At 32.3% G+C, this 71,327-nt stretch overlaps 1 protein-coding gene across 1 annotated transcript; it reads left to right on the forward strand.

Moving 5' to 3' along the window:
* Positions 1-36,065: 36,065 nt before the first annotated feature.
* LOC139865977 (agamous-like MADS-box protein AGL11) lies at positions 36,066-45,420 on the forward strand. Its single transcript, XM_071854098.1, has 7 exons — positions 36,066-36,250; positions 38,505-38,586; positions 43,021-43,082; positions 44,761-44,860; positions 44,947-44,988; positions 45,085-45,126; positions 45,247-45,420. The coding sequence occupies exons 1-7, from the start codon at positions 36,069-36,071 to the stop codon at positions 45,418-45,420; spliced, it is 684 nt and encodes a 227-aa protein (XP_071710199.1). The 5' UTR covers positions 36,066-36,068.
* The last annotated feature ends 25,907 nt before the right edge of the window (positions 45,421-71,327 follow it).

The following is a 71,327-nucleotide window of genomic DNA, read 5'->3' on the forward strand; positions in this document are numbered from 1 at the left end:
GAGTTTTCTTTTTCGAAAGATTAATTTCACAATCCCTTTAGCTTTTATTAGGAATTTCTTGGTGAGCATCCTTCTTTTTGGCTGCCAGGAGTTCTTTTCTCGAATCTTTGCTGGTTCTGCTCCCTTTCTCAGAGCCTTTATTCGTAGAGACTTTGCTCTAGTTTTTTTTTTTTTTTTTTTAAAGCATCTTTTGCTTTTGTTTTCGAGGTCTCCTTTTGGGCGATCTTCTTTGATAATTGGCTTGGATGCTCGCATTTTTCTAGTGCAATTTTGGAGGTTTTCCCAAAGAAGAGTGATTTAGCCGGGATTTATTTATTTATGAACCGGATAGAGTAAGTAAAAAAAAGTGAAATGAATTTGTGGAGCGAAAATGAAAACGAAGGTGTGTAGCTGGGGTTGTTTTTGTCTTTACGAATAGCTGAGGTTTTCACATAGTCATCCTCGTCAAAGTGTGTGATTCCGAAATGTAGATCAAGAGCAAGTTCTGATTCCGAGATGTTAACATCGGCGCGCTCAACAGAAATATAGTGAAGCACTAAAAATGAGTGCTTATAAAGCCTTATTTGGGGGTGCCTCACAACAATTATAGCAGGTCGAATTGCGCCTTTTGTTTTGCAATGCTCTATTGGAAAATTGATTTGGATTTTTGCAAAAAGTTTTCAACCTTGTTTTTACCCTTTTTGTCTATTTTGTAGTAAAAATTTTTTGATCTTTTATAGAATTTTATCATCCTTGGCGTTTTATAATTCGAAAAGTTTTAAATTTTGTGAAAAACTTGAGGATTTTATAAGAATCGTTATGTGCAACATTTGCTATCCCACACTTTAAAATAACATTGTCCTCAATGTTAAGGATACGGAGTATCCCACACTTTAGTCTTTAAAAGAGGCGTTTGTGTTATTAAAAGTTTATGTTGGTGGGGTTGCCAATCCCACACTTAGTTTTTAAAGTGGTATAGTAAATGCGTATATTCTATTTGAAAAGGTGATGAAGACGTAGTACTCCCCTATGGTTTCAAGACGTGCAATCGGATGGCGCGCTGATTATGCATTCTTCAATTCTCGTGCCGGCGTCATCCTTGTTCAAGTCGTCTTTACTCCAGTATCCACTTCGTACGGTCTCGATCGTCGTTTGCTTTGTGACGTTTATTCATGCAATATTTATTCTAAAAGCAACCATACATACTAAAACATAAAAGTAGTTATGCCCGAAACCGGGCGTACAGAAACATAATGTAATGTAATGTAGCATCAGTAATAAAAGTAGAATGTTCCAAAAGATAATCAGGGTTACGGCTGAGGTGCTGAATATGGGGGAGAGTAGATAACGCTGGTACGGGCCCTGGTTGGGTTCCTCAGTCTAGATTGACCCTCGCTGGTCAGTTCCTCGTCTGTGACAAACTGGTCTGCCAACTCTGCTGTGTTCATACCCGAGGATATCCTAAATTCTATCTCATCCGATCTAGCGATTAACCCAGTTAATGATGATGTGCTCGTATGAACCATCGGCCCTGCCTGCCAACCCATACTATCCTGTAAATCTCTACCTCTTCCCCACTGCTGGTTCACATCCATACTATCGATACCCTGCACAATCCCTGCAGTCGTACGCTGCTCCAACGCCTGTTCCCACGTAAGGTCCTGACCAACAGTAGATGTGTTAAGGTGGTCAGCGCTGAATAGCTCATCCACAAAGGTCCCGACCCCTGTAGTCTCTGGAGGTGGCGGTGTAGGTGCGGTAACTGTACGCTGCGTGTAGTGATGAGTAGGTGGAGGTGTAGGTCCTGAAAACTAATGGCTCGAGCCTGCTCCCCTAGGATCACGGTGGGCTTGCATTACCGGATACTCATGTGGGTATGGTGGGATGTCGAACTGCCTCCCCGCATAATGCGCAAAGTGATCCAAATTCTCAAGGATCACGTGAAGGGAAAACCAACTCTCATGCCCAGGTAAATCTCCCATATGGTACTGGTAGCCGTACGGTGGATATCGTGGACGATCACCCTCGCCAACTGATGAGTGACGGCGAGTGTCAGTGGGCCGTCCATGGGCTGTGGGGTCATCCTCATCCACAGGTTCCTGGGAACCTCGTCTCCTACTACCATCCCGTGTCCGAGTATCAGGTCTGAATCCCTGAACTCTCACCCCTGGTACCGTCCGCTCTTCGGAACTGGGTATCTCTGGATTTGCCTGGATGATCAACTGCTCACCCTCAACGCGAATATATTTCCAGTAGCTCAACAACTTATACCCAATCTCCTCTGATACGGCCCCAATCGTTTAGTTAAACCGTGCAACATCCCCTAAAACACGCATGCTCTTGAGCAACTTAGTCACAACACCCCCTAAAACCGGCACAACCGTGCTTGCCGAATTCTTCTCGCTGGTGATGGCCTGAGCTAGGAGATGCGCCACCTGTAGATTCTGGTTGTTCATTATGGCGTGCATCAGGCGCATGTCTCTGATTTTAACAGCACCGCCAAATCTGGTTTTAGGATGGAGGGTTTTGATGATTAGGTGGTGGAGGATTCGGAGTACGGGGTTGGCGAATTTTGACTCCTTTTTACTTGACTGCCATGGCCCGTTATCTGTGGTGTGCTCTTGCCAGAAAGTCTGATGATCCATGTAATTCAAGGTGGTCAATCCATCCCTGAATATTGGCCGGGTGAGTTGTGATGATTTGTACAACTCTAGGTGTCTCGCAAACCGTGCGAGAGTCAAGTGATACATTCGGTTTTGATGTCGAAAATGGATGCATTCTTGATTATTATAATCCGCTGGATCAACCGTTGAATCAAAACTCCAGGTAGCCATGAACTCTGCATATGGCTCGTTATATGTTGTTTCGTTTAACTCAAACAACATTTTCCAGGCCCGGTGCGTTCTACCTTCGGCTTGGAAAGTCAACATTCTTCTGAGATCAACATCCCAACCACACTGTTCCAATATCGTCCAATTTATGTACTTATTACCCGCTTTATCTCGGTTAACCCAAACTCTCATAAAGGGCTCATTTTCCTCCGGGTTATCCTACCCACGAAGAGAATGGGGCAACTCGACATCATTTCGACGATTGTCTATCTGCAAAAATCAAGTAAAATAGGTTATGCTCCAAAAAATTATGATTTAAAGTCCAAAAATGCCTATATTTTTCGAAAAAAATTCGAAATGAGGGCTTTAAAAATGGGGTTTTCCAAAATCTTGTTATAGTCAAATATAGCCAAAATTACCACAAACAACATTTAAATGAACTACAATCTTACTTTTGAGCAAAATTCAAAGTGTACCCGTGATTACAATAAATAATGCAATAAATAATAATTATAGTCATTTAGTCGTAATAAGCAATTTTTAACCAAATGTGATGATTTTTAAGCATACAATGATCCTAACAACCATTTTTAATTACCTTAAATATTTTTAAACATCAAACTTGAGCTATAACATATTAAAGTCAAAGATTAGAGCCGTTTGACCGAAAAATATTAAATTTGTTCAAAACGAACAAAATAAGGAAAATCAAGGATTAAGCTACATTTTCACGAGCAAATCAATGATTCCGCCATTTGAACTAGTTCTAAGGTAAACCTAAGTTTTAAAAACGTTTTAACTATAGGAAAAACCGTAGTCCTAATTACGTGTAGTTTGACCAAAATACTAAATTCAAGCAAACAAGACTTCTTTGTTCCAAATTCAGTTTCTAAACATTCCAAATGAATCACTAAGCCTAACTAAGCTAGCAAAACATCAAATTTCCAAGAATTTTACCAAATTTCACCCTAAAACCTCAAGTAACTAGTCTAGAGCCAAAAACTATTCAAAATATCTCAATCAAGCCTAAAAACTAACACAAAGTAATCACATTATCTATCTAAGCATAAAGGAATCCAAAATTGAGTCAAAAACAAAGTTTTTCTAAAAAGTCAAAAATTTGACCTTAGGAGAAAATTCGAATTTTCATCAAGAAATAGTACCTTTTGTTCGAAATCGATAGTAGAATCGTGTTTAGGAGGCTAGAGAGAACAAGTTTTGAGCTTTGATTCGTTGGATTTGGTTGATTTTTGAGGGTTTTAGGGTGAGGTGGTGGTGTGACAGTGAAGGGGACAGGGGGAGAAGAAGAAGCTCAAAAAAAGAAAAGGGAAAGAAGAAAGAAAAGAGAAGGAAAAAGGAAAAGAAAAAGGCCCGTGTGGCTCGCGGGCTTATTTCCCCGACCCGACTTGCAAAATTTTTTAATTTTTAGAATTTTAAAATTTAAAGGGTTTTAAGAAAAGATAAATGAAATAAAACCTCGAATTTTAATCAGGTTATTTTTATATTATTTTGTTTTTCTAAGATATATTACTAACTAAAATAAGAAAAGAAAAGACAACTAAAAATTAAAATATTTTATTTTTATTAAAAACACAAATTACACAGGTTCTACAACTAAATTCCAGAAATGAGGCGGAAAGAAAGACAAGTTTAAAGCTTCTTTGACCATCCAGAGTAAATCAGCGGAGTGTATTGAGAATATTTCGAAATCACTTAACATTTTACGCTCGCGCTTCTGTAAATCTCCGATATCGTCCATAAGTTTAACCAAAGCCCTTTTTACTTTCTTAGTATTTGAAATTCCGTCCCTTGGCCCAGTATCTCTATAATTTAGTTCAAAAAGAAGTTTTGCCACTGTGTCTTGAAATAAAAGATCTTCCGCGCAGTCAGGATCACCGATAGTAAATTTAAAGTTTGAAGATATTTCTCGAATGATCTTTCTTTACGGAGTTGTAAATGGAAATTTTCACATAGTGAGGATTTGCACGAGTTCTGAATATACTTCCTTTCTTTTTGCGAAGAAATTCTGATGTATTCTTTCCTCAGTAGAATCCGGAAAAGCTTCAATTAATCTTTTGATGAGAAATGAGGCTGAATCAAAGTAAAAGAAATCTCGGTTTCCGTAGGTTGAAATAGGGTTAGGTGTCTTGCTTTCAATCCAAAATTCTAATTCAGAGATCATTGTTGAGACGTAACGATTTATATGAATTGGAGAAACTTCCTTATTGGTGAAATGAGGGAGAAAAGCGACGAATGACTCTAAATTGAATTTGAAATTAATTTATGCATCCCGATACTTGACGAAAAGGCCATCCCCATATTCTTTTAACAGTTTGTGAAGAGAACGAGTCTGAGAACGCAGCTCTTTTAATAGATTGATTTGAAATGTTGAAAATGGGAAGTCTGAGGAATAGAGGTGCCTAACGAATTCTCTATAGACGTCTAACCTTCTGCTAGGATTTAACATATTTCCAATAAACGGAGCTTTTGTTTTATCAGGGTTTTGTATCTCTTTAGGATTAAATTTGAACAAGTCTGGATAGTTGAAAATAGTTGGATATTCTTCCCTTATCTCATCTTCCATAATCAGGAGTTCGTTAAGACTGAGCCTCCCTTTTGGATCATGAAGAGGGTCGAATCCTGATGTATTTGAGTAAAACTTGTCCAAAAGCAATGAAATCTCTAAGTCAGATGAAATTATCCGGCTTCTTGGACTACAAGAATCAAGAGCTAAGTCTTGATGAGATTCATCAGGGTTTAGATTTGTTTTAGGTTTATAAAGAAAAACTTCGCCGGTTTCCGAAGTCGTGGGAGAGCAACTGCCATTCGCACTTTCTTCGTAGACGGTTAAGTTTGAACTGGAAACTACAAAAATTAAAACCATAATTAATATTTTTGTTTTTATAATTTGAAAAGGGTTCATTATAATGGCGACTTTAAATCCTATACCGACAAACTCTCTGCTCGTTAAGCATGTGTGATTCTTGTCAGTTTATCTTTGAAACAAGTGGCCAGGCAGACAACGGAGAGGCAGGATCCTTTTAGTTCCAATATAATTGGAGACTGTTCGAAAAATCCAATAACCAAGTCCGTGTATAATTGTCTATCTTAGACACCACTCAAGAATCTCAGATATCTTGATAGAATCAACGATTACCTTAACAGACAGAAAATAAGGTCCCCGGCAGCGGCGCCAAAAAAACTCTACTTACTCTCGTGATATGGCCGAAACGGACGGTTTTATTTTCGCGGTGTCGTCAGGCCGTGGCACGTCAGGATCAGCTACCACGATGGCAAGTAGTGTGTTGTTTTATCATTTATATTTAGCTGGGGTTCCAAGCTATAACTCACCTACTTATCTTCCTTTTAACGAGTAGGCGGTAAATATAACTCAGGTACGTATTTTTGTATGTTTGTTCAGTAATGTGGGACAAAAGTGCCTATATAGTTAACCTAGTGACAGGAGGTGATAGATTAAGATTAACTAGATAAAATAGTAATTAGACAATAAAAGTAAAGATAGGTATGAAGAATAGAATCCTGAAGGGGAATTATCGTAAGAGTTTAACTTCCTAGGATAAACACTAAACCTTAATCAACTGGGCTGTGAACCTAACTAATTTGTCACTAAGAGTTTAGGCTTTGAAGATTCTGGCTAAGACAGGTATCCCTACTCCCAACGTTAACCTGAAAGGTTTGAACGACCTTATGGATGGAATCCTAGGTACATGAACAAAGTGGTTTACCCAATAAAGGAACGTCTCAGCTTTTCTTAATCCTAGTTGGTCTGACTAAAGCAATATCCAACCACTAAATCACTATGCTATGCCTCAACATTAACAGATGTGCAATCTTAGATATCCTAAGGTACTGCTAATTGGGATAAAAGTGTCTCCTTTTGCGATCACTTATTCAACCCCGGATCATCTTACAATATCTCAAGAACATTGCTTCTAACGCAAATCATGCTTCTGAGTAAGCTAGTGTTCACTGAACTCTCTATTGCTAACTCTAACCACAATCTAAATGGGCAGCTCTTCTATGATGAACAAATGGTCGTTCATACGTAGGTACTATATCCCTATTGTGACTTTAAGCACACATAACTACTTACCTGGTATCCTAGGGTTGATCAGGTCCTAATACTAGGTTATAGCCACGTGAATAAGCGGAAAGGGTGATCCGTAAATTAAACTTCTAAACCGTCAAGGTTTTAGCATAACAATATGATAAGTTTCAGATAAAATATTCAACACATAATAAACAATTGTAACAGATAGATAATCATGTAAGATGAAAGCAACTCAAGATAATAACTTTATTAAATTAAGAAAAGCGTTCACCGTTTACAGACGAGATCTGGACCATTACAAGTGCTGACAACCTCTAGCCCGCTCCTATTACAATCTTCGGCGTTCGCCTCCGGGTACTTAATTTCCTGCTCGGAGGTGAGAAGGCCTTGAAAGCTCTAGTGGGAGAAAGTGTATTGTAGTGAGAGAGTGAAGAGAGGTGTGTGTTGGAATGAATGACAAAGACCCTTTAAATAGACTTAAAAATTGCCAAATACGCTTGGCAGGCCGTTTGGCAGGCCGTATGGCAGGCCGTTTGGTGGCTCGTGTGGTGGCACGTATCTGGCAGGCCGTTTCCATACTGGCAGGCCATATGGCAGGCCGTATGGCATGCCGTATGGCTTGCTGGTCAGCCTTGATTCCCTGGATCGTAACTTGATTTCTTGTCTTTCACCGTTTTCGCTCTAGAATCTTCGTTTTAGCTCCGTTTCTCTTGATTCTTTTTGCATTGTCTTTGTAATTACTTTACCTACAAGTTTAACTGAAAATGCGATTATTTTTCCAATAAAGATTTAAACTTTATGCTTTTGGGACTCAATATCGGGCGTAAAAACGTGACTTTTTAACCGATATCAATGAACACGATATAAAAAACGATTAAAAGCTATTAAACCAAACGATTAGGAGATAATGTGTAAGAGCATCATAATGAAATTAAAATATTATAAGATATTGATTTAGATAAAGTTATCGTTCTTATTATTTTTGTCATTACTATTATTATTAAAAGTATCGTTGGTATTAAAACTATCTTTTTAACAAAAATTATTATTTTAATAGAAATATCATGGTTATTATAAAATATCATTATTATTACCATTTTAAATAGAATTATTATTTTTTTAAATATAATATTTAAAAGTATCATAAATATTAAAGTTATCATAATTAGAATTATCGTTTTATCATATTGTCATCGTAGTAATTAAATATTGATATTTTTATAATAATAATAATTATTACAAAATAATACAACTTTTACTTACTATTATTATAGATATTATTTTATCAAATAAATATGTGATACAAACATATTTTACGACGTGTAATAAATTACTTTAATAATACCTACCATATTATTTTTATGATATTAAATGAACTCTATAAATTTTATTACTTAATATATATATATATAAAAGTATATTTTATTATATAAATTTTAATATGAAATTTTATTTATTAATAAATGAATTATATTTAAAAATATTAAACGACGATATTTAAATATATTATAATTATGTATAATTTTTGGAAATCATTTTGAGTCAAATTGAATTTTGTTGATTTTTACATATTAGTCTCGAGCATTAGAATTGTGATACACTATGACCTAAACTAAATTGTTAGACAAATTTTGACCAACATATAAAAATATATAATTTATTTAGGTTCGTGAATTTGAGGCCAACCTTGCACTTGTTCAATGACGTTATATGTATTTTTACTACGAAATACAGTATGGTGAGTTTCATTTTCCTTTTTACCCTTTATATTTTTGGGCTGAGAATACATGCGCAATTTTTATAAATGTTTTATGAAATAGACACAAGTAATCGAAACTACATTATATGGTTGAATGATCGAAGCTGAATATGCCCCTTTTTGCTTGTAACCTAAGAATTAGTAAACCGATCTACTAATTGACGCGAATCCTAAAGATAGATTTATTGGGCCTAACGAACCCCATCCAAAGTACCGGATGCTTTAGTACTTCGAAGTTGTTTTTATCATGTCCGAAGGATTTCCCGGAATGATAGGGAATATTCTTATATGCATCTTGTTAATGTCGGTTACCAGGCGTTCAATCCATATGAATGATATTTTTGTCTCTATGCATGGGACGTTTATTTATGAGAACTTAAAATGAAAATCTTGTGGTCTATTAAAATGATGGAAATGATTATGATAAACTAGTGAACTCACCAACCTTTTGGTTAACACTTTAAAGCATGTTTATTCTCATGTGATAAAGAAATCTTCCGCTGTGCATTTGCTCATTTTAAAGATATTACTTGGAGTCATTCATGGCATATTTCAAAAGACGTTGCATTCAAGTCGTTGAGTTCAATAGAGATTATTATTAAGTAAATGACAGATTAGGTCATTTATAGTTGGATATTATGAAATGGTATGCATGCCTGTCAAATTTCGATGTAAAAGAGTTTAACTTTTAAAAACGAATGCAATATCTGAAAAATGTATCATATAGAGGTCAAATACCTCGCGATGTAATCAACTATTAAGAATCGTTTATAATGTATATGAACGGGTCCTTTCACTACGTACGTATGTTTGCATGCATGCATGTGTGTATTATTATCATTATTATTTACAAACCAATATTCATGCACATAAAATCATAACTTGTATTTACTAAACATACTCGAGTTTATAATTCATAATACTTAATCATATCCATCAACTTAATCTTTTTAATCATAATCATAAATCATAATAATTATTCATATTCACAATCTTTAACTTTTAATCATCATTATCTTCATATACAATAATCATGATCATAATCTTTTAACTTATTATTATTATCTAGTTTCATGATCACTAAGTGCATACTAATTATCAAACAATCATAACAACTATAAACAAATTAAAAAGTATGATTAACACTAGGGTTTAGGGATACCTTAATAGGATAGAGATCAAGAACAAGGTGGTGATGGAGAACCAAAATAGAAATTGATTTACAGCAGCAAAACACGACCCAATCGAAGGGTTTCTTGGGCTGTTTGTCACGCAGAAACAGAAACAAAACGCAGCAACACAGGAGCACTTTGAAAGGCAATTGTGATCACAGGTTTGCAGCAGAAAAACAGGAGCAGGATGTCGACTAAAGGGCTGTTTGGGTGGCGATTTTACAGCTGCAAATAACAGCTGTTGTGGCTCGAAAAAGGCAGCAGAAAAGTAGTAAGAACCGCGACTGCAGGAGGCTGTTTTTGGGCTGTGGAGGGTGGTCGATTGCAGGCTGTTTTTGGAGGGGTTTATAGTCGATGCAGGTGGTGGGATTATGGCTGCAAAAATCTTTCGACTAGAGCAAAAATGAGGAGAGATTTTGTGGGTTTATTTGTGATGCATATATGGAAAATCATGAGGCAATTTATAGTTGAGTTTATATCCCTAATCACGCAAGAATTGCTTAGGAAATAACTTAATGATCAAGGTTATCTTGAAGTGAAAGGATTAGGGGTTAGGATTTAGCTAGGATTAATAGTTACTTAGGAATCAAGTTGTTTTCCTTTTTTTATTATTTATATATTTTTATTATTTTTTTATATAATTCGACTCATCATTTATTTATATATTTTATATATAATTTTTTAAAAAGTTACTTTTATTTTAAATAAGTTTTATTTAATCTTTTATTTATTAGTCCATATCTTTTATTAACTTTTATTTAGTTCTAATTAGTTTTTAATTTATAAATGTCACACTTAAATTATTACATATAGTCTATATATAAAAATATCACAGAATGCATAAACCTTTATTCGACAGGAAGTGTTGATCAAAAATTACTATTCAATCAACGCTTTGTTAAATAAAGTTTACGAGTACAAAAGTCCTAATAGTAGAATAGTAGAAACAGAAATGGAAAAATGAGGGTCGTCATAGTACCTCCCCGTTAATAAAAACTTCGTCCTGAAGTTTTAGGTAGACTTCTCGGATGCATCAGCGGTTGAGAAGAGATGGGGATATTTTCGCTTCATCTGGTCTTCACGTTCCCAGGTATACTCGGGGCCTCTTCGTAAATTTCAACGAATTTTAACAATAGGTATAGTGCTCTATTTCAAGCGTTTTTCAGTTTCATATACGACCTCAATTGGTTCTTCTATGAAATGCATTTTATCATCGATTCGAATGTCATCCAAAGGAATAATGAGTGTGTCATCAGCAAGAAACTTTTTCAAATTTGAGACGTGAAACACGTCGTGTACATTACTAAGTTCAGCAGGTAGTTCTAATCGATAAGCCACAGGACCAATTCTTTTAGTAATCTTGAATGTTCCAACAAAATGCGGACTTAGTTTGCTTCGTTTACCAAAACTAACGATGCCTATCCAAGGGGATACTTTCAACATGACTTTATCACCAACTTGGAATTCTAAATCTTTTCGACGATTATCAGCATAGCTCTTCTGTCGGCTGCGGGCAGTTTCTAATCGTTTCTTAATCTGAACGATCTTTTCGGTAGTTTCATGAATGATTTCATGACCAGTTAACTATCTGTCCTCTAGTTCATCCCAGCAAAGTGGAGATCTACATTTTTGTCTGTATAAGGCTTCAAAAGGTGCAGCCTTAATACTTGAATGATGGCTGTTATTGTAAGAAAATTCAGCTAAAGGAAAGTGTTTATCCCAACCTTTACCGAAATCGATAACACAAGCACGAAGCATATCTTCCAACGTTTGAATGGTTTGTTCACTTTGACCATTGGTTTGCGGATGATAAGCAGGACTCATGTCGAGTTGAGTTCCAAGAGTAGATTGTAAAGTTTTCCAAAACCTAGAAATGAATCAACTGTCTCGATCAGAAATGATAGAGATAGGGACTCCATGACGTGAGACAATCTCTTTGATATAAAGTTGTGATAATTTCTCCATCGTGTCGGTTTCTTTGATCGTTAAGAAGTGTGTAGATTTAGTAAGACGATCCACTATGACCCAAATAGTATCATTGCCGTTTGAAGTCTTGGGCAACTTAGTAATAAAGTCCATAGTGATACATTCCCACTTCCACTGCGAAATATCCGACTGTTGAAGTAAACCATACGACTTTTGATGCTCAGCCTTAACTTTCAAACAAGTAAGGCACTTGCTCACATAATAAGCAATATCAGATTTAAGATTAGGCCACCAATAAAACTCTTTCACATCGTGATACATTTTACTAGAGCCTGGATGAATAGAATATCTAGTCTTATGTGCTTCATCCGAGACTAGTTCTCGAAGATTTCCGAAGATTGGGACCCAGATTCGATTATTGAAATACCTTATTCCGTTTTCCTTGAGATCAAGTTGCTTTTCGAGACCTTTAAGTCCCTCAAGTTGGACATTCTCTTCCTTCAATGCCTCAAGTTGTGCTTCACGAATTTGAGATGTAAGATTCGTACGAATACGTATATTTAAAGCTCAGACTCGGATCGGTTTGGCATGATCCTTTCTACTAAGGGCATCGGCAACTACATTCGCCTTACCTGGATGATATTTAAGTTCACATTCGTAGTCATTCAATAACTCGACTGTGAGGACCCGTCCTTATTCACCTGGACGAAGTCATCAACATCTGGTCCCATTGCGAGGTGCTGTCCTAAATATGCCATGAAGGACTCCAAGTAATGTATTTAAAATGAGCAAATGCACAGCGGAAAACTTAATTCATACCTGAGAATAAACATGCTTTAAAGTGTCAACCAAAAAGGTTGGTGAGTTCATAGGTTTATTGTAACAATCATTTCAATATATTAATAGACCACAAGATTTCATATTCATAAACATTTTAATAAAAATATTCTAAGTGGTTGAGCACTTGGTAACCATACTTAACATTTAATCAACATCGCATATTCCCTTTATTATGAAATCTCACTACACCGTACCAAGTGTAGTCACCAAAATGAAGTGCTGTGCAACCGTTAAATACTGGTCATCCAGCCCAGTTGGGGTTGTCAGGCCCGATAGATCTATCAACAGGATTCGCGTTTACAATACCCATGTAAATAGTAGTTACCAAGCTACAGGGAAATATGCCAGTGGTACAACTCAACGTAGAATATATTTTTAAGTACTTGTGTCTATTTCTTAAACATTTATAAAAGCAGCGCATGTATTCTCAGCCCAAAAATATATATTGCAAAAGCAATTAAAAAGGGAGCAAATGAAACTCACCTATTGTATTTTGTAGTAAAAATACATATAACGATATTGAACAATTGTAGGGTTGGCCTTGGATTCACGAACCTATATCATTTGTATATTTATTAATACACATAATCGTAATCGAGGAATTATATATATATATATATATATATATATATATATATATATATATATATATATATATATATATATTGTTTGTTTATTAAAATTATAATAATACTAAAATAGTATTAGTAATGATAAAAATAATAATAATGATGATAGAGTAAATAAAAATGATACTTTTAATATAAATGATAAAATGATAACTTTAATAAAAATGATACTTTTTAATAAAAATATTAATTTTAATGATAATGAATACTAATAATAATAACTATAAAAATAATGATTTTACTAACAATAATAATACTAATATTTATTTTAATAACTATATTGATAAAAATACTACTACTACTACTAATAATAATAATAATAATAATAATAATAATAATAATAATAATAATAATAATAATAATAATAATAATAATAATAATAATAATAATAATAATAATAATAATAATAATAATAAGTACTAAGTAAACTACCTCAAAGCAATAAGCTTTAAAAATAAAAATTATGCCTCCACCAGGCTCGAACCTAAGACCTCTCGCTAACCAATTAACACAGTAAACCAACTGCTTTGCTGATACTTTTCTGTATTAATTTGTAATTCAATTTTATTTAACACAACAGTCCGTTTCCTTCCTCATTCATTTTCCTAGTTGGTGTTGGGTTTCGATTGTAGTGACCCGAACTTTTCCATGTTTATATATATTAATTGAGATTGATATTTACATGATTAAATGTTTCCAACATGTTAAGCAATCAAACTTGTTAAGACTTGATTAATTGAAATAGGTTTCATATAGACAATTGACCACCCAAGTTGACCGGTGATTCACGAACGTTAAAACTTGTAAAAAAAACTATATGATGACATATATATGGTTATATATATAGTTAACATGATATTATGATAAGTAAACATATCATTAATTATATTAACAATGAACTACATATGTAAAAACAAGACTACTAACTTAATGATTTTGAAACGAGACATATATGTAACGTTTATCGTTGTAACGACATTTAATGTATATATATCATATTAAGAGATATTCGTACATCATAATATCATGATAATATAATAATTTAAAATCTCTTTTGATATTATAAACATTGGGTTAACAACATTTAACAAGATCGTTAACCTAAAGGTTTCAAAACAACACTTACATGTAACGACTAACGATGACTTAACGACTCAGTTAAAATGTATATACATGTAGTGTTTTAATATGTATTTATACACTTTTGAAAGACTTCAATACACTTATCAAAATACTTCTACTTAACAAAAATGCTTACAATTACATTCTCGTTCAGTTTCATCAACAATTCTACTCGTATGCACCCGTATTCGTACTCGTACAATACACAGCTTTTAGATGTATGTACTATTGGTATATACACTCCAATGATCAGCTCTTAGCAGCCCATGTGAGTCACCTAACACATGTGGGAACCATCATTTGGCAACTAGCATGAAATATCTCATAAGATTACAAAAATATGAGTAATCATTCATGACTTATTTACATGAAAACAAAATTACATATCCTTTATATCTAATCCATACACCAACGACCAAAAACACCTACAAACACTTTCATTCTTCAATTTTCTTCATCTAATTGAACTCTCTCAAGTTCTATCTTCAAGTTCTAAGTGTTCTTCATAAATTCCAAAAGTTCTAGTTTCATAAAATCAAGAATACTTTCAAGTTTGCTAGCTCACTTCCAATCTTGTAAGGTGATCATCCAACCTCAAGAAATCTTTGTTTCTTACAGTAGGTTATCATTCTAATACAAGGTAATAATCATATTCAAACTTTGGTTCAATTTCTATAACTATAACAATCTTATTTCAAGTGATGATCTTACTTGAACTTGTTTTCGTGTCATGATTTTGCTTCAAGAACTTTGAGCCATCCAAGGATCCATTGAAGCTAGATCCATTTTTCTCTTTTCCAGTAGGTTCATCCAAGGAACTTAAGGTAGTAATGATGTTCATAACATCATTCGATTCATACATATAAAGCTATCTTATTCGAAGGTTTAAACTTGTAATCACTAGAACATAGTTTAGTTAATTCTAAACTTGTTCGCAAACAAAAGTTAATCCTTCTAACTTGACTTTTAAAATCAACTAAACACATGTTCTATATCTATATGATATGCTAACTTAATGATTTAAAACCTGGAAACACGAAAAACACCGTAAAACCGGATTTACGCCGTCGTAGTAACACCGCGGGCTGTTTTGGGTTAGTTAATTAAAAACTATGATAAACTTTGATTTAAAAGTTGTTATTCTGAGAAAATGATTTTTGTTATGAACATGAAACTATATCCAAAAATTATGGTTAAACTCAAAGTGGAAGTATGTTTTCTAAAATGGTCATCTAGACGTCGTTCTTTCGACTGAAATGACTACCTTTACAAAAACGACTTGTAACTTATTTTTCCGACTAGAAACCTATACTTTTTTGGTTTAGATTCATAAAATAGAGTTCAATATGAAACCATAGCAATTTGATTCACTCAAAACGGATTTAAAATGAAGAAGTTATGGGTAAAACAAGATTGGATAATTTTTCTCATTTTAGCTACGTGAAAATTGGTAACAAATCTATTCCAACCATAACTTAATCAACTTGTATTATATATTATGTAATCTTGAGATACCATAGACACGTATACAATGTTTCGACCTATCATGTCGACACATCTATATATATTTCGGAACAACCATAGACACTCTATATGTGAATGTTGGAGTTAGCTATACAGGGTTGAGGTTGATTCCAAAATATATATAGTTTGAGTTGTGATCAATACTGAGATACGTATACACTGGGTCGTGGATTGATTCAAGATAATATTTATCGATTTATTTCTGTACATCTAACTGTGGACAACTAGTTGTAGGTTACTAACGAGGACAGCTGACTTAATAAACTTAAAACATCAAAATATATTAAAAGTGTTGTAAATATATTTTGAACATACTTTGATATATATGTATATATTGTTATAGGTTCGTGAATCAACCAGTGGCCAAGTCTTACTTCCCGACAAAGTAAAAATCTGTGAAAGTGAGTTATAGTCCCACTTTTAAAATCTAATATTTTTGGGATGAGAATACATGCAGGTTTTATAAATGATTTACAAAATAGACACAAGTACGTGAAACTACATTCTATGGTTGAATTATCGAAATTGAATATGCCCCTTTTTATTAAGTCTGGTAATCTAAGAATTAGGGAACAGACACCCTAATTGACGCGAATCCTAAAGATAGATCTATTGGGCCTAACAAACCCCATCCAAAGTACCGGATGCTTTAGTACTTCGAAATTTATATCATATCCGAAGGGTGTCCCGGAATGATGGGGATATTCTTATATATGCATCTTGTTATTGTCGGTTACCAGGTGTTCACCATATGAATGATTTTTATCTCTATGTATGGGATGTGTATTGAAATATGAAATCTTGTGGTCTATTGTTACGATTTGATATATATAGGTTAAACCTATAACTCACCAACATTTTTGTTGACATTTTAAGCATGTTTATTCTCAGGTGATTATTAAGAGCTTCCGCTGTCGCATACTTAAATAAGGACAAGATTTGGAGTCCATGCTTGTATGATATTGTGTAAAAACTGCATTCAAGAAACTTATTTTGTTGTAACATATTTGTATTGTAAACCATTATGTAATGGTCGTGTGTAAACAGGATATTTTAGATTATCATTATTTGATAATCTACGTAAAGCTTTTTAAACCTTTATTGATGAAATAAAGGTTATGGTTTGTTTAAAAATGAATGCAGTCTTTGAAAAACGTCTCATATAGAGGTCAAAACCTCGCAACGAAATCAATTAATATGGAACGTTTTTAATCAATAAGAACGGGACATTTCAGTTGGTATCAGAGCGTTGGTCTTAGAGAACCAGCAAATTTGCATTAGTGTGTCTTATCGAGTTTGTTAGGATGCATTAGTGAGTCTGGACTTCGACCGTGTTTTCTTTAAAAATGATTGCTTAACATTTTTGTTGGAAACTATATATTTTTAACATATGAATATTATGTGATATATTAATCTCTTAACGTGTTTGATATTATGTGATAGATGTCTACCTCTAGAACAAGTCCCATTGACTCACCTAATAATAATGAAGAGTCAAATGTAAATTGGAATGATTTGTGGACTGATTCACAAGTTCCCGAAGAGGAACCGGAAGAAGAGTCGGAACCGGAAGAAGAATCGGAACCGGAAGAAGAATCGGAACCGGATGAAGAAATAGAACCGGTGGGGGAAATAATAAAACGGTTAAGTAAAAGAAAATCCTCAACCAACCGACCAAAGTTAATTATGGTCAATGGTGTTTCCGCCAAGGAAGCAAAATATTGGGAGGATTACCAATTCTCCGATGAATCGGATTCCGACGAGAATTCCGATGATGTTATAGAAATTACCCCAACTGAATTTAAAAAGGCAAAAGAAAATAATAAGGGAAAGGGCATAAAAATAGAGAAATCTAATTCCAACCCCGATGAACTTTATATGTATCGTCAACCCCCGAAGTCCTTAAGTTGTAACAATGACCCGGGAACCTCTAAACCACCAGGTTTTTCTAAACCAATGTGGACAACGACGGCTCGTATTAGGGGAACATCATATATCCCTAGAAACTTGGCAAAACGAACCAAAACCGAAGAAGAAGAAACGAGCGAGTCGGAATAAGATAGTTGTATTCGTGTGGTGTAATATATGGAATATAGTGCTCTTATGCTTTATGATATATGTAAAAATTGCTTGTATTAATAAGTATTTTTTTTATGAATCTAACTCTTGTCTATTTTACAGTTTAAAAACACAAAATGGATAGACAACCCAATATTTTAAGAGACCTACCCGGAGACATGATTGATGAAATCTTGTCTAGAGTCGGCCAGAATTCTTCGGCACAACTATTTAAGGCGAGATCAGTTTGTAAGACATTCGAAGAACGTTCCAAGAATGTCTTGGTTTATAAGAGACTTTCGTTTGAAAGATGGGGGATATCACATTGGGAAACCCATAAGTTACGATGTGTTTACTTTGACGCATATATTGCGGGGAACCCAAATGCTATTTTACGCATCGGGTTAAGAAATTATTTTGACTCAATATATCCGAATATTGGACTTCGTGATTTAGAAAAAGCGGCTAACATGCAACATAAAGAAGCATGTTATGCTTACGGATTAGTAATGTTCGCTTCTCACCAAAGTGAGAACAAGAACATCGGGCTACAACTATTAAACAAAACGTTTCCACAAGTGACGGAGTCGGTAATTGGAGTAAGAAATGAGGTTTTTAGATTATTACGGGACTGTTGGACATTACGTAACCCTCGTCCCTTTGATGACGTTACAACACGCTGTCTTATCAACGGCCATAACGGTTATGTTGCACAAGACCAAGGATGGGAAGTAGTCCTAGTAAAACCAGAATGCATGACTTGTTTCTGGACGTATGAATTACGTGTCTTTATTGCCTTTGCTGAACGACTTGTGTACTAGCTAGAATTGTCTTCACAACTATCTTGTATCAAAGTTATTGTGTGCTATATTTCATGCTTTATGTAAAATAAGCGGTATTGTAAGTTTGTAAAATATTGTATAAAAGTTTGAACGCGAAATATTATTATAATCAGTTTTTCATATAGAATTGTAGTAGTTGAATTGTATATTAGCTACTAAGTATGAACTTAACGGGTAGGTACTACCCGAATTTAAACTTATAAAACGCTAATATGAAGAAAAAGCTTTTATAAATGAGTTCATATTATGCTACGAAATACTATTAACTACTCTTAATATTCTGTATGATTAACTTGTTTCATTTAACTATTTTGAAGGAAATGGCACCGACTACTCGACACACCGTGAATATGAATGAAGAGGAATTTCGTACTTTTCTAGCTTCAAACATAGCCGCAGTACAGGCTGCGCTACATACCAACAATAACCTTGGATCTAGCAGTACAGGAAATCGTGTAGGATGCACCTACAAAGAATTCACTGCCTGCAAACCTTTGGAATTTGATGGAACCGAAGGACCGATCGGATTGAAACGGTGGACCGAGAAGGTTGAATCGGTGTTTGCCATAAGTAAGTGTACTGAAGAGGACAAAGTGAAGTACGCTACGCATACCTTCACAGGTTCTGCGTTAACATGGTGGAATACCTATCTAGAGCAAGTGGGACAAGACGATGCGTACGCACTACCGTGGTCAGCATTCAAGCACTTGATGAACGAGAAGTACCGTCCCAGAACCGAGGTCAATAAGCTCAAGACAGAACTTAGAGGGTTACGAACCCAAGGATTTGATATTACCACGTACGAAAGATGATTCACAGAATTGTGCCTATTGTGTCCGGGAGCATTCGAAGATGAGGAAGAGAAGATCGACGCGTTTGTGAAAGGATTACCGGAAAGAATCCAAGAAGATATAAGTTCACACGAGCCCGCCTCCATACAACAGGCATGTAGAATGGCTCACAAACTAGTGAACCAGATTGAAGAAAGAATTAAAGAACAGACTGCTGAAGAGGCCAATGTGAAGCAAGTCAAAAGAAAGTGGGAGGAAAACGGTGATAAGAATCACCAATACAACAACAACAGCAATTACAACAATAATCGCAACAATTATCCCAACAATCGCAACATCAATCGCAACTACAACAAACGGCCCAACAACAACAACAACAACAACAACAACAACAACAGCAACTACAACAATCATCCCAACAACAATAATAACCGCAACAACAACAACAATCAGAAGCAACTATGCCAAAGGTGTGAAAAGAATCACTCGGGGTTCTGCACCAAATTTTGCAACAAGTGTAAAAGAAATGGTCATAGCGCGGCGAAGTGTGAGGTCTACGGACCAGGGGTTAATAGAACGAAAGGAACAAATGGTGTCGGAACGAGTAATGGCGGAGCAAGTAGTGTCGGAGCAAGTTATGCCAATGTAGTTTGTTATAAATGTGGAAAACCAGGCCACATTATTAGAAATTGCCCGAACCAGGAGAACACGAATGGACAAGGCCGTGGAAGAGTTTTCAATATTAATGCGGTAGAGGCACGGGAAGACCCGGAGCTTGTTACGGGTACGTTTCTTATTGACAATAAATCTGCTTACGTTTTATTTGATTCGGGTGCGGATAGAAGCTATATGAGTAGAGATTTTTGTGCTAAATTAAGTTGTCCATTGACGCCTTTGGATAGTAAATTTTTACTCGAATTAGCAAATGGTAAATTAATTTCAGCAGATAATATATGTCGGAATCGAGAAATTAAACTGGTTAGCGAAACATTTAAGATTGATTTGATACCAGTAGAGTTAGGGAGTTTTGATGTGATAATCGGTATGGACTGGTTGAAAGAAGTGAAAGCGGAGATCGTTTGTTACAAAAATGCAATTCGCATTATACGAGAAAAAGGAAAACCCTTAATGGTGTACGGAGAAAAGGGCAACACGAAGCTACATCTTATTAGTAATTTGAAGGCACAAAAACTAATAAGAAAAGGTTGCTATGCTGTTCTAGCACACGTCGAGAAAGTACAAACTGAAGAAAAGAGCATCAATGATGTTCCCATTGCAAAAGAATTTCCCGATGTATTTCCGAAAGAATTACCGGGATTACCCCCACATCGATCCGTTGAATTTCAAATAGATCTTGTACCAGGAGCTGCACCAATAGCTCGTGCTCCTTACAGACTCGCACCCAGCGAGATGAAAGAACTGCAAAGCCAATTACAAGAACTTTTAGAGCGTGGTTTCATTCGACCAAGCACATCACCGTGGGGAGCTCCTGTTTTGTTTGTCAAGAAGAAAGATGGTACATTCAGGTTGTGTATCGACTACCGAGAGTTGAACAAACTTACCATCAAGAACCGCTACCCACTACCGAGAATCGACGACTTATTTGATCAACTACAAGGCTCGTCTGTTTATTCAAAGATTGACTTACGTTCCGGGTATCATCAAATGCGGGTGAAAGAAGATGATATTCCAAAGACTGCTTTCAGAACACGTTACGGTCATTACGAGTTTATGGTCATGCCGTTTGGTTTAACTAATGCACCAGCTGTGTTCATGGACCTTATGAACCGAGTGTGTGGACCATACCTTGACAAGTTTGTCATTGTTTTCATTGATGACATACTTATTTACTCAAAGAATGACCAAGAACACGGTGAACATTTGAGAAAGGTGTTAGAAGTATTGAGGAAGGAAGAATTGTACGCTAAGTTTTCAAAGTGTGCATTTTGGTTGGAAGAAGTTCAATTCCTCGGTCACATAGTGAACAAAGAAGGTATTAAGGTGGATCCGGCAAAGATAGAAACTGTTGAAAAGTGGGAAACCCCGAAAACTCCGAAACACATACGCCAGTTTTTAGGACTAGCTGGTTACTACAGAAGGTTCATCCAAGACTTTTCCAGAATAGCAAAACCCTTGACTGCATTAACGCATAAAGGGAAGAAATTTGAATGGAATGATGAACAAGAGAAAGCGTTTCAGTTATTGAAGAAAAAGCTAACTACGGCACCTATATTGTCATTGCCTGAAGGGAATGATGATTTTGTGATTTATTGTGATGCATCAAAGCAAGGTCTCGGTTGTGTATTAATGCAACGAACGAAGGTGATTGCTTATGCGTCTAGACAATTGAAGATTCACGAACAAAATTATACGACGCATGATTTGGAATTAGGCGCGGTTGTTTTTGCATTAAAGACTTGGAGGCACTACTTATATGGGGTCAAAAGTATTATATATACCGACCACAAAAGTCTTCAACACATATTTAATCAGAAACAACTGAATATGAGGCAGCGTAGGTGGATTGAATTATTGAATGATTACGATTTTGAGATTCGTTACCACCCGGGGAAGGCAAATGTGGTAGCCGATGCCTTGAGCAGGAAGGATAGAGAACCCATTCGAGTAAAATCTATGAATATAATGATTCATAATAACATTACTACTCAAATAAAGGAGGCGCAACAAGGAGTTTTAAAAGAGGGAAATTTAAAGGATGAAATACCCAAAGGATCGGAGAAGCATCTTAATATTTGGGAAGACGGAACCCGGTATAGGGCTGAAAGGATTTGGGTACCAAAATTTGGAGATATGAGAGAAATGGTACTTAGAGAAGCTCATAAAACCAGATACTCAATACATCCTGGAACGGGGAAGATGTACAGGGATCTCAAGAAACATTTTTGGTGGCCGGGTATGAAAGCCGATGTTGCTAAATATGTAGGAGAATGTTTGACGTGTTCTAAGGTCAAAGCTGAGCATCAGAAACCATCAGGTCTACTTCAACAACCCGAAATCCCGGAATGGAAATGGGAAAACATTACAATGGATTTCATCACTAAATTGCCAAGGACTGCAAGTGGTTTTGATACTATTTGGGTAATAGTTGATCGTCTCACCAAATCAGTACACTTCCTACCAATAAGAGAAGATGACAAGATGGAGAAGTTAGCACGACTGTATTTGAAGGAAGTCATCTCCAGACATGGAATACCAATCTCTATTATCTCTGATAGGGATGGCAGATTTATTTCAAGATTCTGGCAGACATTACAGCAAGCATTAGGAACTCGTCTAGACATGAGTACTGCCTATCATCCACAAACTGATGGGCAGAGCGAAAGGACGATACAAACGCTTGAAGACATGCTACGAGCATGTGTTATTGATTTCGGAAACAGTTGGGATCGACATCTACCGTTAGCAGAATTTTCCTACAACAACAGCTACCATTCAAGCATTGAGATGGCGCCGTTTGAAGCACTTTATGGTAGAAAGTGCAGGTCTCCAATTTGTTGGAGTGAAGTGGGGGATAGACAGATTACGGGTCCGGAGATTATACAAGAAACTACCGAGAAGATCATCCAAATTCAACAACGGTTGAAAACCGCCCAAAGTCGACAAAAGAGCTACGCTGACATTAAAAGAAAAGATATAGAATTTGAAATTGGAGAGATGGTCATGCTTAAAGTTGCACCTTGGAAAGGCGTTGTTCGATTTGGTAAACGAGGGAAATTAAATCCAAGGTATATTGGACCATTCAAGATTATTGATCGTGTCGGACCAGTAGCTTACCGACTTGAGTTACCTCAACAACTCGCGGCTGTACATAACACTTTCCACGTCTCGAATTTGAAGAAATGTTTTGCTAAAGAAGATCTCACTATTCCGTTAGATGAAATCCAAATCAACGAAAAACTTCAATTCATCGAAGAACCCGTCGAAATAATGGATCGTGAGGTTAAAAGACTTAAGCAAAACAAGATACCAATTGTTAAGGTTCGATGGAATGCTCGTAGAGGACCCGAGTTCACCTGGGAGCGTGAAGATCAGATGAAGAAGAAATACCCGCATCTATTTCCAGAAGATTCGTCAACACCTTCAACAGCTTAAAATTTCGGGACGAAATTTATTTAACGGGTAGGTACTGTAGTGACCCGAACTTTTCCATGTTTATATATATTAATTGAGATTGATATTTACATGATTAAATGTTTCCAACATGTTAAGCAATCAAACTTGTTAAGACTTGATTAATTGAAATAGGTTTCATATAGACAATTGACCACCCAAGTTGACCGGTGATTCACGAACGTTAAAACTTGTAAAAAAAACTATATGATGACATATATATGGTTATATATATAGTTAACATGATATTATGATAAGTAAACATATCATTAATTATATTAACAATGAACTACATATGTAAAAACAAGACTACTAACTTAATGATTTTGAAACGAGACATATATGTAACGTTTATCGTTGTAACGACATTTAATGTATATATATCATATTAAGAGATATTCGTACATCATAATATCATGATAATATAATAATTTAAAATCTCTTTTGATATTATAAACATTGGGTTAACAACATTTAACAAGATCGTTAACCTAAAGGTTTCAAAACAACACTTACATGTAACGACTAACGATGACTTAACGACTCAGTTAAAATGTATATACATGTAGTGTTTTAATATGTATTTATACACTTTTGAAAGACTTCAATACACTTATCAAAATACTTCTACTTAACAAAAATGCTTACAATTACATTCTCGTTCAGTTTCATCAACAATTCTACTCGTATGCACCCGTATTCGTACTCGTACAATACACAGCTTTTAGATGTATGTACTATTGGTATATACACTCCAATGATCAGCTCTTAGCAGCCCATGTGAGTCACCTAACACATGTGGGAACCATCATTTGGCAACTAGCATGAAATATCTCATAAGATTACAAAAATATGAGTAATCATTCATGACTTATTTACATGAAAACAAAATTACATATCCTTTATATCTAATCCATACACCAACGACCAAAAACACCTACAAACACTTTCATTCTTCAATTTTCTTCATCTAATTGAACTCTCTCAAGTTCTATCTTCAAGTTCTAAGTGTTCTTCATAAATTCCAAAAGTTCTAGTTTCATAAAATCAAGAATACTTTCAAGTTTGCTAGCTCACTTCCAATCTTGTAAGGTGATCATCCAACCTCAAGAAATCTTTGTTTCTTACAGTAGGTTATCATTCTAATACAAGGTAATAATCATATTCAAACTTTGGTTCAATTTCTATAACTATAACAATCTTATTTCAAGTGGTGATCTTACTTGAACTTGTTTTCGTGTCATGATTTTGCTTCAAGAACTTTGAGCCATCCAAGGATCCATTGAAGCTAGATCCATTTTTCTCTTTTCCAGTAGGTTCATCCAAGGAACTTAAGGTAGTAATGATGTTCATAACATCATTCGATTCATACATATAAAGCTATCTTATTCGAAGGTTTAAACTTGTAATCACTAGAACATAGTTTAGTTAATTCTAAACTTGTTCGCAAACAAAAGTTAATCCTTCTAACTTGACTTTTAAAATCAACTAAACACATGTTCTATATCTATATGATATGCTAACTTAATGATTTAAAACCTGGAAACACGAAAAACACCGTAAAACCGGATTTACGCCGTCGTAGTAACACCGCGGGCTGTTTTGGGTTAGTTAATTAAAAACTATGATAAACTTTGATTTAAAAGTTGTTATTCTGAGAAAATGATTTTTGTTATGAACATGAAACTATATCCAAAAATTATGGTTAAACTCAAAGTGGAAGTATGTTTTCTAAAATGGTCATCTAGACGTCGTTCTTTCGACTGAAATGACTACCTTTACAAAAACGACTTGTAACTTATTTTTCCGACTAGAAACCTATACTTTTTTGGTTTAGATTCATAAAATAGAGTTCAATATGAAACCATAGCAATTTGATTCACTCAAAACGGATTTAAAATGAAGAAGTTATGGGTAAAACAAGATTGGATAATTTTTCTCATTTTAGCTACGTGAAAATTGGTAACAAATCTATTCCAACCATAACTTAATCAACTTGTATTATATATTATGTAATATTGAGATACCATAGACACGTATACAATGTTTCGACCTATCATGTCGACACATCTATATATATTTCGGAACAACCATAGACACTCTATATGTGAATGTTGGAGTTAGCTATACAGGGTTGAGGTTGATTCCAAAATATATATAGTTTGAGTTGTGATCAATACTGAGATACGTATACACTGGGTCGTGGATTGATTCAAGATAATATTTATCGATTTATTTCTGTACATCTAACTGTGGACAACTAGTTGTAGGTTACTAACGAGGACAGCTGACTTAATAAACTTAAAACATCAAAATATATTAAAAGTGTTGTAAATATATTTTGAACATACTTTGATATATATGTATATATTGTTATAGGTTCGTGAATCAACCAGTGGCCAAGTCTTACTTCCCGACAAAGTAAAAATCTGTGAAAGTGAGTTATAGTCCCACTTTTAAAATCTAATATTTTTGGGATGAGAATACATGCAGGTTTTATAAATGATTTACAAAATAGACACAAGTACGTGAAACTACATTCTATGGTTGAATTATCGAAATCGAATATGCCCCTTTTTATTAAGTCTGGTAATCTAAGAATTAGGGAACAGACACCCTAATTGACGCGAATCCTAAAGATAGATCTATTGGGCCTAACAAACCCCATCCAAAGTACCGGATGCTTTAGTACTTCGAAATTTATATCATATCCGAAGGGTGTCCCGGAATGATGGGGATATTCTTATATATGCATCTTGTTATTGTCGGTTACCAGGTGTTCACCATATGAATGATTTTTATCTCTATGTATGGGATGTGTATTGAAATATGAAATCTTGTGGTCTATTGTTACGATTTGATATATATAGGTTAAACCTATAACTCACCAACATTTTTGTTGACATTTTAAGCATGTTTATTCTCAGGTGATTATTAAGAGCTTCCGCTGTCGCATACTTAAATAAGGACAAGATTTGGAGTCCATGCTTGTATGATATTGTGTAAAAACTGCATTCAAGAAACTTATTTTGTTGTAACATATTTGTATTGTAAACCATTATGTAATGGTCGTGTGTAAACAGGATATTTTAGATTATCATTATTTGATAATCTACGTAAAGCTTTTTAAACCTTTATTGATGAAATAAAGGTTATGGTTTGTTTAAAAATGAATGCAGTCTTTGAAAAACGTCTCATATAGAGGTCAAAACCTCGCAACGAAATCAATTAATATGGAACGTTTTTAATCAATAAGAACGGGACATTTCATCGATGGCATCAACAAAAGAGCAAATCCGATAATATAGCTCAGCCCAACTGGAAATATTTCAGCCCAATCGATCTATGTCCAGTTTTGCAATTTAATTATGTCGGCAGGAAGTAATGGGTGGGGACTTCGATTTATATAAAAAAAAAATAAAAGAAACCAATGATTTGCAGTAGCCTTTCACGACCATTATAACAACAGTAATCCTTCTTGATTAATCGCTAATTAAACAATAAACAGAAACGGAAGTCGCAGCAAGATTGATTTCGTGGTCTTTTAACAGAATCAAAACAGGCGGTTTAATGAGTGGAGTTCATCTTTACGGTATTATTCATCATCTTTATTCTTTCATAACAGAATCATACACATCCATGTATCGTTTTCATTGTTTTACAGTTTCACTATAACATCAAATGGGTTTCGATGATTTTGAGCTAGGACTCGATTGAAATAGAAAAAGATAACAGATGCGGTTCATGGTTGTTGTTCGAATAGGAGAAACAGAAGGAAGCAAGGGTTGGTTTCGAGTTCTATAGCATCAATAATAAAAAAAAATGCTGTTGTAGCAGCAGTTTAAAAGAAAAAAAAATTAGTTTATGGTGGTTCTTGGCTTTTGTCGACAATAGAAACAGATAGATAGCAGTAGAATAACGATGGGTTTGGTGGTTGAAGGTGGTGTTCGGGTTGATTCATAGAACAAGAAAGAAAGAATAAAATGGTGGGTTTTATTCTCGGTTATTCTACAGAAACGGAAACAAGTGGTGAACAAATGATGGTGTTTGGGTCTCGGTGTTAACAGCAAAATAGAAACAGCAGTTTAGGTGATGTGGGTGGTGGTTTACGATGGTTGATGGTGTTCCTGTGATGAGATGGTGGTGAGGTTGTGATGGTTCGTTGTTCTAACCGTGATCAAACACGAGAAAGATAGATATATATATATATATATATATATATATATATATATATATATATATATATATATATATATATATATATATATATATATATATATATATATATATATATATATATATATATATAGAGAGAGAGAGAGAGAGAAACATATATGTATATGTGGTTCGTGGCTTGTCTTGCCCAACAGAAAACGTAGCAGTAGCAGTAATCTGTGAGGGTTATAGGTTGATAAAAGTGGTTTTATTGATGGTGGTTTTGTGGTGAAACCATGGTGGTGTTAAGGTGGTTTCTGAGTTTTGAAAAGAAAGCAATAACGATATGTTTGAGTCGATTCTTGATGATGGTTATGGGTTGTTAATTTCATGAAGATGATGACTTTAGTGATCTTCTAACAAAAGAGAAGCAACGTGGATGGTTGGTTGGTGTTTGATAGTAGGAAGAAGAAGAGGAAGAACACAATGAGGTGGTGATGAGTTTAATATTATGTATTGTATATGTACCTTGAATATATATGCAATTTTAAAGCTTCACATAAAATTTTATATGTGAATTAAACTCATCTCGTGAACTAGTTTTGGACTTTAGAGAGAAAAACATCTTGATTAAATTTAAATAGTATAAATGTGCTAGTTGTCAAGGGAGTTAGTAAAAAGAATCCCAATTAATTAAAGTGAGTGTCGATCATGTTGTAAAAATAGAATTATATGAAAAACTAATTGAAATGGAAGTCATAACATTATTACAATCCGTACAACTAGTTAGATATTAAATTTAAGAATGTCACTTATTATAATATATAAGAGTAAACACACTATATCTAATAATTAAATATATTCATGAATGCAAATGGTTCGTTGTAGTTGTGCAGAGAATAAAGAATCAAGTAGGATTTTGTCAATTGATAAATAAAACAAGTGGTGATATGATGGGAAACAGAAAGGGATACATGTAGAAAGGAAATATATATTTATTTTATTTTACATAATAAATTCTAATAATTAACTCATGTAATATTTCAAATTATATTTCAAATTGTTATTATTATTCATATATTTAAAATATATATGTATCTATTTACATTTAGTGGTTTGTGAATCGTCGAGAACAGTCGAAGGTCAATTGAATATATGAAGCAGTTCAAAATTTTTGAGACTCAACCTAACAGACTTTGCTGATCGTGTCAAAAATACAATATCGTATCGAGAGTTTGATTTAAAATTAGTCGAAATTTTTCGGGTCGTGACATCGACCCAACGCCTTTGTCTCATATTCAGTTGCCTCTGGTCAAAGATATGTTAAAGACTTTTATGATCGGTAAACACTGTGAATTTTATCCCGTAGAGATAATGTCTCCACATCTTCAATGCGAATACCACAGCTCCTAACTCTAGGTCATGCGTGGTATAGTTCTTCTCATGTTTCTTCAATTGTCTAGATGCATATGCTATAACTTTGTTACGTTGGATTAAGACACATCCAAAACCTTGATTCGAGGCATCACAATAGACTACAAAATCGTCGGTGCCATCGGGTAATGATAAAATCGGGGCTGTAGTCAATTTATCCTTTAGAACCTTAAAAGCAGATTCCTGTTCTTCGGACCACTCAAACTTCTTCCCCTTGTGAGTTAGCTTGGTGAGAGGTTTGGCTAGAATAGAGAAATCTTTGATAAACCTTCGGTAATAACCGGCAAGTCCTAAAAATTGGCGAATATGTTTCGCACTCTTAGGCACTTCACAGTTTCGAATAGTAGTGATTTTCGCCGGATCGACATGTATTCCCTCACTATCAACTACATGTCCGAGAAATTGTACGGTTCGCAGCCAAAATTCACATTTAAAAAACTTGGCATACAGTTGTTCCGTCTTTAAGAGCTCTAGAATCAATTGCAGATGTTGCTCATGCTCTTCCTCGTTCTTGGAATAAATTAGAATATCATCGATGAAAACAATCACGAATTTGTCAAGACATGGTTTGCATACACGGTTCATAAGATCCATGAATACAGCAGGGGCATTAGTTAAACTAAAAGGCATGACAAGAAACTCATAATGTCCGTAACGAATTCGAAAAGCAGTCTTAGAAACATCCGCTTCCTTGACTCTTAATTGATGATAACTCGACCTAAGATCAATCTTCGAATAGATACTTGACCCTTGCAATTGGTCAAATAGGTCATCAATATGCGGGAGTGGATAACGATTCTTGGTGGTTAGCATGTTGAGTTCTCGGTAATCAATACACATTCTCAACGTGCCATCTTTCTTCTTAACAAATAGAACAGGTGCTCCCCACGGAGACGAGCTAGGACGAATGAAACCTTTCTCCAAAAGTTCTTGGAGTTGACTGGATAATTCCTTCATTTCAGATGGAGCTAATCGGTATGGCGCCTTTTCAATAGGTGCATCACCGGGGGTCAAATCAATTTGAAACTCAACCTGTCGTTGGGGAGAGATTTTGTGGGTTTATTTGTGATGCAAATATGGGAAATCATGAGGCGATTTATAGTTGAGTTTAGATTTCTAATCACACTAGAATTGCTTAGGAAATAACTTAATGATCAAGGTTTTCTTGAAGTGAAAGGATTAGGAGTTAGGATTTGGCTAGGATTAATAGTTACTTAGGAATCAAGTTGTTTTCCTTTTTTTTTTATTTATATATTTTTATTATTTTTTTTATATAATTCGACTCATCATTTATTTATATATTTTTATATATATTTTTTTAAAGTTACTTTTATTTTAAATAAGTTTTACTTAAATCTTTTATTTATTAGTCCATATCTTTTATTAACTTTTATTTAGTTCTAATTAGTTTTTAATTTATAAATGTCACACTTAAATTATTACATATAGTCTATATATAAAAATATCACAGAATGCATAAACCTTTATTCGACAGGAAGTGTTGATCAAAAATTACTATTCAATCAACGTTTTGTTAAATAAAGTTTACGAATGCAAAAGTACTAATAGTAGAACAGTAGAAACAGAAATGGAAAAATGAGGGTCGTCATACAATAGTTTAATTAAACATAGTTTGGTCTTTCGAGCTAGTTAATGTGAGTTAACCAAGTTCACTTGATTGAATTATATATTTATCAGACATTTGATTTTGAAAAGGACAATCCATGTCAATTGTGAATCATCTGAGTGGACACTGTTTCTCTATCTGGTTAACGTTTATTTTATGTTTTCGCGTTTTGGTTTAATCAACCTCCAATCGTTACAACCTTTTATATAGACTAATTAATTTTAAGTGTGGGTTTAACATATCAATTATTATATCTGAACATGTATATATGTAGAATCATTTGAGTAAATAAACATAAATCAATATCTAAAAGTTCATCGCTCGATTACAATATTTTTCATGGCCAAATATCTTATTTAAATGTAAAGATCGGAATTTACATTTTTTATATTAATAACATAATATAATACACCGTACACAACAACTAATAACTATTACACTCGTTGAAGTAGTAGAATAGATCGAACTGACACGTATTACAGTACTCTAAAATTAATTGATTATAAAGAGAGGTCCTCCTAAACTTATATATACATTTGGTTTGTGTTTTTTTATGTGGTACTTGACTTGCACACTTTAATCGATTATCTCCAATAATTAATAAAAAAAAACAAATTTTAAGTACATTAACTACCTATAGCCATCCTTTTCCCGTAATATCTCGATGTGACTTCGATAAAACATATGTGACTTCGATAAAACATATGTGGCTGTGTGAATGACTTCGCTCTAACTGAAAACGATTAGAGTAATAATAGGAGTTTGATTTCATCATTTCTAGTGACTCCGTATACTCTGTATCTATGATATCAAATAAATCTCTAAAATGATGATGTTATAAATAAGAATTATTAAAGCTTAAAAAAATTAAAAAATAAATAGAAAAAATATAAGCCTCCCATGATGATGTCCTTAAAATAATTAATTGTATTTAATAAAAATATTAACATGTTAATTGTATAATATACGAAACATTATGTACAACCTAATAATAAAACACTCCATGAATATATGTACAATATTTGAAGCATTATGTATAGCCTTATACTAAAATATCCCCGTAGTCATTTGTACAAACTTTAAAATAAATTGTATAATCTTTTACAAAACACTCTTTAAACAAATGTACAAACTTTGAAACATATTGTACAACCTTCATATAATAATTGTATTTTAATTTTAAAAAAAATTTCAAGATGCATTTGTTATTGCTAATAATTATTATTAAAAATATAAATACACATTTTTAAAGCAAACTTTATAATTATAATTATAATTATAACTATAATTACTATATTATTATTATTATTCAAATATGAGTTATTTTAGTATCATATAAATCTCTAAAATGATTATGTCATAAATAAGAATTATTTAAGCCTAAAAAAATTAAAAATAAATAGTAAAAATATAAGCCTCCCATGACGATGTCAGTAAAATAGTTAATTGTATATAATAAAAATATTAACATGTTAATTATATAATATATGAATCATTATGTACAACCTAATAAGAGCACAAGGTGTCCGTGTCCATTTCAGTGTCCATTTTTCAGTGTCCATTTTGAAAGCTGAAATTGACTGACAGTGTGTAAGGTGGATGTGTCCACAGTATCAATTTCAGTGTCCATTTCGGTGTCGATTTTCATATTTTGTATTTTATTTTTATTTTTAATACCTTTTTATTCTTAATTATTGTTTTTTATTAATTGTGAAAAATAAAAAAATCAATAATAAAAAAAAAATGATTAAACCTGCAGCAAAAAAAAATGATTAAAATTATTGCTTATTCCATACTCAAAATTATCTTCATCTTTTACCTACAGCCAAATTCAACCTGCAGAAAAAAAAAAAAAAAACCTGCTCTTTCTTCTCCAACGGCTCTTAATTTGAATTTGGACCTCACAATCACACCCTAAAATCACCGTCGGTTTTTGGTGGCTGGAAATTGACGGCGAGATCGACGTCGTCACGGTGTCGACCGACGGTCGATCTCACCGTCGATTTTGAAGGACGGTGAAAAAATTAAACGGGCACCGTGTGCTCTAATAAAACACCCATGACCAGTGTTGTAAAAGTCGGCCGACTTGACCGATGCGTCGGCCGATGCGACATTTTTTTCGGTTCTCCGTCCTCTTTTTTCTGAAAATGACTCAAAAGATTGTCAAAGCTAAAAATTCTGTCAAAGTCTGTCAAAGATGGTCAAAGTTGATCAAAATCGGTCAAAAGCAGTCAAAGTTTTGTCAAGATCTGATATGTTTTAACATTAGGGTTGGTTTTCATTTTTTGAACCATTTTTTTCTCTGTGTCCTTGCTGATTAAGACTCGGTAACATTAATTGAGTTTGAAGTTTGATTTTTTTATAAACTCAAGTTCTTACCTAAGAAATTTATAGTATAAAATCAAATATTTTTTATATATATAAATATATTTAAGAAATTATGAATAAATTCAACATTGGTCAACGTCCGATGCGTCCTCGATGCGTCCCCGACTCGTCCGACGCGTCCTTCCTAGGTCTCGACCGATGCGTCCCCGACTCGCGACTTTTACAACCTTGCCCATGATCATATGTACAATATTTAAAGTATTATGTTCAACCTTAAAATAAAATATCCTCATGACCATATATAAAAACTTTAAAACAAATTGTATAATCTTTTACAAAACACCCCATGAACACATGTAAACACTTTGAAATATATTGTACAACCTTCATATAATAATTGTATTTTAATTTTTGAAAAAAATTCAAGATGCATTTGTTATTACTAATAATTATTATTGAAAAATATAAATACTCATTTTCAGAGCAAACTTTATAATTATAATTATAATTACTATATTATTATTATTATTTAAATCAAATATGAGTTATTTTTACGGAATTAATTACGTTACATATGTATGTGAAATACATGTCTCAATAAAAGGTTGTAATGTAGGCTTTTATAACAAAGAAAATAGTAATTGTAATGAAAATTGGAAGAGGGTGGTGGGAGACTAGATGTAGTTCATTTATTCTGACCAAATTAAGTATATTAATATGTTTGTAAAAAGAATGACAAGTTTCTTAGTTGAAATAATTGGTGTCACTGTTCATTAAACTATCCGACTTTAGTATTTAAATTCACTTAATACTTAAAACATATCATTAAACTTTTCGTTTAAGCAAACCCGTGATTTTACGGGTCATTTCACTAGTTTATTATAGTTAATTATTAATTGACATAATTGTTATACATAAATACATTATTTTATTTGTATAAAAGTGTTGGGAGTATTATATTCATTGAATATCGACCCATTGTGTTGCTTTTAAAGATTCTGTGTTAAAAAGCCATTTTTTGTAAATATAAAAAAAATCAAAATTATATAAAACAAGGAAACTTCAATAAAACGATGTAGCTCAACAAACATACAAGCAACGGAAGAAAACACGAGCCCAACTTAAAATAAAACAACCGAACCTAAAGGTCGAACAAACTAACCTAGCCAACTAGGGTTAAATTAAGCCTATGCAACAGTAACAAGCCAATACAACCATTGCAAGCCGGTACAACCGATGCAAGTACGTGCCGCAAATCAATGCAAGACAAAAAAAAAAAAAAAAAAAACACTGTTCCAAAAACTTGGTACAGATTATTAATTTAATTTTCAGTTTGATCGTTTAACTTTGTCCCACTCAAGTAGAGGCGTATTAGAGAACCTTATTTACTTCAAATATCTATATTCTAGTAATTATCTTTTGCAATATTATACCTAGATTAGTTTGATTCAATTTTCAACCTTCTATAATTAGAATTAGGTTTCATTTATTTGTTTAGCTATATGTAAGATCTTTTAATCTCTCTTCTATTCAATCAACAACAAACCAGTTTAACCATTAACACATCAATGTACATTATTAATTAACCAGTTGGAACTTGGGTAGGTGGTTAATTTGCAGAATAGTGAGTATTAAGTAAATATGAGAAAATTCAAAGGGTAAAAGAGTAAAGCCAGAAACTCAACTTCACTTATCAGTTTAGGGTATGTATTACTTTTCTGGACCACCAGTGTTTTAGTTATCAGATATAGCAATAGTCATTTTCCCATACAGCTATCCTTCTATACGTATGTAAGTATATGATGTTATGTATGTTTTCATGTATGGTATGTATGTATGTTGACGATACCATGATGAGATAACTAGTAGTAGTAATAGGGTTTCTAAAAACAATAATTTGTTTTATATAACTCATTCCACCATTATTTACTAAGAATTATCACTTCTTGAAACGTGTGCTCTCTCTATTTCTTCTTCCAAGCTAGGTTTGTTTCTTGATCATGCTCTTTTTACCATTTTAATCTTCTTGCAGATCATTTCCCTGCTTAATTAGATCTATATATATACACATATATATTTGTGTCTGTGTATATATAGATAGAGTTAGAGAGATAGAGTGATTGAGCGCTTAACTTCTCTTAATTTTCTAATTTTTCTTGTTTTTTTCTTTAGAAAAAATATTGAAAAAGAAATTAAGAAATAATAATTAAAAGTAAAAATATACTAGTATATGATATAAGAATATAATTATAATTTTGAATGAAAAACTTGGACTTGATTCTTAATTTTTACTGTAATTTTTTCAGACTAAAGGATCATCTAAGTTAGGGTTTCTAAAAGTTTACTAGATATGCTTTTGATCCGGTTTACTTTTCGTTTTCTATAAAACTTTTTGCTCCTAATGTTAAAGAACAATTCCAGATCTGTTACTTGATTGAGTTTTTTTTAGGGGTTTATGTATAATTTTATATATTTTTTTCTTTTAATAAAGATTACGAAGTATTATATACTATTATTATTATTACCAATGAAAATAATAATATTACTTAGCTTTCTAATCCAAAATCCGTTTTGTATGTTTTGAAAAAAAATTAGTTAATTTTTGTTTTGTGAGATCTTTCATTTTGAAAGCCAACAAAAAAAAAAAGTGTAAAGTTTAAAAAAAAAAAAAGTGGAACTTAAAAGTGAAATATTATATTCTTTTGGATGGTAAGTTTGTTTTCAAGATTAGGTTGAGTATATATAATCAGCTAGTTAAAGATTTGATAAATAGCATGAATACGTTAACTAACCTAGTTAACTAAAACAACTGATTTTACATTTTTAATTTTAATTGTAGGACAGAAACATGGGGAGAGGAAAGATTGAGATCAAGAGGATTGAGAACAACACGAATCGTCAGGTAACGTTTTGCAAAAGGCGAAACGGGCTTTTGAAGAAGGCTTACGAGCTTTCGGTTCTCTGTGATGCTGAAATCTCCCTCATTGTCTTCTCTAGCCGTGGAAGAGTCTACGAGTACGGCAGTAACAAGTAAATACATCTTCTCAACATCAAGATCAACAACTTTCACTTGTGTGTTTATACAAATTTTAATTTCACCTTCAATTACATCCTAAATTAAGAATAGTACTAATATACTACATTTTGAGACTCATAATCTATAAGAAATTGTTACAACTTGAAAAGATAGAAAAAAGATAAAAGTGACAGATAACTTTAAGATAATTATGCCAATATAGCTTTAGGTGATGCCTCAATAGTCTTTGTAAATTTCATAGTTAATTTTTTGATATTATTATGTTATTAGAAGTATATCCATATTTTCAAAACTTAATATTAAAAGTTAATGTATAATTCGACACAAAGAAATGTTTAAACATTAAGATAATCAAAATGTTTTCCTTTTTATCTAAGGTAATAGTCAAATTAATAGTATATTTCACGCTAACAAATATAAATGTATTTTCACGGTGCTTGTTTTAAGAGGTGTTTGGATTTACATTTTGGAAGTAATGTTTTGATTATTTAATAATTATTTAATAGTATTTGGTAAAATAAAGGGTTTCTAGCCTAACGTTATATGAGGAGTCCTTCAATCGCGAGGTTTGATGTTCAAGCCTCGTCGTGAACATATATTCGTATATTTATTTGTATTGTGTGTGGGAATTGCCATTTATAAAATAGTAATATTTAAAATGTATAATTAATTGTTGAGATGCAAATTCACACACCCCCTTAATATTTTCATAATCATAATTATTTATGTAAGTGTAAAATTATGTATTACTCAAAATATGGGTCACACTAATAAATATATAATGGTCGATCAAGGGCTAAAATGGTTACTTTAATTCAGTCAAAATAACCACAAGATGCATAAGATGCATGATGAATGATTTAATTAACATAGGATTATGTCGATTTATAACTTCTACAATTCAATTGAGCATAATTAAGGAATATAATATGTTTTTATCTTTTTTGGCAAAAATGACGATAACTGTATGGAAACGTAGACATTTTTCAAAAGAAAACGACTTCAACAAGGAGATACAAACGGAAACAGAGAAGACTCATACCTATAAAGCTAAATAACAACGAGACATTATCTATAATCGAGTCTCGACCTATCCAAACCAACAAACCAGACTTCAAACTAGCTAAACAGTGCTGGGCTGAGAGAATGCATACAACCTTATTAACCATATAAGGGACAAAACAAAGACAAAGCACACATCAACTTAATTACAACAAAAGTGTAACCAACCACGTTCTACTTTTTTCAAATTATGGTCAACCGTATCACGACGTATATTCTTACCGGACCTGTTTCATAATCATAAGTGAAGCCGTTAGGGATACCATTATCCAACACCAATCCCGAAGAAGAAGCAAGCTTGCCATAGTCAACAATATCTTGGGAAAAGTCAAAACCATTTGTTTTGAAGGAAGTAACTGGAAAATACTTGACTCGAACATCTACTAAATCATCTTTAAAGAATAAATGAACATCGTCACCAAAATCGATATCTTCTTCGTTGTCGCGACACTTGCAAGAACACAAATGAATTTATATTTGTCCAATTCATATGAACACAATAAACTGTTTATCTAGTTAAAGATTTGGTTGAATACAAGTTTGGCCAAAATTCTACTAGTTACCATAATGTTCTATGAGTCACACTATCTAGTACAGAATCAATTTCATGATTGAATTGCATTGTTTGGAACTAGAAATTGCTATTTAAAACCATGTCCTTGAGTGTTCTTTCACTTTCTATTTTGATGCAAATAAACTGAGTAACACATTGATTGAGGCTAGCATGAAAATGGCTCTGCTTTTAAAAACCTCACATTTGACACACAAAATCCATTAATGCTGAATCTTTGTATTGGAAACATAACAGGAAATCAAAATTTCTCAAATCTTTGCCAATTTTGTCAACTGTATTTACCTTTCCAATTTTAGAAAGACCCATAGATGTTGTCTACATTTCATTTTTTATTTAAATTCATAATGATACAATATAAATGATCTTTTATCATCCAATCGTAAAGTCATTGACATAGCGATACTGAGGCAATTTTACAAATATGAAGTTGTAGGTTCAAGTCTAAGAATGAACATTTTTTATATATTTGTGAAAAATGAGTAAAATATTATGTGGTATGTCAGTATGTGAGTTCATTACTTCTTTTAAAAATCTGATCTTTTAACAATTTAGTTTGTCACATTGAATTTTTTTTTATCATATTAACATTTGATTTTGTTATTGTATTATAGCATCAAATCAACCATAGAGAGATACAAGAAGACAAAGTCAAGTACACCAAACCAATGGTCAACTGAAGAGATTAATGCTCAAGTAAGATCATCTTTTTTATTTCATTTAATAGTCTGTTAAGTATTGCACTAAAAGGGATCTTGAAAGATCTAGAGAGATACATACATATAGAAGATAATTAGATAAATTTCCATTGAAATATATGTTGAAATTTTTGAAATGTCTATATGAAATAAAGAAATTACTATCGAACTCTTTAATGTCTTTAATAATATGAAATAACAGTCGAACTTTTTAAATGTCTATATGAAATATGAAATATGAAATTACACCACAACTCTTTAAATGTCTATACGGATTTATAGTATTCAATAAGACGAGTGATTTATGTCAATCACTCACTCACAAACGATAAATGAAATAGTTAAAGCAAAAACAAAAAAATAAATGCATAAACAATACGGGACTTAACGTATGTATATCCTAACTCTAAAACACCGAGAAGACTTTACTTCATGGGCGCAAACCGGAGATTTTACTTTACAATTTTCGTGCGCACAAGTTACAGATACAATTGATATATTTATATTGCTAAACTAAGACAAATCAAACACAAATGAGGACTCCAAATCCAAATTCAATTCCTGGCCACTTGACTCTTTCTCGCGACTGCAATACTCCCTCTCGCGATCGTGATGTTGCCTTAGCTCAGAAGTCTGGTTTAATTCCTTGTTTAATTCGAACTTCACACTCAACAATCTTCCACTTGAAGGAGACATTCAACAACTTTCACCAACCCGTCAACTATATTTATACAAACCCCACAATAACTTTAGATTAGTCGATTAACAATTCCTTTTGATACCGCCAGATGAGACACCCGAATCACGCCACATTCTCATCGTTAACCTACAATGGAATGAAGTCTTTAGACACCAAAAACACTGTTGAGAGTAAATCCAATCTCATAGTTACTAGCTTGAGCCAGCTTGATTTCTTTCGCCACAATCTTATGAGACCTAGAAGATCATTTTCTTACACTAGAAGACCAATTGAAGTGAGCGAGACTTCTTGGTTCGTATCACTGGTAAGTCGCAAATTACTCTGTCATTGGAGAGTAACACAAGTATTTGAGGCCTTAGTGTTATCCGGAATCAACACAATAAACTTGAGAATGTTGCAGAAACAAGTCGCTCAATCATCTCTACAACCCCACAAGTTGTCTAACTCCCACTAGCTCGATAACTTCTGTCGGTTACCAAACTCACACCGAGTTCCCGACACCCTCAACAATCCCAGAAAACTCATATTCGGGGACTTACAAGATTATCCGCCCCATCATTCACCTAAAGACTCCTAATTGATCACCCTCGAAGAAAAAACCGCTCCTTTTGTTGAACCATTAGCCAAAACACGAGCAACTGTCAAACGCATTTTATTCAACACCCTTCGACAATCAATTCCATTAGTGACAACAAACTCTAACATGCCTGCAGGGGCGGAGCTTTATTAGGGAAGGAGGGGGCCCTCGCCCCTCCTAAAGTTTGAGTAGATAGTGGAGATTGTAATCCTCTAAGTTACAGACGTTTGGGCTTTTGAATCAACTAAAACGGAGTTCGTATGAAGGAGATATGACCAAAATGGTGAAAGCTCGCAGAATTTGCGAGTTGCCACCATTTTGGTTATATCTCCTTCAAACGGACTCAGATTAAGAAAAAGCTCAAACGCTCGTAACTCAAAGGAGTATAAATTTCATTTTGATTGTTACATGAAATTGAGAGCCACGGGTCCCAGAGAGGCCCTTCCTCTCGGAGATATCACCAACATACTTAAAATCAATATTCTTCACTAAAATCATTTGGTATCTCGATCTAATACTTCATATTCGGCCCCTCCAAAACATTTGTTCAAGCTTCGCCATTGCATGCCCGCATATTCCATAGACCATGTAATATCCGACAATACACTTGGTCACCCCGTTTCAAAACACGCAAGCACCAAACTTTCCTGATAACTCCCACTGTCGACTTTCAAACTGATGCACTCCTTTCATTATAACAGCGCCCAAATCTGAGTTAAATTACCTTAACTGGGCTCCCGTAACAAGCCAACATCCCTGAAACCTAGCTCGTATTGCTCGAAGTATCACGAGGCAAAACCGTCCCGCACTTGCGTCATCAAACCATAAAAGTTAATCCTGAAACCACCCAAATTCTAAAACTCGTATTTAAAAATCCAACGGTCTGATCAGCCTCAAATTTTTGGGAGGTGATTTGTACACCACCCTTTTTTTGCCATACACCGCCCTATTAAAATTCTTGAATATTTTACCCCTCTGAACCATTTACCCTTGTTCAACTTGAATTAGATCTACGCCTTTTACCTGTCAAAAACTAATATTGTTATTGCTCTGCTCCCGCCTCTCTTCTTGTTCCAAAAATATGTCACTAGTTTACCAGTTAATTAAAGTAATGGAGATAAGATATCGAATGAACCCTTAAATTGAAATGATAACCATTTGTACCCTAAAATTTTTCTAAGCTTATGTTCATACTTATATTCATTCGGTAGCAAAAACTAAATTTTTGTCCAAAAATTATCTTTTCTTGATCACCCTTTTCTATTCTTCTTCTTTGAGCGATAAATTAACCAAGAGATAAAAAAATAAAATTAATAATAATAAATAAAAACGTAGATCTGTGCTATGAATCAATTATTCACTCAACAAATAACTCATCATAATCGAACTTAACTAGATTGCAATTAGTATGATTCGATGCTTGAAAATGAATCAAAACAGGTGGAAGATGCTCCCAAAAAAAAAGAATATCGATTTAATAGCCGTGAGGAATTTAATTTTTGACAAGTAAAGAGAGTGACTTAATTTTATTGAAGGGTAAAATAGTCCAGAAAATAATTTTGGTGGTGTATGGTAAATATGAGGTGGTGTATGGATCACCTCCCCAAATTTTGCCACATATAGACCATGTGTCTGCTACCAACTGCCCAAAATTCAAATAGATCCAACGATTAACGAACCCTCTATGAATTTTCTCCTACAGTTGCGCAAGAACATTCGAATTTTTCTCATCGTTCTTTCGTACAAGATAGAAAGGAAAAAGAAACCCAGATCCATTTACCCGGATCTCTCAAAAATCTCTTCGCAACGAAACAATCGATCTGACCCCTGACTTCGTAACCCTCGCAAAAAATAAATCACTATCATAATGCAATCAGCGTCTCTATTACAACATAACTTTCAAGAACCGTCACCCGAATCATGTGTGATAAAATCTCTCGGACACATAGACATACCTGATGAGTTTATCGTGAACAACTAAGTCACATGGTCTCGATGCATGTTTCAAAACAAATCCTTAAGCCCGTCGTTTAATAACCCGATGACATGTCACTAATCATCAACTTTATCGAAAACCTTGCTTTCAATTCGCCGTCATGGCCAATATCGTAGCCTATAACTCTAATACCACTTGTTAGTATTTGTGGGACCTAACAAGGCAGGTGATATATGCCAATTACTAACCCACAAAGGTTAAACAAACTAGTTAAAGCAAGTACGATAAAAATAAATGCATAAATAACGCGGGATTTAGCGTGGTTATATCTCAACTCCGTAACACATAGAAAGATTACTCCACGGGCGCAAACAGATATTTTAACTTAATAATTTTCGTGCACACATGTTACAGATAGTAGAGATATATTTTTAATGCTAAAATAAGACGAATTAAACACTAACGAGGACTCCAAATCCAAATCCAATTCATGGCTACCCGACTCTTTCTCACGACCGCGATGCTCCCTCCCTCTCGCGACTGCGATGCTGCCTCAGCTTAGAAGTCTCATTCGATTTCTTGTTTAATTCGAACTTCACACTTAACATTCATTACATTGATGTATGTCTAAACGTTAACTCGGAAGACATTAATGATAAAAGAACTTATACTTCTTGACATGAGGTGCAACCTTGTAGAAAATTTAAACTTATACGTACGTGGTTGAAATACTAAAAATAAATTAAAGTACTCCTAATCGCATTTAGAATTTTCAGGTAGATCTATTGAAATGGTTTCTTTTATTGGAAAGTACACACATAAAATATGAGGCTAAAGTTGTATATTGAAACAATTTCTATTCTAACTTGTGTTGGTAACTTGTAAATTTTATATAACAATTTATATTCTAACTTGTGTCTGGTAACTTGTAAATGTTATATATTTTTAGGTATTATTTTTGAATATTATTTAGTAAAATGATAGAGAATGTTTAGTCAAAGGTTAGTGAAAAAATGAAAGGATTAGATGCTGATGTGAAGGTGATAAGTTCAGTTATAAAATGCTAAGCTAGAGAGTGACTTTATAAACAATTAATTTTTCTCAGTAGCAACCCAAGAACATATTTTAACTTTTAAACCATAATATTAATAATTATATGTGCAAAAATATAAGTTTTGAATCCATAACTTTTAATCAATCTCATAAATGTTGTATGCAGTTTTATCAACAAGAGTCGAAGAAACTCCGACAGCAAATACAAATGCTTCAAAATACTAACAGGTACGTACTGATCCAACACATCCACATTAATTTTGTTAACTCTGTTAATTAACTAATGATGTTAGTTGTTGTGACAAAGTTAGTCCTAAACCATTTCACTACTAGTCCTAAATCTAAATACACAAACAAATCTTAACGGAAAATATCCCATTTGTTCCCTTGTTTGAAATATGTCTTACGGCCTCACCATTATCTCAAGGGGAGTGATATATTGATATGTACCCAATCTATTTTTGTTATGTACACAATCATCATATTTTACAGTGTTGTACTTTACAATACTGTAAAACATGATGGTTGTATACATAATAAAAATAGGTTGTGTACATATCATTATCTTCTGAAGGGCCAATCACAATTCACTATTGAAAACCCACATAATACACATATATCCGTACACATCATTTCCATAAATAAATATTATAACTAACTGCCTTAATTTGAGGAACTAATTTTACACAAAAATGATACCATACACAACTCCAAAACCCTTTTACCCTAATATCCCCTAATGCAACAAATCCTTTACCCCATTTGCACCACCATATCCAACCTTCAACCACCCAATTGCCACCAATCACCACCGTAGCACCACCACTATCATTTTCTATTTATTGTTTATTTAGACTAGAAAAGTTCTAACAAGCTGTGTTAATGTTTAGGAGTTTGTAACAGTCATTTATTGAAGAGACTATCATTCAGTTCTTGTTTGTTCATCATTATTCTTCAGTTTTATGCTATAGAATCAATTCCAATATCAGTTTTTATTCAGATTCATGGCTATTACAATAAACGTATCTTAAATTTATGTGTTCTTCGCAAAAATTCACCAGGTTGTCATACAAAAACGAACATGAAAACGAAAACGAAGATTCAATGATTATGAACACTGTAGCAGTTATGTATATGATTCTGTGTATTATGCTTATAGCTACATGATTAGAGTATATATTACAATAATTAGGATCGAGTTGGTTACAAGGGTTGAGAGAGAATGGTGTTAAGTGTGTGTAAAAGGTTAACATTACAATGTATTATGTATCAAGGCTTTATAAAGTTAAGGGAATTAAGGGTGGAGACGATTATTTATAATCTAATACTCACCCTCCTTACACAGTGTTGTAAATCTCCCGAGATCTCCCCGAGATCTCCTCCGAGATCTCGTTTTTAGAAGGCAACCGAGACGAGATGTTCATCTCCCGAGATTTCTCGATCAACGGGTTCAAACTTAGTCAAAGTCACGATTTCTCGGATTTTCTTGCTAATTTGTAAGATTTTTTTGTAAAATTCGTAATTTCTAAGATTTTCTCTCTCATTTCTCGGATATTTTTGTAAAATCTCGTAAAAATGTTTATAAATATACATATATTTATGCATTTATGTATATTTTTATTATAAAAAACTTAAAAGTCAACGTAAGTCAACGTCCGAGATCTCCCCGAGATTATTCCGAGATGCCGAGATCTCCTTAAAAAAGTCCAAACGAGATCTCCCCGAGATCCGAGTTCTCCAACCTTGTCCTTACAACGACTAAAACGTCTAATATCAAGCATAAACACACATCAATATTTATGTCCTAACAATGTCTGTGGCCCACCAAAACGTGGTGTCAAAACCATAGATAAATATATGAGAAAGAGATCCTTGTTTTCAATTTTTTTGTTTTATATATATGCAGGCATCTCATGGGTGAAGGTTTGGGCTGTTTAAATGTGAAGGAACTTAAGCAATTGGAGACCAGGCTTGAGAGAGGTATCTCAAGGATCAGGTCCAAGAAGGTAAAATAATCTCTCTCAAATTAAATATATTTGTAATTTGTAATTTGTAAATAGTTTACATTATTTTTATTATTTAATTTTGACAGAATGACATGATCCTTGCTGAAACTGAAATTTTGCAGAAGAGGGTAACTCTACTTGATCCTATATATTTATGTTCACCTATTCGGTTTAATTTTGTTAAATTTAATTAATTGCATTAGTCCGTTTTTCTGTTCATACAGGAAATGGAGCTGGAACATCACAACGCATTCTTACGCTCAAAGGTAGAAGTAAGTTATCTTCATTAAAAAACGTAAAATCTTTTAATAAACACAGACTATTTATTATTAATGGAGCGGTAATATGCTGTTAATTATGTGCCTATACCTGTTTTTTGGGTACAGATTGCTGAAAGTGAGAGTGTGCAGCAGCTAAACATGAATGCAGGACATGACTACAATGCGATACAAGCGTACCTTGCTAGGAACTCGCTTCAACTCAATTTAATGGATCCTGTGGAGGCGGTTGTTCATTCTGCGTACTCAATTCCGCAGAAACATTCTCTTCACCTTGGGTAAAAATCTAATTAAAGCATTTAAATAATTATAGCACAAAATGAATATTGAAGAAGGATTTATTTATGTGTTTAATTCAACTAATGACAAGATAATTAATGTTTAGGTGATTTCTGCAATGGAAGTAAGGAGATGATGATGACGATGATCGATGGTGGAATATCGTCGTGTTTCTTGAATAAAAACCTCATGGTTGAGACATTGTGTGAGAAATGTTGGTTGTGTTTTCTTATCTCATTTTGATCATTGATGCCCATGTATTATTCATGTTGACTAAAGAATGTTGTGTGTATTTTTTTAATTTGTGTGCTGCAGTCAAATCAACTGTTTACGATTTGCAAATGGTTTGATCAAGTTCTAATAACTACCTAATGAGTGTTGTGTGAATCAAATTTTAACAATCATGGTCCTAATCCTAACGGTGACTAACTAAATCAAACAAGAAATATCGATTTTATCTCCTCTATTGAAACCAAGATCATGGCCTCCCCATTATCAGAATGCAACGATCAAAAATTTCAAAACTCTACAAATCTATCCCAACCTATTAAATTCCTTTTCCATGACAACCACCACAGTTGCCACCCACGACCACCACAAACCAACGTAACACCACTGTAAACAACCATCACATTCATTTCTGTTTTAATTGTTTTTTTTGTTATTTACATTAAGATTAGAATACTTAAATCAAGGTGTGAGAATGATTAGAATAACATAACAAGCTTTTGTGTACAATAAATTATTTGTAATCATATTTTTTTCTTTACATATTTGCTTCCCCTTCCCCTGTTCTATTTTTCTTTTCGGTTTCGTTAGATCTTGCATGAAAACGTTTATTACATGGTTTTTTTATAATATATTTACCCTAGTTTATTATAGCAATGCCTTTTAGTATATGAGTACAATTATATTATATATGGTTATATATAACGATCCACGTGTGTTTAATAATTCAAGGAATAGAGCATTTCTAATAATAATAAAGCCCTACTGACCCTTAAAATCCAAAATCCTTGTTTCATAACCTACGGCCGCATAGCAAACAATCTCAGCAACACTTGATCAAGTAAAACATTCATGCATTATCATCATTCCTTACATCATCATTGAGCCGATAAATTACACGTTGCATTCTATAATGAATCCTACACTTCTGCTTTCTGATCGAATTTTAATCCACTTGCGCGACGCGAATTTGCATGTGCGCAATGCACACTTGTCCTGCACTAGCTTTCAACCTTTTAAAACATTTTAACCCGTTTTCAAAGACCCAAAACGACACTAGTTGCTCAATCAAATCATTTTACATTCAAATACATTTAAACCAATGTAATCAACAGTGGCGGAGCTTGAACAAATGTTTTAGAGGGGCCGAATATGAAATATTAGATCGAGATACCAAAATTTTAGTGAAGAAAATTAATTTTAAGTATGTTGGTGATATCTCCGAGAGGAAGGGCCTCTCTAGGACCTGTGGCTCTCAATTTCATGTAACAATCAAAATGAAATTTATACTCCTTTAAGTTACGAGCGTTTGAGCTTTTAAAACAACTTAATCCGAGTCCGTTTGAAGGAGATATAACCAAAATGGTGGCAACTCGCAAATTCTGCGAGCTTTCACCATTTTGGTCATATCTCCTTCATACGAACTCCGTTTTAATTGATTCAAAAGCCCAAACGTCTGTAACTCAGAGGGCTACAAATCTCCACTATCTACTCAAACTTTAGGAGGGGCTAGTGCCCCCTCCTTCCTTAATAAAGCTCCGCCCCTGGTTATCAACAAATTTACATCATAACCACCAACTTGATGTTAAATCGATCCGTTACAATATCAAGTGGTAAACTTCACCCATTTTACAAATCGACAACTAAAAGTTTAAAGCATGATTATTGGGACATATCTATCCAACCCGAGGTACCTACCAAGGCTTCTAGCATTCACAAATAGCAAACACATCCGCATCACAAATCATACACTCACATCATCAATTTAATAAGCTACATTCCTAGCTTATCTTTATCCATATCGTACATCATCATACATAAACCAAGGATAACTTATGTCACCCCGAGGTTTGATCATATCATCATGATACAAACCCCCTCAGCATCCCTGATGCCGGCTCCAGAAGTGCCCCGTACCGAACATACTTATATAGAGACTTTCCAACAATACACTGAAGTGCCAAATTGGACACTCTAGTGTTCCCAGTACCGAGCACACTAGAGGCCCGACCTGCATCACGGATGCGTGACCTCAAACTTATCGGTAACCAATGTCCCAAGGACTCCTCCATAATTCAAAATTCTTACGGGGTGTTATAAGACCCCCGCCTTCCCCAATACGCATACATATACATATCCATTGTACTCACCTTATTTAAGAGATTATCAATACTAAGCACAATTAATCAATAAGTCTATGCAAGACTTTAAACTTCAACAAAGCATAATCCATAATTAATTTCCAAGCAAATCAACCTAGCATACACGCATACACATATACACATCACAACATAATCATCTTGTCTTTCAAGACCAACTTTCTAAAGTATATCATTAAACCCTCAATCTCATCTTTAAACATATATTGACTAATGTCAAGATTTATAACCATAAGTCTTCACAATACACAAAACTCAATTTCATCATAATTCAATCGCATTTGATCAATAAGATTAACCATACTATGGTTTACCCATTTCAACCCACTAAACTCATTTGGTCAAACAAAGTCAATTGCACTTAGGGTTTATCTTTTTAAACTCACAAAATACACTTTTGACATCATTAAACAAATCTTAAGACCTAAACTACAAGTCTTTCCAAACCACACACTAGTAAATGTTTTGACTCACACACCCAAATTACATCATAGTCAAACTTAGTCAAAAATCATATTTCAAGACTTTTTAACTACAAGTTTTCATTTCATGCTTACCATTACAAATCACAACCTTGATTATCAAATCGCTAGTAATTACAAGTCGAAACACAGTACCCATCCTAAAACCTTAATTAAACAAGTTACCTACAAAAAGTCTCCATTTATACAAAACCCATCATATTACCAAAATTAAATCCACAAACCCTAACTTACTAATTTCGAATTAGGGTTTTTATGAAGTTAAAAACCTCAATTCAAACACTAACTATATCATCTAAAGATGTAATTTACAAATTTAAGACATATAATTTCATACCTCAAATTTAAGGTTAGAAAACTCCAATAAATTACCAAGAATATGAAAAAATAAGGAGAATCAAGAGCTCCAATAGTGCTAGCAAGTGTTAACTTGATTATTTACACCTACAATTGAACTTACATGAAGAAATTTGACGTGTTCTTGATTGATCTCCCAAATGTCGCCACTTTTACCTCACACACTCACTCTCAAAATGTCATCATTTTATAAAAATGAAGTGTTGTCCAAAATAAAAAAGAAGTGAATTAATTCATTTTTTTTACACTTTCTACCATGTCCCTTATTAAACCTTGTACCCTAAGTCCTTTTCTTGCAAGTAACAGTCCTTTTTTCTAACAAAGTCAAATCAACTAACACCAACAATAATTAAATAACACTTTAAAATAATTGGGGTGTTACATATTCAGTCCTAACAAAGGATATTGGGCCAAAAAGGCCTGGCTTGTCTACCATAAACAGGTCACAACAGTAACAACTATTTGACCCATCCTTCCAAGCCAAATCAATGAAGTAACACAAGTCAATTAATAACTCAGCTGCTTTTCGGCCTTCTTCACCTAATTTTGGGCCATAACAAACGTGTGTAAATGGACCGAACTATCGGGTAATCCACTACTAGAAAATTTGACATTAGCTACGGAAAAGTTAGTCCCCAATCTATCCCAAAACAGGTTTAACGACGAATTTACGACGGATATAGGCCGACCCTAAAATCGCCCTCATAAAATTTTAGGAACGGATTTTACGAAGTTCATAAATTCTAGCGACAAAATATCACCGTATTATTTGGGACAGATTTCCTTCGGATTGCCTTCGGCTTTTTCCGATGAATTTCTGACGGATTTGCGACTGTTTATTAGTGACGAAAAATGTTTTTCACATATTTGTGATGGTAGTTTTAGTGACGGATTTGGGACAGTATTTTACCATCAGATTACCGACGAAATTTGTTAACCATGGATTAGGGACGAATAAATCTTTGACGGATTAGGGATGTAAGTGTTTAGCAACATCCTTTTTCGTCTTAAATATGTCACTAAATATTGTTTTCCAACTAATAAATATCCTATTTTTCTAGCTTCCGAATTCAGTTTTATTATTCGTGAATCAAAACAAAAATTTCTAATTAAAACACTGAATTGTATTAAACATCTTAAATATTCATACATCATCCACATTCATTGTTCAAAAATAAACTACCATCCTAATCCCAAAACAATATACCATTCACTAACAAAAACCAAAACAACAAAACTAAGAATTTTCTAAGCATGAAAAGTTACGGAAGTTTGGTAGATGCTTGGTGATTATGTCCAACTTCTCAAGCATCTCTATCCTAGCTTCCATTTCTCTTTTTTGCCATATAAACCAAAAGCACAAAAATAATCAAAGAAAATTGTCTCGAAAAAGAATATAAAAAACTCTAGTTTTACAATTTTCATGCTATACACAAATAAACAAAAGAAATTTATAGTGATATACATATATCTATATATTTCAAGAACGAAAAATAATCGAATACGAACCTTATTTAAAGATGCAACACGATCGGGTGAGTAGTTCGTGCGAGTGTGACTCTACGAGTGAGGAGAAATGAGTTTGGTAGAAAATGATATTTAAGGAAGTGAGTCTGGCTTCAAAATTTCAACAAGTATACTAATCGTACTATATTTTTAGAGTAGTATAAATATTTGAAGAAATGGTGAAAAAAGCCCGCCTAATTATAAATGGAAAGGAAATAAAAAAAAAAATTAGTGACATGAAATTGTAAATAGAAATAAATAGTTTTTCCTAAAAAATAGTGATATGAAATTGTAAATATATTATATTGATGTATATATGTTATATTTGATATTATATATGTATTTTAGAACATAGTACTTATACGTGTTTATTCGTGTTCATAAACTTGATATAATCTCAATTATAAAAAACAATCGACTTAAATCCGTCCATAATACTCTGATTTACCATTGAATTAGGGACGACCTTATTTCTATATATATTTGGATAATTACGATTTAGGCGAAAACAAGTAGACACTCATTCCAAAGCGCATCTATATTATTTAATAAACATTTTAAAAATACTAAGTAGCGTATAAATGCAAAATCACATATGGGTATGCATATATTCATTGACAACAATTACGGAACTTATATATAAAAACATTATGTCAAAGGCATATATCCGACAAACGTATAATATATTGTTGTATAGAATTTACATTTGATAGTATATGTGTATTCTAAAACATTTAGTACTTCTACGTATTCATTGGTGCTCGTAAACTCGATAAAACCTCAATTATAAAAAAATAGGCATCCCAAATCCGTCCCTAATACTCTGATTTACAGATGGATTAGGGATGGCCTTATTGTTATATATTTTTTAAAATTTACGATTTAGGTGAAAATGCATAGACACTCGTTCCTAAATGTATCTATATTAGTTAAAAAAACATATTTTAAAAATACTAAGTAACGTATATACAAACACATGTACGGGTATGCGTATATTCACTAGCAACAATTATGGAACTTATATATAAAAATACTAGATAGAAGGTATACCTCCGAAAAATGTATAATATATTGATGTGTAGATGTTATCTTTGATAGTATATATGTATTTCTAAAAATATTTTGGTACTTATACGGTTCATTCATACTCGTAACTCGATAAAATCTCAATTATAAAAAATAGTTGTCCTAAATTTGTCCTTAATACTCTGATTTACTGACAGATTAATTAGGGTCGGCCATATATTTATATTTATATTTTAAACTTAATATATAGACAAAAGGGCATAGACAGTTAACAAACATTTTAAAATTTTATAAATGCAAACACTCATACTAGGTTTGCATATATTCACTAACAACAATTATCCAACTTATATATTGAAAGTATATATCCCTTAAACATAAAATATATTGACGTATAAATGTTATATCTGATAGTATATATGTATATATGTATTCTAAAATATTTTAGTACTTATACGTGTTCATTCGTGCTCGTAAACTCGACAAAATCTCAATTTATAAAAAAACAGACATCCCAAATCCGTCCTTAATACTCTGATATACCGATGGATTAGGGACGACCTTATAGTTATATATTATTTAATATTACGATTTTAGCGAAAACGCGTAGACACTCATTCCTAACAACAACAACAACAACAACAACAAAACTCAATACCACATGAGTGGTGTATGGGGGAGGTAAGATGTAGACAGTCCTTCCTCTATTCGAGAATAAAGACAAGTCATTTCTCCACCCAGAGTGAAACACATTCAAGAGTAGAGAAAGTCATCCCTCTCTTTATTCGACGGATAAAGAGATTGCTTCCGAGAGGTCTTCATTCCTAAATGCATCTATATTGATTAATAAAAATTTAAAAATACTAAACAGCGTATAAATACAAACACATGCACATGTATGCATATATATACTAACAATGATTATATAACTTATATATAAAAACACTATATAGAAAGTATATATCTTAAAAAGTTTAACATACTAATGTATAGACGTTATATATATATATATATATATATATATATATATATATATATATATATATATATATATATATATATATATATATATATATATATATATATATATATATATATATATATATATATATATATATATATATATATTCTAAGACATTTTGGTACTTATATGTGATCATTCGTGCTCGTAAACTCAATCCTTCCCTAATACTCTGATTTACCAACGGATTAGGGACGACCTTATTGTTAAATATTTTTTAAAAATTATGATTTAGGCGAAAACTCGTAGACATTCATTCCTAAATGCATCTATATTAGTTAACAAACATTTTAAAAGTACTATGTGGCATATAAATGCAAACACACGTACTGGTATCCATATATATTCATTAACAACGATTATGGAACTTATATATAAAAATACTAGATTGAAGGTATATATCCGAAAAACTTACAATATATTGATGTATAGGAGTTATATTTGATAGTATATATGTATTATAAGACATTTTATTAATTATACATGCTCATTCGTGCCCGTAAACTCGACAAAAATATAAATTATAAAAACAAGCGTCCTAAATCCGTCCCTAATACTCTAAATTACCAACGGATTAGGGACGACGATATATTTATATATTTTTTTAAATTACAATTTAGGCAAAAATGCATGGCCGTCGTAAATCCGTCGAAAAACATTATATTTATGGACGGAATATGTGTTAGAAGATAATAAGGCCAGAGTCTGTATGTGGGCTTAGGGTCCATTAGGGTTTTACCATTAGGGTTTTGATATGTACTATATATATAACACTTTGATAATGAATAATAATTCACGGGTTCTACTCTATAACATGGTATCAGACTAGGATCTGTAACCCTGTGACCTACCGCTTCCACCCTAAGAGTCTCATTTATTCTTATAATATAAAAGAACCCGGTACAATAAAAAGTACACTATGAGTTAAACCCAAACCCAAGCCCCTTAGATTTTAGTTTAAATGAAGTTGATATTTACATGAATAAATTTATTTAACGGGTAGGTACTGTAGTGACCCGAACTTTTCCATGTTTATATATATTAAATGAAGTTGATATTTACATGATTAAATGTTTCCAACATTTTAAGCAATCAAACTTGTTAAGACTTTATTAATTGAAATAGATTTCATGTAGACAATTGACCACCCAAGTTGACCGGCGATTCACGAACGTTAAAACTTGTAAAAACTATATGATGATATATATATTGATATATATATAGTTAACATGATATCATGATAAGTAAGTATCTCACTATATTAACAATGAGTTATATACATAAAAATGAGACTACTAAGTTAAGAAACTCGAAACGATATATATAACGATTATCGTTATAACAACGTCTTACTAAATACATATGTATCATATTAAGACATTGTTACACTATATTTAACATGATAAAATGATAATTAATTATATCATTAAGTGTATTAACAATGAACTACACAAGTAAGATGAGGCTACAAACTTAAGGAATTCGAAACAATATATATATGTAACGATTATCGTTGTAATTGTATTTTAACATATATATATATATATATGATATTAAGATATATTCATACATCATATTATCTTGTTAACATAACAATTGAAAATCTCATTTAAGTATAATAACAATAGATTAATTACATTTAACATGATCGTTAACTTAAAGGTTTCAAAACAACACCTACATGTAACGAATAACGATAACTTAACGACTCAGTTAAAATGCATATACATGTAGTGTTTTAAGATGTATTCATACACTTTTGAAAGACTTCAAGACACATATCAAAGTCCTTCTACTTAACAAAAGTGCTTACAATTATATCCTCATTCATTTTCATCAACAATTCTACTCGTAGTCATTCAGTATTCGTACCCGTATTATACACAGCTTCTAGATGTACTTACTATGGATATATACCAATAGGAACTAGCATGAGATTCCACTCTTGATTATGTCATGTATTAATAATCAAATTTAACTTCTACCATGAATTAGTCAACTAACTAGAACTCCTTTTAACCCCACTCACCACTCACCACTCAATTCATTTCACTTCCAATTCTCTTTCTAACTCTCTCTAAACACACACACACTCTTAGGAACGAAATTTCTAGTAAAATAATCATCATCTTCATCAAAAATTACTTCAAGAATCAAGCTATAATCATCATAGGAAGAACACTTCAAGAACACTTCGAAAATCCTTTCAAAATTGCTAGTTTACTTTCAATCTTGCAAATCCATTCCAAGTAATCATCTAAGATCAAGAAACCTTTGTTATTTATAGTAGGTTATCTTTATTATACAAGGTAATATTCATATCCAAACTTTGATTCGATTTCTATAACTATAAACTATCTTAATTCGAGTGATAATCTTACTTGAACTTGTTTTCGTGTCATTATTCTACTTCAAGAACTTTTAAGCCATCCAAGATCCTTTGAAGCTAGATCATTTCTTATCACTTCCAGTAGGTTTACCTACTAAACTTGAGGTAGTAATGATGTTCATAACATCATTCGATTCATATATATAAAACTATCTTATTCGAAGATTATAACTTGTAATCACTAGAAACATAGTTTAGTTAATTCTAAACTTTTTCGCAAACAAAGTTAATCCCTCTAACTTAACTTTTAAAATCAAATAAACACATGTTCTATATCTATATGATATGCTAACTTAATGATTTAAAACCTGAAAACACGAAGAACACCGTAAAACCGTACATACGTCGTCGTAGTAAAACCGCGGGCTGTTTTGGGTTAGTTAATTAAAAACTTTGATAAACTTTTATTTAAAAGTTGTTCTTATGGGAAAATTATTTTTCTTATGAACATGAAACTATATCCAAAAATCATGGTTAAACTCAAAGTGGAAGTATGTTTTTCAAAATGGTCATCAAGACGTCGTTCTTTCGACTGAAATGACTACCTCTTACAAAAATGACTTGTAACTTATAATTTTGACTATAAAATTATACTTTTTCTGTTTAGTTTCATAAAGTACAGTTCAATATGAAACCATAGCAAGTTGATTCACTCAAAACGGATTTAAAACGAAGATGTTATGGGTAAAACAAAATTGGAAAATTTTACTTGTTATAGCTACGTGAATTTTATAACAAATCCATACTAACCATAACTTAACTAACTTATATTGTACTATACATGTCTTGATAGACCATAGACACGTATACAATGTTTTGACATATCATATCGACGTCATCTATATATATTATTTGGAACAACCATAGACACTCTATATGCGGTAATGATTGAGTTAGCTATACATGGTTGAGGTTGATTCCAAAATAATATATATACTTTGAGTTGTGATCGAGCCTGAGACTTGTATGCACTGGGTCGTGGATTGATTCGAGAAATTATATTGATTTATTTCTGTACTACTAACTGTGGACAATTAATTGTGAACTACTAACGTGGACTGCTGACTTAACAACTTAAATCGTTAAAAATGTAAATAAAATATATTGTGAATATATTTCGATCATACTTTGATATATATGTACATATTTGTTATAGGTTCGTGAATCGACCCGTGGCCAAGTCATATTTTTCGACGAAGTGAAAATCTGTAAAAGTGAGTTATAGTCCCATTTTTACTATCTAATATTTTTGGGATGAGAATACATGCAGTTTTGAAAATGATTTACAAAATAGACACAAGTAATTGAAACTACATTCTATGTTGAATCTTTATACCGGATATTTCCTTTGTTGAACTTGGTAACCTAAGAATTGGTGTTTATTATAATTGCCACCAATTGACGCGAATCCTAAAGATAGATCTATGGGCTTTGACACGCCCCAGTCAGAGAATTTGAACTGCTTTAGTACTTCGATGTTTATATATGGGGATATTCTAGATGCGTTTTGTTAATGTCGGTTACCAGGTGTTCAATGATATGAATGATTTTTATGCAGATTGCATGTTATTGAAAGATGAAATCTTGTGGTCTATTATTACGATTGATAAATATATAGGTTAAACCTATAACTCACCAACATTTTTGTTGACATTTAAAGCATGTTTATCCTCAGGTGATTGTTAAGAGCTTCCGATGTTGCATACTAAATTAAGGACAAGATTTGGAGTCCATGCTTGTATAATATTATTTAAAAACTACATTCGAAGACATATATTGTTGTGTATTATTATTGTAAACCATTATGTATTGGTCGTGTGAAAACGCTATATTTTTTATTATTATTATTTGATAATCGTCGTAATATGTTTAAAACTTATCGATAAAAATAAAGGTTATGGTTTGTTTTAAAAATTGAATGCAGTCTTTGAAAAACATCTCATATAGAGGTCAAAACCTCGTAACGAAATCAATTAATATGGAACGTTTATAATCGATATGAACGGAACATTTCAATTGGTATCAGAGTATTGGTCTTAGAGAACCAGAAATTTGCATTAGTGTGTCTAACCGAGTTTGTTAGGATGCATTAGTGAGTCTGGACTTCGACCGTGTTTACTTTAAAAACGATTGCTTAATATTTTTGTTGGAAACTATATATTTTTACATGTAAATATTATGTGGTATATTATTAATGTGTTAGTTAATGTGTAATAGATGTCTACTACCAGTACCAATCCCATCGACTCACCTAATAACAATGAAGAGTCGAATATACTTTGGGAAGATTCACAAATTCCCGAAGAAGAACCGGAAGAAGAGGAACCGGAAGAAGAGGAACCGGAAGAAGAGGAACCGGAAGAAGAAGAGGTTCCTGTCAAGACCCATCCTAATCCATCCGGACGAAGTCCATATCGATTATAAACGATGTGATGACCCGGAAATTTCCGACCAAATTTAAACTTAATCTTTATATGTTTCTGACACGATAAGCAAAGTCTGTTATACTGAAACTCAAAAACTTTGAACTATTTCGTGAGTTCAATAAACCCTGACTGCACACGATGATTCACGAACCACTATTTGTAATTAAATACATATATATTTGAATATATGAATATATAATAATAATTTGAAATATATAATTAGAAATGTATATATTGTTGTTATTAAAGTTATTATTAGTAATATCATTATTAAGCATTATTGTATTATTATTATTATTATTATTATTATTATTATTATTATTATTATTATTATTATTATTATTATTATTATTATTATTATTATTATTATTATTATTATTATTATTATTATTATTATTATCTTTATTTCAAATTATTGTTATTATTACGTTTGTCATTATTTTTAATTTGATATTTTTATTAATGTTATTATTATTATTATTAGTAAGTTAGATTATTATAAATATAATTATAATTATTAATTATTAATATTATTATCATTATTACTTCTATTATTATTACTATTAGTTTCATTATTATTAATAAAAGTAATATGAAATACTAATATTTATATAATGAATTTTATTTTGCTTCTTCATATAACTAATACACAGATAAATATATAACAAGATATAAAAATCCTGTTACTGTTATATATGCAGATTTATACGATTATAAATACAGATAATTTGCTTACTTATGTATTATGTTACAAATCGCTATCCTTCTGTTTAATCTGTCTACTTAATTGATAAATGCACGAATCCAATATCAGATATAATTCAAATTCTGTTTCATGTCGTGATCAAACTTTAACAACTCTTGTTTCTATCTCAAAAATTGATTAACAAAGGAATCCATAGTACAACCTATTGAAGAGTCACTATCTGCTTTTAAATTTTCTTTGTTTTCTTTCCTTTGTCTGAGTAAACTTCTGTCAAACACCACAATTGATAAATAAATCGATTAGTTCCAACATTAGGTAATTCATTCAATATCCCAACCTCTTTAAACCCACTTCAACAAAGAACAAACACCAAATTTTTTTGCTTTACCTGCTGCAGTTTATTTGATCAATTTGTCATCCAAGAAACCACCACCCCATCACCATTCTTATTTTCTTGACCACCTTTTTATTTATTATCGATCCGTCACCCATCTTCTAAACTTGCTTCTTCTTTGAAAGACACCATCTTCAACCGCCATCACCACCTCAACACAACACCACTTTGGTTCACGACACATTTCATTATCGGTTCATAACCACCATGATCACGACAACATTACTTTACTCTCTCTTCTCTCTCTCTAAAAATCTTTGAACAAAAACTACACAAGAAGCAACACCGAAACACTCACCACTCTAGCCTCCGCTTTACTGCTGTTATGATCAAGCTCATGCTACCATCAATCCCCATAAATACCATCAATTGTAACTACTACTATTTCCCTCTATAACTATGATAAAACAAGCCATGAAACCCGATACCTTGCTGCAACCTTTTAATGCTTTCTGTCTTCTATTCGGCGCCGTAATATAAGAAGGGAAGGTACTTGTCATTTGAAATTTTGAGCATATATTTAAAATAATAAAAAAAAGTTAATAAAGGATGCCTCATGATCTGTATTATATGTGGAACGATTGGGAGAGGTTACCGACAACCTATAAACATAGAGCATCCCACTCACAATATAATAATAGGTAGTGGAATTCAAAAGTAAAAATTTCAACTAGCCATGTGACGTTTTATTTACCTTCTGGACGAACCATATTTTTTTTGTGTACGTGGACTGTGGTTATCGGTTGGGCTGACAGGATCCAACTTGTTGTTGGGCCAAGATCTCATTAATTTTATCTTCTTTCTGTTAAGGCCGATAGATAGCCGAGTCTTGCTTCCAAATTTTTAGTTAAAACACGAACTGTTAATAATAAGGGTTGAGGAGGTTGTGATTCATGTAATTGATGATATAATTAAAAGATGAATTAGGTTGATGATGAAGTAACGAATGATATTATGACGGGTTAAGATGATGAGGAGGATGATGGTATGTTAAATATTGATGATGATGGTACGACGTTAAACGATAAATGATGATGATAAAAGATGACGGGGATTAGGATAAACTAAGATTATGATGATGACGTTTAATTCAAGTAATGGTAATGATCTTATAGTGTTATGATGATATTGATATGGTTAATTGGTTCTGTGTTAATTTGTGTTTGAGGAGAAAATGATAAAAACATAAAACAGATTAAATAGTTTTATGGCGGAATTAAAACAGAAATGTAAAAGGCAGCTTGATGGTTATAGGGGTTGATGGGTTAGCGGGAGGTCTTGAGTTCGAGCCGGGCAATGGCGTTTGATTTTTAGGAGCTTGTTTCTCTCAAAGGTTGTACCCTATTATTATTATTATTATGTTTATTATTATTTATATTATTAGTATTATTATTATATTATTATTATATTTATTATTAAAATTATTAACATGAGCATCATTTTTAACAATATCATTTTTAGTATTAGTAAAGTTATTATTATTATTGGTAAATCATTATTTTCAAAACTATTATTTTAACAAATAAATAATTGTATATAAAAATATACTTATTACATATACTATAACTATATTAATATTACATATACATTATATATAAAACCCAATAACATTGTTTACATAAATATTTACATATAACAAATTTTTGTGATTTAATAATATAATACTAATTATATAGATATATATGTATTAGTATAACTATATGTATAAATATTAAAATACTATATATATATATATATATATATATATATATATATATATATATATATATATATAACCTTTGAAATAACAAATATATTACTAAATTAAATAGGTAATATACATAAACTAGTTTAATTATTATTACATGTTAATTATATGTGTTAATATAAATACATGATATAGGTTCGTGAATCCGAGACCAACCCTACACTTGTTCAATGTCGTCATATGTATTTTTACTACAAAATACATCATGGTGAGTTTCATTTCCCTTTTTAACCTTTATATTTTTGGGCTGAGAATACATGCGCTGCTTTTATAACTGTTTTACGAAATAGACACAAGTAATCAAAATTACGTTCTATGGTTGAATGATCGAAACTGAATATGCCCCTTTATATTCTGGTAATCTAAGAATTAGGGAACAGAAACCCTAATTGACGCGAACTCTAAATATAGATCTATCGGGCCCAACAAGCCTCATCCAAAGTATCGGATGCTTTAGTACTTCGAAATTTATATCATGTCCGAAGGAGGATCCCGGAATGATGGGGATATTCTTATATGCATATTGTAAATGTCGGTTACCAGGTGTTCAATCCATATGAATGATATTTTTGTCTCTATGCATGGGACGTATATTTATGAGAAATGAAAATCTTGTGTTCTATTAAAATGATGGAAATGATTATTTATGTTAAACTAATGAACTCACCAACCTTTTGGTTGACACTTTAAAGCATGTTTATTCTCAGGTATGAAAGAAGTCTTCCGCTGTGTAATTTCTCATTTTAAAGATATTAGTTGGAGTCATTCATGACATATTTCAAAAGACGTTGCAATCGAGTCGTTGAGTTCATCAAGATTATTATTAAGTCAATTATAATTGGATATATTATGAGATGGTATGCATGTCGTCAACTTTCGATGTAATGGAAGATTGTCTTTTCAAAAACGAATGCAATGTTTGTAAAAATGTATCATATAGAGGTCAAGTACCTCGCGATGTAATCAACTGTTATGAATCGTTTATAATCGATATGGACTTCGTCCAGATGGATTAGGACGGGTCCTTTCAGTTGGTATCAGAGCGGTGGTCTTAGCGAACCATGTCTGCATTAGTGTGTCTAACTGATAAGTTGTTAGGATGCATTAGTGAGTCTGGACTTCGACCGTGTCTGCATGTCAAAAGTTTTGCTTATCATTTTGTGTCAAAAATTACCTGCTTATCATTCTTAGAGAATCACTTGCTTATCATTCTTAGTCTAGACACGTTTTACTGCATTGACTGCATGAATAGTGTATAGACAAAATTCATATCTTAGCGTATCTGCTACTTCATATCTTAGCGTATCTGCTACTTCATATCTTAGCGTATCTGTTACTGTAACTTTGTCTGACAACTCCCGTAGATTCCTCCATAACTTATGGGATTTTAGTATTATATATGCATATGTAAATGATGTATTGCAGGGTACTAATCTACATACTATAATCTATTTCTTATCGAAAATTCTTCATCTGTTCGTACGAGATGAATCCTGTAACTAGTTCGAGTCCCTCAGATTCCGACAGCTATTCCGACATAGATGTCCACCTAAACTCCGAAAACAGCGTCATCGTCATGAATAAACCAATCAGCCATTATCAATTCATTTGATGGATTTGTAGTCGACTTAATTAATGGAAACGCGCAGAAGGCGATCCCATCCACTAACCGAATTCGCCTTTTGGCGAAGAACCTGAAGCATTTACCGGCGAACCTGTTCGTAACACCATTTTCACCCTCATTTCTCGAATATCTCGCCACGACTATATCATAACTCAGATTCTAAACCTTATTCATCCGCTCGTTCTGACCGACAATCATCCTGGAGTAATACAAGAAGTCAATGAACTTCGTGCTCTAGTAATCAATTTGGAGAATATGGTGCAAAACGTACCAGCTTCAGCAACATCACCAGCACCAACATCAATACCAGTACCACCAACAACTCAAGTTCACATCATACACCTCAACATCTAATTATGTACCTCGAGCATATTCGTCAATCAGCGAATCGTTCTACATCAGTTATCTTCGTTCGACATGACGATTATATACTCTTCAATGTTTTAGAGATTTTATATTCTAGTTCTAACGGTAAATCAAATGAGATTAATATTATATTAACTCATTAAATCTATGATTACATCTGAAGAAAATATATCTGTAAGTATATTTTCATAAAGATTGTAATAAAAAAAAAAATTCTTTCGTATAAACTGTTAATGGTGAAAATATTTTAACGGGTAGGTAATACCCGAGGAATATTTAGATTTCACTTTAATAGGTTCTACTGTACATTCTTCGAATCTGTTTCAACAGTCATATACTATCTTAACTTACATCCACCGATATACGTATCCGTTCACCAAAGAATAACTATTTTCATTCAAATTCAATTTCCTATTAGGATTTTGACATATCAGAATCGAACAAGTGGCATAATGAAGAAAAATGGACACAATAAAAATTGATTAGAAACAGACTAATTAACAATATGAAATTTTGTTAAGAATCCACGCTAACAAAATCCTAGCTAACTGTTCCTAGCTAACTGTTAATTCCGTATCGCAATTTATTTATCGCAATTTAATTCTCGCAATTTTATTTATTGTTATTTAATTTCTGTTATTTACTTTACGCACTTTATTTATCGTTATTTAATTTCTGTTATTTATTTTACGCACTTTAAATACCGGGACACGTATACAAGGTTTTGACATATCATATCGACGCATCTATATATATTATTTGGAATCACCATAGACACTCTATATGCAGTAATGATCGAGTTCTCTATACAGGGTTGAGGTTGATTCTATAATAATATATATACTTTGAGTTGTGATCGAGTCTGAGACGTATACGGGTCACAACACGTATTAATTAATTCGAATATTATATTAAACTATATATGAATTATTAGACTGTCGACTGTGGACTATCGACTGTGGACTAATAAAATTGGACAATTAAAATGAATTAAAATATTGATTATAATATATGAAACTAAACAATTCTTCATGTTTGCCACTTGATTTCATCTTAAACCTCATTTGTATCTTGACGATTCCAATCTGCGTTCAAACCTTTCATGATTCTTGAAAACACCTCAATCGAGAGGGTAAACTAACCGCACATCATCTACGGGAAGAAAAGGTTGATACATATAGTCATACACCTGAGAAACTCTCGACAACTAAGTAAACGTTTAACACGTAGCTGTGCTAATTCCTTTAGTGTTATCATTACCCAAAATAACTTTGCAGTTCTTCTTCAAAATAGCCAATTTTGTCACAGCTCCAACAAGACAACTTCGACTTTTCATTTGAAACAACCATATTATAACCTTGATTTATATGTGTGTTCTTTTATTGTTACCGAAGAACCATTTATATTCCACTATATTACCAGTAGACGTACCAGCAACCTCGTTACTTCTTGACTTAAATCTCTCTAATAAATCATTATAATTATTCATTGAAACCCTATCATATACTCATCCGCATCTTGTAATGAGAACTGACATACCAATTACTGGGAATCAGCAATCAGTACTTTAAAAACTCACAGCATATCTATATCAACAGTTGTATGTATGACATTCGTCTCTTAGAAGTATGATCCTTCATTCTGAAATTCTGAACAGCACTCAGCCTACAAACCAATACTCCGAATGTTGAAAAAGGTGAATGAAGCAGCAGAAACTGTAGACAACTGTAAACGACCTTAATCGTCAGAAGTTTAATGATAAAGAATAGTATGTTGGAAAAGCTCAGAAACGTTGGAACTGGAAAACGGTTAAAGTTAACTATGAAGGAGACCAATGACAAATACAAGGACCATACCCTATATTTAAAGAATCCAGATAATTCTGGATCCGTTGAAATCTTTAGAAAATATCTTGCTCCGAAGTCATGTTAAAATCTTGCAGAAAATCTTTCTCGATCAATCATCGAACCTAGAAATTCCAAAATATCATCATCAATATCTTCGATATTTCTGAGGATATTTTCATAAATATTCTCGTCCGAAATTATATACCTTTTCGTGCTTCCTGTGTATCATTATATTGAAAGCACTCAATAGAAAATTTAGTACCGAAAAGCGGATTTTGCGAAACTATGAAGAAAGCCGTAGACAAATCACAAAGAATAAGTTTGACTTCAAAGAATCCAAATGATTCAATGTCTGCTAAAGTCTTTAGTGAATATCTTGCTCCTTACTCTAAACCCTTGCGGACAATATTCTTCATCATCCTTTGATCTTAGAAATTTCAAGATATCATCATATCTTTCATTATAAATATCCTCCATATTTCTGAAGATATTTTCTTAACTATTCTTATCTGAAATCATTAATCTATTAGTGCTATCAGTGTTACATCATATAGAAACTGTTAGTTTCTATATTCTGTACACTTTCGAGCTTAAAAATATGAATGTTGTTGAAATAATGTTGGGAACTGATGCATGAGTTAGTATAATATAATCACACTTGATCAACGTGATTATATTACAGTAAGTCATGCTGAGTTTCTAAATAGGACATGATGATTCATAGATTATAACATCATCATGTGCCATGTTACACAACTCTTACATCTTATCTGATATATAAACATATCAAGAAAATATTTTTCTTGATAGTTCTATCTTTTCCGTGATATTCTGGTAACTTGACAAGTCAAGATCGTACCATTACAATTTCCTTCTTAAAACATTAACTATGATCATTCCGAAATTCATATCTATGAATTCTGGACCGTTGCTCGCTTTACTAGAGTTCGAGAGGATAATAACAAGGCAAAGAGATCCAAAATATAAGAGGAAATATAAAGCCCAATGACAACACCAAAAATTACAAACCGTGGATATCAGTACGTATGGCAATATAAAGACACGGGAGGATTATAAATACAATAATCCCTAGAGCATAGTAGAAATAAACAGATTCTTCCGGTGGGAGTTGGAAACGATGAACGTTCATTGTGATAATAAGAATGAAGACAAGGATCAGAATTAGATTAAGCATTTTCAGAATCTTTTGGATGTATGAAACAAGAAGGAAAGTATAGGAATGGTACGAATAATGGAATGGAAAAAGTTTAATTTATAATGGGAATATCAGACAGAGTGATCGAGGTAGACCACCGTATTTAATTATAAGAGCTCTTAATTTCCTTATTCGCCGAAAAAAAAATCAAATCTTTTAGATTTCTAAGATTTTCTATAAATCCCTTGAATTCCGGAATTCAACCCTCTACGTCAAAAGCTATGACGCACCATATCTCCTAAATTCAACCATGACTACATTAAAAGTAAAGACGAATATCTATTACATTATCTCCATCTTTTGTGATAGCTTCACTCGTACGCTTCGAGTAATCGAATCGTTTTATCTAAATTATTCAATAATGATAAAACTCTTTTTATCAACTCATATTCGTCAGGAAAACATATTTATTGTTAGCCATGATGACCTCACTCAAATTTCGGGACGAAATTTCTTTAACGGGTAGGTACTGTGATGACCCGGGAATTTCCGACCAAATTTAAACTTAATCTTTATATGTTTCCGACACGATAAGCAAAGTCTGTTATACTGAAACTCAAAAACTTTGAACTATTTCGTGAGTTCAATAAACCCTGACTGCACACGACGATTCACGAACCACTATTTGTAATTAAATACATATATATTTGAATATATGAATATATAATAATAATTTGAAATATATAATTAGAAATGTATATATTGTTGTTATTAAAGTTATTATTAGTAATATCATTATTAAGTATTATTGTATTATTATTATTATTATTATTATTATTATTATTATTATTATTATTATTATTATTATTATTATTATTATTATTATTATTATTATTATTATTATTATTATTATTATTATTATTATCTTTATTTCAAATTATTGTTATTATTACGTTTGTCATTATTTTTAATTTGATATTTTTATTAATGTTATTATTATTATTATTAGTAAGTTAGATTATTATAAATATAATTATAATTATTAATTATTAATTATTAATATTATTATCATTATTACTTCTATTATTATTACTATTAGTTTTATTATTATTAATAAAAGTAATATGAAATACTAATATTTATATAATGAATTTTATTTTGCTTCTTCATATAACTAATACACAGATAAATATATAACAAGATATAAAAATCCTGTTACTGTTATATATGCAGATTTATACGATTATAAATACAGATAATTTGCTTACTTATGTATTATGTTACAAATCGCTATCCTTCTGTTTAATCTGTCTACCTAATTGATAAATGCACGAATCCAATATCAGATATAATTCAAATTCTGTTTCATGTCGTGATCAAACTTTAACAACTCTTGTTTCTATCTCAAAAATTGATTAACAAAGGAATCCATAGTACACCCTATTGAAGAGTCACTATCTGCTTTTAAATTTTCTTTGTTTTCTTTCCTTTGTCTGAGTAAACTTCTGTCAAACACCACAATTGATAAATAAATCGATTAGTTCCAACATTAGGTAATTCATTCAATATCCCAACCTCTTTAAACCCACTTCAACAAAGAACAAACACCAATTTTTTTTGCTTTACCTGCTGCAGTTTATTTGATCAATTTGTCATCCAAGAAACCACCACCCCATCACCATTCTTATTTTCTTGACCACCTTTTTATTTATTATCGATCCGTCACCCATCTTCTAAACTTGCTTCTTCTTTGAAAGACACCATCTTCAACCGCCATCACCACCTCAACACAACACCACTTTGGTTCACGACACCTTTCATTATCGGTTCATAACCACCATGATCACGACAACATTACTTTACTCTCTCTTCTCTCTCTCTAAAAATCTTTGAACAAAAACTACACAAGAAGCAACACCGAAACACTCACCACTCTAGCCTCCGCTTTACTGCTGTTATGATCAAGCTCATGCTACCATCAATCCCCATAAATACCATCAATTGTAACTACTACTATTTCCCTCTATAACTATGATAAAACAAGCCATGAAACCCGATACCTTGCTGCAACCTTTTAATGCTTTCTGTCTTCTATTCGGCGCCGTAATATAAGAAGGGAAGGTACTTGTCATTTGAAATTTTGAGCATATATTTAAAATAATAAAAAAAAGTTAATAAAGGATGCCTCATGATCTGTATTATATGTGGAACGATTGGGAGAGGTTACCGACAACCTATAAACATAGAGCATCCCACTCACAATATAATAATAGGTAGTGGAATTCAAAAGTAAAAATTTCAACTAGCCATGTGACGTTTTATTTACCTTCTGGACGAACCATATTTTTTTTGTGTACGTGGACTGTGGTTATCGGTTGGGCTGACAGGATCCAACTTGTTGTTGGGCCAAGATCTCATTAATTTTATCTTCTTTCTGTTAAGGCCGATAGATAGCCGAGTCTTGCTTCCAAATTTTTAGTTAAAACACGAACTATTAATAATAAGGGTTGAGGAGGTTGTGATTCATATAATTGATGATATAATTAAAAGATGAATTAGGTTGATGATGAAGTAACGAATGATATTATGACGGGTTAAGATGATGAGGAGGATGATGGTATGTTAAATATTGATGATGATGGTACGACGTTAAACGATAAATGATGATGATAAAAGATGACGGGGATTAGGATAAACTAAGATTATGATGATGATGTTTAATTCAAGTAATGGTAATGATCTTATAGTGTTATGATGATATTGATATGGTTAATTGGTTCTGTGTTAATTTGGGTTTGAGGAGAAAATGATAAAAACATAAAACAGATTAAATAGTTTTATGGCGAAATTAAAACAGAAATGTAAAAGGCAGCTTGATGGTTATAGGGGTTGATGGGTTAGCGGGAGGTCTTGAGTTCGAGCCGGGCAATGGCGTTTGATTTTTAGGAGCTTGTTTCTCTCAAAGGTTGTACCCTATTATTATTATTATGTTTATTATTATTTATATTATTAGTATTATTATTATATTATTATTATATTTATTATTAAAATTATTAACATGAGCATCATTTTTAACAATATCATTTTTATTATTAGTAAAGTTATTATTATTATTGGTAAATCATTATTTTCAAAACTATTATTTTAACAAATAAATAATTGTATATAAAAATATACTTATTACATATACTATAACTATATTAATATTACATATACATTATATATAAAACCCAATAACATTGTTTACATAAATATTTACATATAACAAATTTTTATGATTTAACAATATAATACTAATTATATAGATATATATGTATTAGTATAACTATATGTATAAATATTAAAGTACTATATATATATATATATATATATATATATATATATATATATATATATATATATATATATATATATATATATATTAAAATGATGGTCTATTAAAATGATGGAAATGATTATTTATGTTAAACTAATGAACTCACCAACCTTTTGGTTGACACTTTAAAGCATGTTTATTCTCAGGTATGAAAGAAGTCTTCCGCTGTGTAATTGCTCATTTTAAAGATATTAGTTGGAGTCATTCATGACATATTTCAAAAGACGTTGCAATCGAGTCGTTGAGTTCATCAAGATTATTATTAAGTCAATTATAATTGGATATATTATGAGATGGTATGCATGTCGTCAACTTTCGATGTAATGGAAGATTGTCTTTTCAAAAACGAATGCAATGTTTGTAAAAATGTATCATATAGAGGTCAAGTACCTCGCGATGTAATCAACTGTTATGAATCGTTTATAATCGATATGGACTTCGTCCAGATAGATTAGGATGGGTTCTTTCAAACGATTCATAACAGTTGATTACATCGCGAGGTACTTGACCCCTATATGATACATTTTACAAACATTGCATTCGTTTTTGAAAAGACAAACTTTCATTACATCGAAAGTTGACAGCAGGCATACCATTTCATAATATATCCAACTATAATTGACTTAATAATAATATTAATGAACTCAACGACATGCCATGAATGACTCCAAGTAATGTCTCTAATATGAGTTAATGCACAGCGGAAGATTTCTTTCGTACCTGAGAATAAACATGCTTTAAAGTATCAACCAAAAGGTTGGTGAGTTCATTAGTTTAACATAAATAATCATTTCATAATTTTAATAGACCACAAGATTTCATATTTCCATTTCTCATAAGCATACGTCCCATACATAGAGACAAAAATATCATTCATATGGATTGAACACCTGGTAACCGATATTCACAATATGTATATAAGAATATCCCCATCATTCCGGGATCCTCCTTCGGACATGATATAAATTTCGAAGTACTAAAGCATCCGGTACTTTGGATGGGGCTTGTTGGGACCGATAGATCTATCTTTAGAGTTCGCGTCAATTAGGGTGTCTGTTCCCTAATTCTTAGATTACCAGACTTAATAAAAAGGGGCATATTCGGTTTAATAATCCAGCCATACAATGTAGTTTTAAGTACTTGTGTCTATTTCGTAAAACAGTTATAAAAATTGCGCATGTATTCTCAGCCCAAAAATATAAAGGGTAAAAAGGCAAATGAAACTCACCTAATGTATTTTGTAGTAAAAATACATATGACGATATTTAACAATTGAACAATGCAGGGTTGGCCTCGGATTCATGAACCTATATCATTTGTATATTTATTAATATACATGATTGTAATCGATCAATATATATAAATTTATTAATTATGTCCTTTTTATATTAATAATATGTATATGTTTCTTATATTTCTTTTGTTATATAAAAATATTAATCTTCATTAGGTCATATGTAATAAATATATTTTTCGTATACATATATATATATATATATATATATATATATATATATATATATATATATATATATATATATATATATATATATATATATATATATATATATATATATATCATTTGTATATTAATAATATTAGTAATTAAAATAATATTAATAGTGAAAAAAAATGATTATAATACTTAAAATTACTAATAAGTTAATAATGTTAGTAATTCTATTAATGGTAATAACAGTGATATTAATAATAATACTTATAAAAATATTAATTTTACTGTTAATGATAGTTATGATATTAATTTTTAATAATTACATAATAATAATACACGTGATAATATAAATAATAATACATATGTTAATATTACAATTCTATTATTTATAAAAAGATATTAATACTAATATTTACGAAAAATAATAATAATTTGTATTATTTTCATAATGATAATAATCGTAATCATGATTTTGATGAAGTACTGTTGGTTCATCCTCTCGATTGAGGTGTTTTCAAGAATTACGAAAGGTTTGAACGCAGATTGTAATCGTTGAGATACAAATGAGGTTTAAGATGAAATCAAGTGGCAACTTGAAGAATTGTTTAGTTTCATATGTTATAGTCAATATTTTAATTTATTTTAATTGTCCAATGTTATTAGTCCACAGTCGATAGTCCACAGTTGACAGTCCAATAATTCATATATAATTTAATATATAAAATTTGAATTATTTAATACATTTCATGACCCGTGTACATGTCTCAGACTCGATCACAACTCAAAGTATATATATTACTGTAGAATCAACCTCAACCCTGTATAGAGAACTCGATCATTACTGCATATAGAGTGTCTATGGTTATTCCAAATAATATATATAGATGCATCGATATGATATGTCAAAACCTTGTATACGTGTCCCGATATTTAAAGTGCGTAAAAATAAATAACAGAAATTAAATGATGATAAATAAAATGCGTAAAGTAAATAACAGAAATTAAATAACGATAATTAAAATTGCGAGAATATAAATTGCGATAAATAAATTGCGATAAAATAAAATGTGATACAGAATTAACAGTTAGCTAGGAACAGTTAGCTAGGATCTTGTTAGCGTGGTTTCTTAACAAAATTTCATATTGTTAGTTAGTCTGTTTCTAATCAATTTTTATTGTGTCCATTATTTCTTCATTATGCCACTTGTTGGATTCTGATAGGTCAAAATCCAAATATGAAATTGAATGAAGTTGGTTTTTCTGCGGTGAACGGATATAAATATCTGTGGATGTAAGTAGGATAGTAATTGACCGTTGAATTAGATTCGAAGAATGTACAGTGTAACTTATTAATGTGAAATGTAAATATTCCTCGGGTATTATCTACCCGTTAAAATATTTTCATCATTAACAGTTTGTACAAAAGAATTTTTAATTACAATCTTTATGAAAATATATATATACATATATATTTGCTTCAGATGTAATCAAGGATTTAATGAGTCAATATGATATTAAACTCATTTGATTTACCGTTAGAACAAGAATATATAATCTCTTAAACATTAGAGATTACATAATCGCCATGTCGAACGAAGATAAATGATGTAGAACGATTCATAGAACGATGATTATACTCGAGGTACA

The sequence above is a fragment of the Rutidosis leptorrhynchoides genome, chromosome 9 (genome assembly GCF_046630445.1).
Source record: "Rutidosis leptorrhynchoides isolate AG116_Rl617_1_P2 chromosome 9, CSIRO_AGI_Rlap_v1, whole genome shotgun sequence".
Taxonomy (NCBI): Eukaryota; Viridiplantae; Streptophyta; class Magnoliopsida; order Asterales; family Asteraceae; genus Rutidosis; species Rutidosis leptorrhynchoides.

What these genes read in the sequence shown, in the direction of transcription:
- LOC139865977 (XM_071854098.1), top strand. Translation starts at nt 36,069, where the DNA reads ATGGGGAGAGGAAAGATTGAGATCAAGAGGATTGAGAACAACACGAAT. An exon ending in CTGAAGAGATTAATGCTCAA is followed by an intron (nt 38,587 to 43,020) that starts GTAAGATCATCT and finishes TGTTGTATGCAG; the next exon opens with TTTTATCAACAAGAGTCGAA. An exon ending in CTGAAATTTTGCAGAAGAGG is followed by an intron (nt 44,989 to 45,084) that starts GTAACTCTACTT and finishes CTGTTCATACAG; the next exon opens with GAAATGGAGCTGGAACATCA.